Source organism: Felis catus, chromosome C1, assembly GCF_018350175.1.
Source record: "Felis catus isolate Fca126 chromosome C1, F.catus_Fca126_mat1.0, whole genome shotgun sequence".
Taxonomy (NCBI): Eukaryota; Metazoa; Chordata; class Mammalia; order Carnivora; family Felidae; genus Felis; species Felis catus.
Window position 1 is genome coordinate 221475864 of NC_058375.1, and position 67933 is coordinate 221543796.

Genomic DNA, 67933 nt, shown 5'->3' on the forward strand with positions numbered 1-67933 from the left:
TAGGGAATAAATAGCAATGAGGGTGAGGGGCACAGCACAGAATGCAGTCAGTCCTGTGATAATGTTGTTTGCAGGCGGGAGTGAGCATTTTGTGATGCATATAATTGTGTCCCAACCTGAAGCTAATATAGTGTCATATGTCAACTACAGTTCAATAAAAAAAAAAGAAAAAAAAAACAAAAAAAAAAACCCACACCAGGAAACAAAACAAAACCCATAGATCTCTTGTTCTGTTTCTAGAGGAAAGATCATTGTCACACATGAAAAACAGCTGGTTTTCAGATGAATACACGTGAAAGATTATGAACGGCTTACTTAGAAAATCTATGAATAAAAGTTTTCCAAACGGTAAATTATTTTCTAAGCACTCCTTGGTATTGTTAAAAAAATAAAAACAACCCACAAAGTACCCGAATCCCAAATCCTTACGCAGAGGGAAGGAGGCCTGTCCAAGAGTCTCCTCCTTCCAAGGCCCCAGTGGGTATCGAGGTTAGACGGCCCTGCTGAACGTGGGCACTTTGCCCACGTGACTCGGAGGCTCCGTGGGGGGCCCATCAGACTGCATCAGGCCCAGACTTGGGGGACACAGGGAGCGAGATGGTGTGAGTGGAGCCCTGAGAGGTGGGGAGGCTGTGCCGACTCCTTCCCCGTCTTCCCGTTCCTTCCACGGCAGATCTCTGGGCTTCCGTCTGGGCGCAGGCTGCCGGCTAGGGACATCCTTGCTGCCCAGTGGCCTGGCCGGCATCGGGGTCACCTCCCACCCGCTCCCCAGGTGCCCCCCCGGGGACCCGAACAGTCCCGGCAGGTTCATCATCCCTACGTGGACATCTTATGATGTCATAATTTTCCCAGAGCACGGTTTCCCTTCCAAGTCTGTTGTAACACCTGACGTGAGTTCCCTCCTTGGTGAGTCACACATAGAAACTCCACCAGGTGAGTTAGCACACAAAGAAAACTTTATTTGCAGCAGAGAAGGAGATCACGGGAAATAACTTCCAAAGCCGTGACCCTCGAGCAAGGGTGGCTGGGTTCCTTTCATTTAGGGTTAGGATGGAATATTCAGAAAGGGGAGCCTCGTCATCCCGTGTAGAGGCGGGCACGCGGTCACACACGGGCCTTAAGGAAACCTTCCACGTACGCACACGCTGTGTGTTGTAGAAATGAGGCTTGGGCTCTTCCTTGGATGGAGGATGGAACGTTGTGATTAGGTGAGGGTAACTGTCGGCGGCTCCGTGGGTCACTCCGTGGTCCGTCTGCGCAGGCGTGAGCCGGGGGTTGAGCTCACACTGGTCTGGGCGGTCTGGGCCCCCAGAGCTCTTCGCCCAGACTGTCGTTACTGCTTGGGGGAAGTTTGAGTTTCCTCCACGGGATGCTTTACCTGTCAGGTCTTATGCCTGAATGAGGAGATGAGGGGGAAGGAGGGGCTTCGGGAAGAATGGGGGATGAAGGTCAGGGGGACAAGTGGGTGGCAGTAGAGCTCAGGTCTTGGGGTCCTGCAGGTGACACCATGCAGAGGGAGGGGCAGGGGATGGAGTGTCTGAGGAGCCCTCAGAAGGGCTCCTGAGCAGGACGGCCCCTCGGCCTTTCCACGGACGGCGGCTGGGTTGCTGAGGGCTCCCCTGGAGCCCCGGCCCGGGCAGCGGCCCCCCGGGAAGTGGGCCCTCGTGGAAGGGGCCAGCGTGGCAAGGTGGCTGGGCTAGGAAGGGGGTGGGGGGCTGGCCCGCCGGGCCTGAGCTGGCTCCCCAGCATGGACGCGGGGCTGGGGTCCGGTGAGAGCCAGAGGGCCCGGCACCCCCGGGGCGGTGTGGGGGTCACGGTGTGTGGCCGGGGGTCTGAGCGCTCACTCGGCTTCGCACGGCAGGTGTCTCTGGCGAGGCTTGCGGGCAGCGGATATCAGGGTCCAGCTCAGAGGTCCGCCGTGGCCCTTTGCTGGAGGGTGAGCCCCTACACTCCAGGGTGGAGAGAGCTGAGCAGCAGAGAGGAATGCCGTGTGGCCCTGTCGCGACGCCGGGCCCCTCCCCGGGGTGCCCTTCTGCACCTCCACCCGCTCTCCTGGCTGCACAGGCTTTAGTCGCACAGCTGGCGGGAGGGTCCTGGGTCCTGGGTCCTGACGCGGCCCTGGGATCCAGCCAGCTCCCGGCCCCCGCCCACACAGCGGGCCAGTCTCTGTCTCTGCGCTGCTCAGGGGCTCGGAGAAGCAGGCGCTCCTGTTGCTGCCCCACAGCCAGCTCTTCAGCCTCCCTGTGGTGCCCGGTGAGTCCCCTCCCCGCTCACCCGCACCCCAGCCCCGAGGGCCAGAAACGGCGCTCCGTTCTCCCCGGCGGCCCTTCTCTGGGCAGAGGGCAGTGGGTGCCTGGATTGGGTGCCGTCCAGCCAGAGGTTCCGCATGGACGCCCCCCCCGCCCCCCCCCCCCCCCGTGGGATGAGGTCCTGGCCCAAGTGACAGGTGTGCCGAAGGGCCCCAGGGGTAGATTTAGAGGTTGGGTGATGCAGACAGGGTGCAGGGGCTCAACGCCAGGGGCACCGTCCCAGCCTGCAGGATCCACCAGGCACAGGGTTTGTAATTGAGTCCTTGCCCCTGACAGGGCACAGGACAGGCAGGTTAGACCGGATTCCCATCCGGCAGGGCAGTGACGGAGCTAAGAGGGCCCCTCTGTCCGCTTGTCCGCAAAGCCCATCCCTCCTCATGCTGTCTTCGTGTGTGTGCATTTAAGTGCCCTGCAGCAGGCCGGGATCCTGGTCCAAGGGACAGGAGACGTGCTGGTCCCGAGGGCTGTCCTGAGTGCTCCAGGGAGCCCAGACAGGATGTCGGGACACAGCCGTCCCATCCTGGTCAAGCAGACCCCTGCTACCTGCTCATCTGGGAGCCCCCGGGGCCCTGCTCTTCCTCTTCGCTTGAGGGGGTCTCCCTGGGACTTTGGGGCTCTGCCGAAACCCGCGGCTTGGCCTAGACAAGGACGGCGCCGAAGGCCCGGCGGCCCTGCCCTGCTCTGTGCAGCCAGCAGCGTGAGCCGCTGGTCTGGGGAACCTCCGTTTCTCCTGCTCTGTCCGCAGGGTGGGGGTGGGGTGGGCCCGGAGCCTCTGCCTTCCCCGACTCCAGCCCAGGTGGTCTCAGGGCCTGTGGAGTGAGCCAAGTGGAGAGAATGTCCCCTTGTGTCCATTCAGCCTTTGGGGACACGTGGCATGTGCACCTGCTTCCTGCTTGGGGACAACTGCCCCTTGGATGCAGACTGGGGGCGGGCCGGGGGCTTCCAGCACACAGGAAGCTGCTCTCAGAGCCCCAGAGGCTGTGGTGGGGGTGGGGCGGGCAGTGGGGTGGGCCTGCGTGCCGCCCACGAGAGCCTTTCGGGAGCAGGTGGCCCTGGGCTGAGGTGGACTGAGGCGGACACGTCTGTCTGTTTGGGGGACCTCAGGAGAGGAGGCCGAGCCAGCGGCAAGGCCTCCCGTGTGTCCCGGCGAGGCCACCCCGGCGGCGGGTGCTCGTTCCCGTGACCGGTCACCCCTCTGCATCCTGTCTCCTCAGACACGCACTGGCCGTGCCTGTGTGTGAGGGGCTTGATCTGCCGAGAGGGGTACTCTGAGCGTGACGTGGGGTGTTTCGCTCTTTCCCGCCTCCCTGCCTCGCCCTCCCCTCAGTGCCCTCAGGTGCCAGTTACCTCCCGGTGCCTGGCGGTGGGCCTCTGGCTGCTCCAAGTTCGGCGTGTGGCACCCCTGCCCCTATTGCCTGCGGCCCCCTGGGCCTCTCTGCTCACTCACTCCCATCCCTGCGGTGGAGGAGGGGGGGCTGGGCCAACCCTCATTTGTCTTGTGCAAATCAGAGAAAGAGGCCTCCACGTGCACCCCAAATGTGAGTTTCCCTTGGGAGCACACTCCTAGGAGGGGGACTGCCTCCAGAAAGTCTGCCCTAGGCCACTCTCTGTCACCTGCTTGTGGGCCAGGGGGGCCGGGTGTCCAGCCAAGGTTTTGGGGGTTGGGGCTGTGAGGGGCAGGGGCAGGTGGGGCCGGGGTTGTGGAAGAGAGGCCTGAACTGCAGTGGGGAGGGTCTCCTCTCTCCTTGCTGAATCTCCCCCCCTCCTGCCAGGGCCGCCCTGGTGCCTGGAATGCTGCCTCCCCTCCGTCCCTTCCCCCCCCCCCCCCTTAGCCTTCCACTCTGGGAAGCCCCCAAGCACACCACCCTCTCCCCAACCTGGCTTCAGCTTGTGGGGTCCAGCTGGCGGGGGTGCCCAGACACTGGGAGTGGGTACCTTCCTCCCATCACTGTGGGGTCCAGCTGTGGGGGGCCTGGACACTGGGGTGTGTACCTTCCTCCCTTGAGGCACACGTGGGAGTCATTTGGGGCATCTTGTGGGGGGTGTCTCTGCTGGACCTCCTCATGACCCCAGCTTTGCTCAGGAGCCCGAGGGACTGGTCCCCGGCACCCATAGGTGGCCTGGTAGGGACTTGGAATTCAGGCCCCTTCTCTGCAGGAGCCCCACTGGCGCCCCCTCTTGGTTTCAGCAGGCCCCCCCCCCCCCCCCCCCCCCCCGGCTCCTGGCCACTCCCAAGAGCCCCCTGACCCCCAGGTCTGAGCAGGGTGGTGGCGGCAGCTGGGGCACCTTCCCCGAGAAGCCTGCGGCCGTGGGTGTGGGACGCAAGCTCCTTCTGTCTCCGAGGCTCCTTCCTGCGTGGTGAGTGTGCGCACCGGTGTCCGCACCTGTGCCGCCTGCCCGGCTCTCCCTGTCTCATTTTCGGGGTCTAGCGCGTCTGTACCTGTGTCTCTCTGTGCTTGTGTGGCTCCCATGCTCGTGGGGTCCCTACTGGGGGAAACTGAACCCCTGCGTGTCCCACACGTTGGGCCCGGATTGTCCACTTGGCCAGCCTCCTGCCTGGGCACGGGGCGGGCAGTCGGGGCACTCCGGCCAGGGCCCCCGCTTCCGACACCGAGCAGGCAGCTCCCGCTCGGGGGGACCCGGTTGAGAGGAGGAAGGGCCGACTGCAGACGTTTGGGGGTGCAGTGGCAAGGAGGGAGGGGTGGGCAGGGACGGCCGTGGACGTGGGGTGAGGAGCCCGGGACAGGGCGGTCTCCGAGGAGGAGGGGCACAGGGAGGCGCGCGGGTGGGTGGGGGCGTCTGCACCCGCAGAGCCCCCTCCCCCATCCAGGCGCACAGGAGGGGAGCGCGCCAGCCCCGCCCGCTGACCCCGGGGGCTGGGGGGGGGGGCGGGGGTGTCCCCGCAGAGCATGGGGGCCCCGCGCGTCCCCGAGCGGACAGTGCTCTTCCAGCGCGAGAGGAGCGGCCTGACGTACCGCGTGCCCGCGCTGCTGCCCGTGCCCCCCGCGCCCACCCTGCTGGCCTTCGCGGAGCAGCGGCTCAGCCCCGACGACGCGCACGCGCACCGGCTGGTGCAGAGACGGGGCACGCTGGCGGGGGGCTCCGTGCGGGTGAGTGGCCGGGCGCGCCCCGCGGGCAGGGCCCGGGCGGGCCGCCGCCGCGCGCGGGTAAACTGAGGCCGCCTCCCCCCCCCCCCCCCCCCGGCAGTGGGGCGCCGCGCGCGTGCTGGGGACGGCCGCCCTGGAGGAGCACCGGTCCATGAACCCCTGCCCCGTGCACGACGCGCGCACGGCCACCGTCTTCCTCTTCTTCATCGCCGTGCGGGGCCGCACCCCCGAGGCCGCGCAGATCGCCGCGGGCAGGAACGCCGCGCGCCTCTGCTGCGTGACCAGCCGGGACTCGGGGCGCAGCTGGGGCGCCGCCCGGGACCTCACGGAGGAGGCGGTGGGCGGCGCCGAGCAGGGTAGGCGGGGAGGGGTTTGCTCAGGGTGGGGTCCGCTCGGCTGGGTCTGTGCTGGGAGGGGGCCTGCAGAGCTGCGGGGTCTCACCAGGAGACGGGAGGGGGGGCTCTGCACTGCGGGGGCGGGGGAAGGGTCCCTCTGCAGGTCACGTGGCTGCCTACTCCCCCACACCGTTTCTTGGGACTGACCCCCCCCCCCCGCCCCTCCGAACCCCTCAGTCCCGTGAATGGGTGTTGGTCACCCCCACCTCCTGGCGGCAGGAACAGGCTCATCTAACCAAGCCCCTCTCGCTCTGAGCGCTGAGGCCCCTCCTTCTTAGCACCCGGACCTGGGGGGGGTGTCCAGCCCAGGGCCAGGCAGGTGGACTGACCCTAAAGCTTTTCCTCCACTCCTGCTGCCCCCTCCCCGAGGGCCATACCACCCACTGCCCCCCGAGGCGACCCCAACCTTGGTGTGGCGACACTGGCCCAGGGGCCACGCTGATCCTTGTAGGTGGGAGCTGAGCTGAGGGGATGTGGCTTTGGGACCTGGCCAGGACACACGGAGCTGCTCCGAAGAGCTCTCTGTTCCTGTGGACCCTACCCCATGCGACCCAGGCCCAAGGCCTGACCCCACCCTGAAGGTCCTTGTACCCCTTCTGCCCTTGGCTGCCCCTCTGTCTGGGCAGGGCTCATGCTGAGCACTGCAGTGGCTGCCCCCCCAGGCCCAGGGACTAGCTACCTGCTGCCGCCCGGAGAGCCTGGCGGAGCCACCTGCCCGGGCTCCCTGCTCCCGCTAGTGGCAAAGAGAGGCTTGTCCAGCCCTGGGGGATTCGGAGTGGGCGGCAGGAGTGTGGGTGGGGGTGCAGTCCCCCATTTCCTCATGAGCTGTCCCCACATCTGAGGCACTGGCTCCAGATCGTCCCTGACCCCCAGGGCGGTGGCGTCTGGCTTCGGCCAAGGCTGTCTCCCAGCTCGGATGATCAGCAGTCCCTCTTCTGCAGACTGGGCCACATTTGCCGTGGGCCCGGGCCACGGCATCCAGCTGCGCTCAGGCCGCCTGCTGGTGCCTGCCTACACGTACCACGTAGACCGGCGGGAGTGCTTTGGCAAGATCTGCAGGACCAGCCCGCATGCCTTCACCTTCTACAGTGACGACCACGGTCGCACCTGGCGCCACGGAGGCCTGGTGCCCAACCTTCGCTCGGGCGAGTGCCAGCTGGCCGCGGTGGACAGCGGGCAGGCCGGCCACATCCTGTACTGCAACGCCCGGAGCCCCCTGGGGAGCCGCGTGCAGGCGCTCAGTGCGGACGAGGGCACCTCCTTCCTGCCCGGGGAGCTGGTGCCCGCCCTGGCCGAGACCGCCCGGGGCTGCCAGGGCAGCGTCCTTGGCTTCCCTGCCCCGCTCTTTAGCAGGCCGAGGAATGGTAGATGGCCAGTGGGTGCCGGGAGCCACTCCTACTCTCCACACCTCTGTCTTGGAGTCCAGGAACCCTCAGAGGAGGGTACTGGAGACACCCAAGGGGCCCAGGGGCCCAGCGGGATGGAGGGATGTAGGGACAGCCCCGAAGAGCCTGGCCTGGGGCCTGGGCTCAGTGGGATCATGGCGGCCTGGACCTCGAAGGTCCCCGGGCCCCCTGCCACCCTGTCTCAGAGCCCCACCTGGCTGCTGTATTCCCACCCGGTGGGGCGCAGGGCTCGGCTCCATATGGGAATCTATCTGAGCCGGTCCCCCCTGGATCCCCACAGCTGGACGGAGCCCTGGGTGATCTATGAGGGGCCCAGCGGCTACTCTGATCTGGCATCCGTCGGGCCAACTGTCAAGGGAGCCCTGACCTTTGCTTGTCTGTTTGAGAGTGGGGCCAGGGTCTCCTACGAGGAGATCTCCTTCTGCATGTTCTCCCTTGGTGAGGTCCTGCAGAACCTGCCGCCGGGCCCCAAGCCACCCGGCCTCGGGGACAAGCCTCTGGAGCGCTGCCGGCCTTCCTGACGGGCTCTCTGGTCCGACCCATTTGTACATACCTCATAGTATGCTTTGAAATAAGAAACAAAAGTGGGCAGACTTCTAGGAGACATAGATCCACAGTTACAGTAGAAAATTGTAGATACAAGTCTCAATGACTGACAGAGTGAGCAGACAAAATCAGGCTGCACACAGAAGCTTTGGCCAACTTGCCCAAGAAGCTTCACTCAGTGGACACACGCACAGCACTGCACAGAACAGAATCTACAGTCTGTTGGAGTACACGTAGGTGTGAAAATTGACATTATATTGGATTATGAAGTCAAGTCTCTAGAAGACTTCAAAGGATTGAAAAGTACAGTGAAATTGCGCTGGAAATGAAAACAAAAGGAAATTTAAAATCTTCCTTGTGGGGGCACCTGGGCGGCTCAGTCAGTTCAGCATCTGACTCTTGATTCCGGCTCAGGTTGTGATCTCGGGGTTCCTGGGACCGAGCCCTGCGTTGGGCTCCGCGCTGAGCTTGGAATTCTGTCCCTCCCTCTCCCTCTACCCCTTCCTCGCTTCTCTGTGTCTCTCCATAAAAAAAAATTTTTTTTTCCAATCTTGTGTCTGAAAATTGAGAAACACAATTCTGAATTACCCCTGGTTCAAAGAAGATGCTACAGTGAAAATGGAAAAAGACGTTGAAGTTAATTGTGTGAGTGCTGCAGGCGATCTGTGAGTTGAGCTGAGCCAGGTGGGTCCCGTGGGGGCGGGGGTGGGGGGAGGCGCCGTGATGCCAGCACCTTAGAAAGTGGCAGTAAGTGAAGTCCCAGGAAGCAGCAGAACTAGAGGGACAGGAGACTTCAGACACCAGAGGGAATGGCCAGAGCCAGAGCTGGGTTTTTAGAAAGCTAGTAAAACTGATAACCCCCTCGAGGGGCTGGTCCTAAAAGACACAAAACCCACAAATCCAATATCAGGAACGAGATGGGACACACGAGGAGGGCCCTACAGATGTTCACAGGTTTCAAGAAGATACTAGGAACCATTTATATGAATGGACAATTCCTGGAAAAAATACAACTTATTAAAGACGAAATAGCCTGAAAAATCCTATTGAAGAAGTTAACCTGGAATTTAAAATCTCCGCACACTGGGGCACCTGGGTGGCTCAGTAGGTTGATTGTCTGACTTCAGCTCAGGTGATGATCTCGCAGTTAGTGGGTTCGAGCCCCGCGACAGTTTCTGTGCTGACAGCCCAGAGCCTGGAGCCTGCCTCAGATTCGGTGTCTCCCTCTCTCTCTCTCTGCCCCTCCCCTGCTCGCACTCTGTCTCTCTCTCAAAAATAAATAAAACAAAAAAAAAAATAATAAAAAATAAAAAAAATATGTGCATTCTAGGAAAACTGCAGGAGTACATGGCTTTCCCCGTGAATTCCGCCAAACATTTCAGGATACCTGCTGGTTTATCGGATAGTTTCGCTTTGCAAGAAATTGCCCAGCCTGTTTTCCAAAGTGGCCGCAGCTCGTCTTTGGTGAGATGTCTGTTTAGAGCCTTCGCCCCTTTTTTAACTGTGCTGTTTGCCTTCTCATTGGGCGTTTTAAGACTTGTTTGCATGCTTTGGCAAGTGAGCATATGGCAAGTGAGCATATTGCCCCCATGGGGAAGACCAAGTAAAACAAAGAGCAGGACGCGATTAGCCTATCAGCGCGGCGGGTCCGGTAGGCTGACAGCGCCGCCTGCTGGCGAGGGGTGGAGCAGCAGGAGCGTTCTCCTGCCGCGGGCGGGGCGGCCACGTGGGAAGACAGCGTCACCGTCTCTTACAAAACTGAACAAACTCTTGCCGTAGGATCCAGCAATTGTGTTCCTTGGTATTTATCCAAATGAATTGAAAACCCATGTCTACACAAAAACCTGCACATGGTGTTTATAGCGGCTTTATTCAGAATTGCCAAACCTTGGAAGAAATCAATGTCCTTGAGGAGGTGAACGGACAAACTGGTCTATCCAGACAGCGGGAGATTACTCAGTGCCAAAAAGCAACGCGCTATCGAGCCGTGAAAATACATGGAGGAACCGCGAAGGTGCGTCACTAAGTGAAAGAAGCCAGTGTGACAGGGTTACGTACTGTGCGATTCCATATGACATCCTGGAGAAGGCGGACCTTGGAAGACAGTGAAAAGATGGGTGGCTTGTCAGAGGTTGTGGGGAGGAGAAGGGTGTGTGTGGGGCACGGAAGGTTCTTGGGGGCAGTGAGGGCAGCGAGTGCCATACTATAATGGTAGGTACATGTCACTGTACATCTGTCCAAACCCACAGAGTGCACATCACCACGAGTGAGCCCTGATGTGAGGTACCAGATCACTGCTGGTTCATCAGTTAGGACAGATGTGCCCCACCAGTGGGGGATGCTAACCTCGGGGACACTGTGTGTGCGGGGGGCATGGGGGTGGCGTACTGAGACTTACTGCTCAGTTCTGTAAACCTAAAACCGCTTTAAAATATATCTACTAATTCGGGCGCTTGGGTGGCTCAGTGGGTTGAGCATCCAACTTTGGCTCAGGTCGTGAGCTCACAGTTTGAGTTCGAACCTTGCGTCGGGCTCTGTGCTGACAGCTCGGAGCCTGGAGCTGCTTCGGAGTCTGTGTCTCCCTCGCTCTCTGCCCCTCCCCCACATGTGCTCTGTCTCTGTCTCTGTCTCTCCCAAGAATAAATAAACATTAAAACAAAATATGTCTACTAATTTAAAAAAAAGTATAGCCATAAACACTCTGACAGTAAGAAAAGAGAAAGAAGAAAGTGCCTGACAATGGTTGTATAATCTTGAGAGCATCCAAGTGGCCAGTGGACTCGTGACAATGTCATCAGCCTCACTGTGAGCCGGTCAGCTCAGGAGCCTCAGACATGGGCCCCCATCATTGGGTGGGGCGACCGGACCGGAGCCAGAGGGTCCAGGGCCCCCAGGGGGCTGCGGTTGAGCAGCAGTTGAGGGGTTCCAGCGATTGGAGTCAACATCATGCTGACCATGCCGCCTTGATTGCTCTCAGGAAGACACCTCCCCACCCCATCCTGAATTCTCCAGAATCTCAGGAGCTGCACCAGGTGCAAAGATGCCCCTGTCCACGCGGGATTGGTTACCACGCACTGGGACTGGGACCCTGGAGTGAGGGTCGCCAGCCCCTCCTTCCCGATCCTCTGGGCAGGTTGCCTTTGGGGTCTGTGCTCTTCTCCTGCCAGGAGACCTTTGTCAGGGCCCCCACCTTGGGTTTCTGGGTGTGGCACAGACTCCTGTCCTCTTGTCCCACACGACCTTGCATTCCTATCGGGAGGAGGCCAGCCCTTGCCCCCAGCTCTGCAGACCAGGAAGGGTGAGCACAGGTAGTGGGAGAGGTCATCCTCCTGGCCAGAGGGGCTACAAGTGTGGGGCTCTGGTGGCCCCGGGCTGTCGGGGTGGCCACATGCCTTCTGCCCTGGGTGCCCTGTGCCAGGGTCTCAGGCCTCATCTGAAGAGCCCAGGCCCCCACCGGTCCTCCTGAGGCCGGCCTCCAGGAGATGAGCAAGGCTGGCAAGAGAGGGAACCGCTGGGGGTGGGGGTGGGGCGTGGGTGGGGATGGGCAAGTTGCCCCAGCCAGGGCCGTTGACACACGGGACTGGGGCAGAGCAGGGCACGGAAAAAATGAGTGGAGGCGGGCTGCAGGGGCCGTGTTCCGGGAAGGCGAGCATCAAAGTGCTGACTGTGCCCGCGCTCTCTCACTTCTTGTCTGAGCCGTGGCGCTGCCGCCAGTGGGTGGCCCGGCCGGTGGCTTGGTGAGGCCACCGCTTCCTTCCCTCTCTGCTGCGTGCTCCTCTGTCTTCTTTTTTCTCCCCCCCTTCTTCTTTTTTTAGAATACGAACTTATCTCTTTTAAAACATACTCAAAATATGTTAATTTTAATTGGTATTTTCGTGCTCGAAGTGCTCCCTTGTCTTTGAGTAGAGCCCCCAGCTCAGTTCCTTGTTTTGGGGGGCAGTGAATTGCCCCTGGGGTTCCCCCCACTCCTGCTGCCTGCCTGGGGCACGCGTGGTCCTGGCGGCTGGCTCACCCCCGGGAGGAGTTCTACAGGCGGGGCTTAGGGGTCAAAGGGCACATTTTCTCTAACCACTGGCTGGTGCCTAGTCCTCCAGTCCGGCCTTGTCGCCCCCAGCCGCTCCAGGGCTGTCTCTCCACGTCCTCGCCAGCACCGTGTTGTCACGCGGTCAGAGTTTTGCCCGCGGGTGATTTGTAAGTCGTAATCTGCGTTTTTCTTATTATGAGTAAAATTGAACATCCTTTGGTTGCTTAAGGGATCTGAGTATACGTAGATGGAACACACGCGCGCGTGTGTGGTTACGTGCGTGTCCGCGTGCATGCGTGTGCACGTATGTGTGCGCGTGGGCGTGTGAGTTGGTGGTGCCGCCTCGTCATATCTTCTGCTCACTTTTCCATCGGCCTTGCTCTTTCCGTATTTTAGGTCTTTACATAACTGGAGTCTTAACCTTTTGTGTAATAATATTGCAAATACTTTCCCCTGGTTTGCTTCTGACTTTCCTTTTGCCACATTAAAGTGTTTCCCCCAATTTGTAGAGTTGAATGTGTCAATCTCTCTAATGGTGCTGTGGTTTCGAGCCAGTGTGGGGAGGCTTTCCTGCTCCAGCGTGAAGGACCTCACCCGTCTTCCTCTGCGTCTGCTCGGGTTTCCGTCTTACCCTCGTATTTGGGATTTGTGCAAGTCCCTGGCACACGAACGGAGTCCACCTGATGCTTTTCGAATAGCTGCTCACGCCCTCTTTGCAGAACGTCCTTTCCCGGTGTCCCGCCTCTCGTTTGTGAGCACCACCGTTTCAGCCGGAGGTCTGATACAGCTGCTCTCCTTCCCTTGGTTTCCTAGGCGTCTTCTTCTTGTTTGCTTCTCCATACGAACTTTTCAGTCGCAGTGGGTTTTCACTGGGATGGTCACACCTACCAGTCGACCTGGGGGGGGGGTGTCTCGATGGCACCGCGTGTCCCCGCCTGGAGGGCCCACACCTGCGGCCAAGCTGTCCTCCTGCGGGTCGGCGCATTTCTTGTTAAATTTACGCCTCGGGCATAACTTTAGATTCTCTATCACTCTGTCTTCCAGGGGGCGGCTGTTTGAATGTATGAAAGCCATTTATTTCTGGGGGTTAATTTTGTGTGTGCCACCTGACTCCATTTTCTTATTGCCCTATTCGTGTTTCCGCAGAAACTACTGGGTTTTCCAGGCATGCAAGCCTGTGCCCTCCGCAGCCTTTCCCGGCAGTGTTTGTTCCCTCATGTGTGACCTTGCCTGATGTCCTCGCCTTGTCCCGGACTTGGTGATTCTAGCTCCTGCCCGCCCAGGACAGGACCCCGGCGTGGCGGGCACAGGGTGTGAGCCCTGAGGGCTGGGTGGGGGGCAGCTGTGTTCCTGGCCCCTGAGGGTCTGGACGAGGCTCACGGGGAAGGACAGGATTGGGGGCTGTTCGTCACTGCAGTCAGGGACAAGAACTGAAGGCCCCTGATGGTGGTGCTGTGTCTTCTTCCCGGAGGATGGAACAGACCTCCCCTCTGCATCTGAGAAGGGCCGTGTGTCTCCAGTGGGGCTGCACCCACTCGCTCACAGCCTGGCCTGACCCCAGCCCAGGGCACTGACACTGCCTGGGAGGGACGGTCAGGTGCAGGGGGCCTGTGGGGAGGGCTGGAGCAGGACAGATACCGACGCAGCCTCTTGGCTGAGGTGGTCTGGGGACAGACTTCTTGAGGGGGCCGTGGTACATGATGGGGGGGACGGAGATGAGGGGCCTCGGGGCTCCGTGTGTTCCTGGGACAGAGAAGGCGCCGGCCAGGTGGGTGAGGGCCAGGCCTGAGGAGGGCTGGCTGCGTCCTCTATTTGAGGCAGAACCCCCCCCCCCCCGCCCCACTGCCGCCCCAACAAGGCCAGGAGAGAACCTAGGCTTTTCTTAGAGTTTTCGTCAGTATTTAATTATAATATAATAGAACAGGGTGAGGGGCTCTGAGGTGTGTGTGGAACCTAAGACAGCCCCTGATGCCTGGGTACCACTGCCCCCCCGCCGTGACAGTGGGCCCGGGGGGTGCCGGGCGGAGGCCCCCATAAATAGCACCATGCATGGGCACCGAGGGGAGGGCGACTCCCCAGCTGGGGCCCGTTCCCCTTGTTGCCCCCCTGCCCCCAGGCTGTTTGGTGGGCTGGGCTGTGCATGAGGGTGGCCCACGGACGGCCTGCCCTTCCCCACACCAGGAGCTCTTTTCCAGGCCCGGAGGGGCACGAGGTCCCGGACCTCATGCGTGTGCCCCTCCACCCGTGTGCTGCATCTCTTGGCCGTGGGGGCACTTCACCGGCACAGTCCCCAACCAGGGACCCTGTGCGCCCATGTCCTGGAGCTCCCCTGGGAGGCATTGGTGGGTCAGGGAGAGCCGCAGCGCCAGACCATCCCCCGCAGGGAGGCGTGTGTGGAGGTGCAGAGCAGCAGATCTGGGGAGCGATGGGCCGGCTCGGGCCCCGAGTCCCCTCCCCACCGCCACACGGCCACACGGGACGGGGACACCTCCTACCCCCGGGTCACGTGAGCGGCGAGAGGAGAGCCAAGCTGGCAGTCCCCACAGCCTCCCCACGGCACGCTCCTCCGGGGAAGGGTCCGCCCGGGCTCCTGGCAGGCCAGCCGAGGAAGCCGGTCAGAGGGGCCAAGGGCAGGGTCCGTCCTCGGGCCTCAGAGGCAGGGGCCCCGGGGAGCCCGGCCTGCTGGGGAAGACGATCGTGGCATACTCGGTCTGTTCGGGGGCGCAGGGGGCGGGGGGCTCGGGCGTCTTCTCTCGCCACTGAAAGTCCAGCTCTCCGTAGTCCACGGTGAACACGGGTGCCGCAGAGGGGCCCTCCTTCTGTAGGGAGAGGGCTGGCGTCGGCGGTCCCGCGGCAGACACGCGGACGCGCGCCGGCGCACGTGCAGACGCCAAGCCGGAGCGAAGCCGGGCAGGGCCCGGGCTCCGTGACCCTTCCTGGGGCCCGGTGTCCCCGCGCTCAGACTCCCTGGCGGGTTCCCAGCCCCGCTGAGCCCTGCAGCGGCCCCGGCCCTCCCCCAGCACGGTGCGGGCTCTGGCGCCAGGGCGCCAAGGGAAGGGAACTCACCAGAGGCTCGTCCTCGCTCCCGCAGGCACAGGCACCTGTGAAGAAGCGTCCGGAGTGAGCCCAGGAGACCCGGCGGTCCTTGGGGTGGGGGTTGTGGCAGGGGTCCCTGCCCCCGGGGGCTGGGGAGGGCACCACGCCTTCCACCCGAGGTGGCCGAGTGTCCTCTCCACTCCCCCCCCCCCCCCACCCAGCGGTCTGGCTGACCCCGCCCCCCACGTGGTGACCCTGAGTCCCTGCTTGTCAACCAAAAGTCCGACTTGGACCGCGGGTTGTCCGGGTTGGCGACCACCTAGGACCCCCGGCTTGGGTCCTGCCGTGGGCGCCTACTGTCTCGGGCTGCAAACCCTGGCCGAGAGAGGAGCCCACCAGACCCACCCACCATCCCCGGGCTGGTGCAGCACACGGTGGCCGGGGGGGTGGGGGGTGGCGGGTGGTCACAGTGAATCAGTGTAGCAAGTCTCTCTCCAACTGATGCCACACAGAACTGCCACGTGTCCACCAGTGGCCAGCACACAGAGCACATAGCACATTCTCGAAAATATCAGGAGGAAAATTGTTGGAGAAATGAACTCCCACTGGAGACTGGCTGAGGTTGAGTACTGCTGCCCCGGGGAGACTGGCTGCCCTCCCAGACCCCAGCCGTCCTCCCTCCTGACGCCATCTGCCCTCCCTGACCCCAGCTGCCCTCCCTCCTGACCCCAGCCTCCCTCCCTGACCCCAGCCGCCCTCCCTCCTGACGCCATCTGCCCTCCCTGACCCCAGCCGCCCTCCCTCCTGACGCCATCTGCCCTCCCTGACCCCAGCCGCCCTCCCTCCTGACGCCATCTGCCCTCCCTGACCCCAGCTGCCCTCCCTCCTGACCCTAGTCTCCCTCCCTGACCCCAGCTGCCCTCCCTGACCCCATCTGCCCACCCTGACCCCAGCCGTCCTCCCCGACCCCAGCTGCCCTCCCTCCTGACCCCAGCCGCCCTCCCTCCTGACACCATCTGCCCTCCCTGACCCCAGATGCCCTCCCTCCTGGCCCCAGCCTCTCTCCCTGACCCCAGCTGCCCTCCCTGACTCCATCTGCCCTCCGTGACCCCAGCCGTCCTCCCTGACCCCACTGTCCTCCCTGACCCCAGCTGCCCTCCCTGACCCCAGCCGCCTTCCCTGACCCCATTTGCCCTCCCTGACCCCATCTGCCCTCCCTGACCCCAGCTGCCCTCCCTGACCCCAGCCACCTTCCATGACCCCAGCTGCCCTCCCTGACCCCAGCCATCCTCCTTCTTGACCTCAGCCGTCCTCCCTGACTCCAGTGTCCTCCCTAACCCCAGCTGCCTTCCCTGACCTCAGCTGCCCTCCCTGACCCGCTCAGCGGGGAGATCTTGGAAGTCTTGTCCAGGACCCTGTGGAACCTCCTATTCTCTGGCCACATGTCCCCCCCGGGTGCCTGTCCCAGGAGACCATGACCTGGAGCCTGGGGAAGAGCTGACCCCTGGCTGGGTCCCCTCTCAGTGGCTCCAGGAGAATCAACTTCGGCACCTCCCTCCAGCCCCAGGGACATGCACCCATCATCATAGTGACCAGTCGTCCTCGTGATGCCGGGAGGCCAGGGTAGGTGCACCTGGGGGCGAGGTGGGGCCCTCATACCACCCTGGTGGTTGTGGTCAACAGCAGAGCCCAGCGGCTGTTAGAATGACTTTCACTGTGCCCTGTGGGCTGAGGTGTGGCCTGAGGTTTGGGGGTGGCCTTGGTGCAGTCAGAGCAGGTGGCTCAGCCTGTTGGGGGGCTTCTCCTCACTTTGGCAGCTGCCTACCCCCCATCCCTCCTTAAAACAGGTGTTAGGGACAGGGGGCCCCGGAACCTGGGAGGCCTGCTCCAGGCCCAGCCCCTCCTTGAGGGGTCCTCGCTGCGAGGGCGCTGGGGGGGGGGGAGGGGGAGGGTTGGGATCCCTGGCGGGTGAGGCTGTGGGTTGTGCCTTGGCCTCTGTCTGCGGGGAACGGCAGTCGGGTTTGGCATGATGTTACCTCGAGTGGCCCTGGGGAAGGCCGCAGCCAGCACCCAGGTCAGCAGCAGCAACAGCAGGACACCCACCAGCACGCTTGTGACGCCCACGACCAGCCCCTGGCCTTGGCCGGTGAGTCTGGGTGGGGGGCTGGGACTCTCTGTGGGGGGCTCCAGGACTCTCTCTGGAGGGGCAGAAGGACAGAGACTCACTAAGGGGAGCCAGAGAGGGGACACGGGGGGGGACCCAGGGAGGGGACATGGGTGGGACATGGGGGGGACCCAGGGAGGGGACTCAGGAAGGGGGGACACGGGGGGGACCCAGGGGGGGACCCAGGGAGGGGGGACCCAGGGAGAGGACCCAGAGAGGGTACACAGGGGGACCCAGGGAGGAGACATGGCGGGGGACACCGGGGGGGACCCAGGAAAGGGACCCAGGGAGGGAGGACCCAGGGAGGGGACTCAGGAAGGGGGGACCCCAGGAGGGGACATGGGGGGGCATGGGGGGGACCCAGGGAGGGGACCTAGAGAGGGTACACAGGGGGACCCAGGGAGGAGACATGGCGGGGGACACCGGGGGGGACCCAGGGAAGGGACCCAGGGAGGGAGGACCCAGGGAGGGGACCCAGGGAGGGGGGACCCAGAGAGGGTACATGGGGGGACCCAGGGAGGAGACATGGGGGTGACACCAGGGGGGACCCAGGGAGGGGACCCAGGGAGGGGGGACCCAAGGAGGGGGGACCAAGGGAGGGGACATGGGGGGGACCCAGGGAGGGGACTCAGGAAGGGGGGACCCAGGGAGGGGACCGAGAGAGGGTACATGGGGGAGGTACCCAGGGAGGGGACCCAGGGAGGGGGGACCCAGGGAGGGGGGACCCAGAGAGGGTACACGGGGGGACCCAAGGAGGAGACATGGGGGGGACACTGGGAGGGACCCAAGGAGGGGACTCAGGAATGGGGGACCCAGGGAGGGGACCCAGAGAGGGGGGACCCAGAGGGTACACGGGGAGGGTACCCAGGGAGGGTACCCAGGGAGGGGGGGACCCAGGGAGGGGACATGGGGGGGACATGGGGGTGACCCAGGGAGGGGACTCAGGAAGGGGGGACCCCGGGAGGGGACATGGGGGGGGCATGGGGGGGACCCAGGGAGGGGACCCAGAGAGGGTACACGGGGGGACCCAGGGAGGGGACTCAGGAAGGGGGGACCCAGGGAGGGGACCAAGAGAGGGTACACGGGGGAGGTACCCAGGGAGGGGACCCAGGGAGGGGACCCAAAGAGGGGGGACCCAGAGAAGGTACACGGGGGGCGTACCCAGGGAGGGGACCCAGGGAGGGGGGACCCAGGGAGGGGACATGGGGGGACACGGGGGGACCCAGGGAGAGGACTCAGGAAGGGGGACCCAGGGAGGGGACCCAGGGAGGGAGGACCCAGGGAGGGGACCCAGAGAGGGTACATGGGGGGACCCAGGGAGGAGACATGGCGGGGGACACCAGGGGGGACCCAGGGAGGGGGGACCCAGGGAGGGGGGACACAGAGAGGGTACACGGGGGGACCCAGGGAGGAGACATGGGGGGGACACTGGGAGGGACCCAGGGAGGGGACTCAGGAAGGGGGGACCCAGGGAGGGGGGATCCAGGGAGGGTACATGGGGGGACCCAGGGAGGAGACATGGGGGGACACTGGGGGGGACCCAGGAGGGGACATGGGGGGACCCAGGGAGGAGACACTGGGGGGACAACGGGGGAGACCCAGGAGGGGACTCAGGAAGGGGGGACCCAGGGAGGGGACCCAGGGAGGGGGGACCCAGGGAGGGAGGACCCAGGGAGGGGACCCAGCATCCTCCCCTGCCCTCTCCGAGTCCTGAGGGGCCTGGCTTGTAGCTCTGCACCGACCAGCCTCTCCCAGGCGGCACCTCCGTTGAGCTTCCAAGCTTTCCCTACCCTGACAAGTGCCACCTGCCGCCCCCGCTGAGGCCCCGCCTTCCCTTAAGGGGCAGCGGGTGTGGGGGTGCTTCAGTCACCCTGTGGGTCGGAAGTGCAGCCTGTGCGGTCCCTGCCGCGCCCCCTGCCCCGGCCGCCCGGCCGTGCACCTTTCACAGTGAGCTCCGCTCGTGGGCTCTCATAGATCTGCGTGTTGGGGGGCAGGTAGATGGCCCCGCAGAGGTAGATGCCGCTGTCGTTGAGCTGGGCGGCGAGGATGGTCGTGTGGAAGTCCTGCCCGCTGGGCAGCCGCGTGACGCGGAAGCGCCTGTCCTTGCCGGGCTCGGTGTGGTTCTCCTGGAAGGCGGCCAGCTTGTCCGTCTGGTTGCGGGGACTCACGCGGTACCAGTTGAGCACGAAGCTCTCGGGTACGTCGGGCAGGTGGCAGACGAAGGTGGCGTTCTCCCCCTCGAGCACCGTGAGCTGGGCCGGGGAGAAGGTGAGGGGGCTCCAGGGCCTGTAGGGGGAGTCTGAGGCGTGGGGAGAGGACCGGCTGGTGAGGAAGGAGGCACGCGGGCAGCCCGCCCAGACCCTCCTGCTCTCCCCACCTTCGCATGCTGCAGAGCCCCTGGCGGCTCCTCCCGGCCCCGCTCTAGAGGCCGAGGCGCTCTCCCCGGGCAGCTCTGTGGTGGGACTTTTGTGCTTTGAGCCCACCGAGACCCGAGGCCCCAGGTCCCCCCGTTTCTCCCTGGACCGTGGTGGTTAGGCCGTCACCCCTCCCTTGCTGACTCCGGGTTGCTAGTGTCCGAGGGCCTGACCCCCCACGTTCCTGGCTCCACCGTCCTGGGCCGCTGGCGCATCGGGGGCCTGGCCGGGTCCCGTGTATACTGAGGGTGGAGGGGTGGGTGTCCGAGAGGCTGGGAGGGGCCGGTGGGGGCCTCCCACGGAAAGCCCAGCCCCCAGGAGGCTCAGGGTCCAGCCTTTGGCCCGTCTCAGGACAAGCTCAGAGCTGGGTGGGGTCAGCGCGGGTCCCTCCGTGTCTTCCGCCACGACCCTGGGGACGGGAGCTCGGAGGCCAGCCGGGACGTTGCCCCCTGATATGGACAGAAATGGAGGCCTCTGACGGTCCTGGGCCCCGGCCCACTCTCCACAAAACGAGGCCTCGCAAGAACACCCGACGGCCAGGGCTCTGGCCCAGGGACGCCGCCATGCCGGGCACGCTCAGGCCCGCGCGCACACATGCACTCGTGCTCCCACACGTCCACAAGCGCCCGAGTGAGTGTACACACCCTCGCGTGCTCACCGCGGCAGGGGAGAGGCCCCTCCATCGAGGCCCAGGCACCGCGCCAGCAGCACCCATACGGGGTCAAGGCGACACGGGGACGGGTCACAGGCTCCCAGGGTTCCAGAGACAGAGTCACGGCCAAACCCACACGTGCTGGGCCCCCCCTTCCTTGTGGTCAGCTCACACGGGGAGGCTGCGCCACGACCCGAGTTACACACGGGGAAACCAAGGCTCGGAGGGAGGAGGCGGCTGGCCACGGGCTGCTAAGCCGGGACCCAACTCCGGCCCTGCCGCCCCCTGCCCCGGCCCCCTGCCCCTGCAGCCCCCGGCCCCTCCCGGCCCCTGCCGTTCTGTTCTCCTGGGAGCATCCAGACCCAAGACGTGGCCCGGTGGGGTCGTTTCCTGGCCCTCCCAGCACGTCCCCCACCCCTCGGCTCCCCAAATGCTCGGGGACCGGGGATGTCAGTCCCGAGGTGAGGCCGTGTGGCTGCCCCTCTGAGCTTTTCTTGCCTGGCGAGGCCTCCACCCCAGCAACAGCGTGTGGCAGGTGAGGTTCCTCACACACGGGGCCACAACCCTTCAGCTGGAGTCCCTCTGCCTCTGGGGACAGGGTGTCTGAGGCCGGTCACGGTGTCCTGCTGGCCGAGTGACCATGGCCCCGGGGAGAAGGGGCTGGTGCCAGGGCCCAGAGAGCCCCGTCGGGGCGTGGGTAACAAGAGCTCTTCCTGTACGTCCCCACTGGACACCTCACGTGGGGCGAGATCACAGAGGTGGTGAGAGCAGGGTTGGCCCTGACACGCCCGCAGCATCCTTGTGCGTCGCTGGCCCTGCTCGGGGGAGCATGCGGGGCGCCCCCCACCCCCCTTTACACTGGGAGCCCTGAGGCTTAGAGAGGCTGGCCCAACCAGTCTGGACCTTCTACTTCTGGCCTCCCTGGTGTCTCCCTTGGCCACTGATGGAGGGACAGGGCTGTCACGTGGCCATCAGGGTGGGCACCCCCTGGGTGTCAGGGCCAGGAGGCCACCCAGCCTGGGGTCCCCTGGCCCCCGTGGGGGGGGTGGCTGTCCGTGCATCTCTGTGGCCCTGCAGAGGGCCCATCCCACTGGCCAGGAGGAGGCCAGAAGGCCTGGAGGGGGCCAGGCCGGGACTGGGGGGGGGGTGGCTGGTGCAGGCGGGAGGTCCACTGCCTTGTGGAACCGGCCATCTGCTCGGCTTTCCCGGGGGTGACACAGCACCAGGGGTGCCCACAGTAAGCCCGTCTCCTATTGTAACCATGCGTCCCAGGCGCACACGACCAGCACAGGACAGCAGGACCGCTGACCCTGGCGGCACCGACAGCCGTCTTTACGCATCTGTCCGAGAAGCGCGCGTCCACTCACGGAACTCATCGAGGGAGGAACAGTGCCAGCAGGGCGAAGTCTGGCACCGAGGCCGTGTGATCCGTGGGGCCCGCCCAGCCCCGTGCCCCCGGGCTCCCTCTGGTCCACGTGGTGCGTGGGCTGCCCACTCCCGCAAGCCCCCCACCCCCCACAAGGGCCCCTCAAGGACTCTGGTTCAGACCCTCACTGCCCCGCGTCTGACATGAATTTGCAACCATTTGGGTCACTTCTGTTCGTCGGCTCCTCGTGGGCCTCCCAGGGAGTCTGAACTTGGTGAGGAGGGGACTCTGGGCTGTCCGGAGCCCCGTCCACCCTGGCCCAGCCTCTCTGCCTAGGCGTCTACACTGCAGCCTCCCGGTCCTGCCCAGGTCCCACTTCCTCTGGGTGCCATACGGCCTCGCCGCTTCTCCTCAGACTCCTTCCCGGGACACACTCCCACGGCCGGGCCCGTTCCCTTCCCACCCGCCCGTGTCCTCACAGCACGCTCAGGGGCAGGGGCCGGATACAGCGGCAGCTTACGCCTGGCCCGAGACAGGTCGAGGGGGTAGTGTTCCTGTGGGGAAGGCGGGAGGGGGCAGGCCCGTCGCAGGCTCCAGAGCAGCTCTGACCAGGGAGCACCCACCTCCCTCAAGTCACAGGGTGTGTGACCGTCGAGGGCGCTGTTTGTTTGGCCGGGGTGCAGGGCCGTAGGGGGGATCCCAGCCGGGTGCTCAGGGGCCTGTCCGGATGGAGAAAGATGGGCTCCCTGGAATAGGAGCCTGGGAGCACCAGGGGGGAGTGGGCCAGAGGGAGCACGGGGCTGAGACCTCATTGGGGAGATAGAGGGGCTAGGTGGGCCCTCGGCTCTCTGCTCTCCGGGAGCAGGAGCGACGGCCAGATGGGGCCTGGGAGTCAACCCAAACTCCTTCCCAGAGAAGGGTCGATAGTGGAACTCACTTCTGAGGACAGAGGATGGGAGTCCACTTTGTCCCTACGGTACCAACATCTGTGAGTCTTATATTGTTTGGGCTTAAACACTGAAATGTTGTCTATTTATATTTGATAATGAGATGTTTGGGGAATGGGCTCAGGAGAGAACACTGTACCCGCCTGACAGGGTGGGGACCCCAAGACCTCATGGTGGGGCCCAGTGTCGCGGGACAGGCTGTGTGTCAGGCTCCCACAGAGAGCAGTGTGGCCCACGGGCCACACGTTTCACCCCCAGCTGGTGCTGGATTTAGGCAAACCCTGTCTGTGGAGTCAGAGGGGTCACGCAATGGGCTGTCGGGGCTCCAGCCACCCCCACGGGTCTCTTACTCGTCAGGACGGAAACAGGGTGCCTTGGCCTCCTTGCCCTGGGGTCCCCGAAGGGCCCCAGCACGCCTGTGATCACCCACAAACAGGTGTCAGACACACCCGGGGGTGCGTGCCTGCACCCCTGGCTTGGACCCTTTCTGCCGTCAGCAAAAGTGAGAACAAACACATGGGGCCTCGTCCAAGTAAAAAGCGTTTGCACAGCAACGAAAACCATCAACACAGTGGAAAGGCCACCTACGGGATGGGAGAAAGTGTTTGCAAATCACACATCTGATAATATCCAAAAGACGTAAAAACTCATGTAAATCGCTAGCAAAACGCCCAAACAATCCAATTCAAAATGGGCAGAGGACCTGAACAGACACTTTTCCAAAGAAGACACACAGAGGGCCACAGACACACGGAAAGATAGTCCACATCTCTCATCGTCGGGGAGATACAAATCCAAACCACGGTGAGACGCCTCCCCCCACACTGGTCAGAGTGGCTGACAGTTAACGACCCAAGAAACAGGTGCTGGCGAGGACGTGGAGAAAGGGCAACCTCGTGCACTGCTGGTGGGATTGCAAACTGGTGCAGCCGCTCTGGAGAACAGTGTGGAGGCTCCTCAAGAAACCAACAACAGAACTACCCTATGACCCGGCAATTCCTCTTCTGATACTTATCCGCAGAGAACAGAAAGACTAATTTGAAAAGATATGCACAGCTCTATGTTTACAGCAGCATTGTACCAACAGCCAAAGTATGGAAGCAGCCGACAGACGATGGATAAGGCAGGTGTGCTGTGTACACGACGGAATGTTGCTCAGCGATTAAAAAAAAAAAAAAAAGAACGAAACCCCGCTATCTGTGACCACATGGACGGAGCTGGAGAGCATTGCGCTAAGTGAAGTAAGTCAGTCGGAGAAAGACAAACACCGTAGGATCTCATTTCCACGTGGAATCTAAAAACGAAAAGCAAACTAAAACACGACCCGAGCTCACGGATGTAGGGGACAGATTGGTGGCTATCGAGATGGGGAGGGAGGTGCTGGCAAGTTGGGGGGGTGTCAAAACGCATAAACTTGCAGTTATGAAATGTGAGAGTCACGGCGCGGGGATGCGCAGCACGGGGACGGGGATGACAGTCAGTGCCGTGCTGTGCATTTGGAAGCGCTACGGACTGGACTGAAAGTTCTCACTACAGGAGACGCGTTTTGTGACTGTGTGTGGTGACAGATGTTGGTGGCCTTACCAGGGTCGTCGTTTTACAGTATATACACATCGCGAATCATTTCATTGTGCACCTGAAATTAGTACGTTGTGGTCAATCGTACCTCAGTAAAAATATTCCTAATTCTGTATTCCCGATCCTAAGGCTTTCCATATCCAAAATAAAATTGAGATTTGATTTAAAAAAAACAAACACCACACGCACGCACAGAGAAGGGCAGGGCTGGCGGTGGCAGAGAGAGCTGGGGCCCCCAGTTGGAAGGAGCCGAAGACAGAGACATCTGAGTGAAGCAGGGGGTCCTCGGCTGGGCTCCCTTCAGGGCCGGATAACCCAGCCTGGGGGGCCTTGGGGTGCAGGAGCATCCGGGCTGTGGGTCAAGGCTACCGTCCCGGGCGGAAGCCTCTGGAGTGTTAGCAGAGAAGTCTGACATCTCAGAAAGCGCTGTGGGCTGAGCTGTGACCCCCGGTGCGTGTGTTGAAGTCCTCATCCTCAGCACTGCAGAACGTGACCTTATTTGGAAATAGGGTCATTGTACATGTAATTAATTAAGATAAGCTGGAGCTTGTGGGTCCCTCATCCGACATGACTGGTGTCCTTGTAAGAAGGGGGAAATTTGGACGCAAACATACGAGAGCTCCGTGTGAAGCTGGAGCGGGGATGGGGTGATGCACCCACAAGCTAAGAAACCCCAAGGACTGCCAGCAAACGGCAGAAGCCGGGGGAGCCTGGAACGGATGCCCCCTCCGCTTCGGAGGGGGCCAGCCCGGCCCACACCTGCTCTCGCACCCGCAGCCCCCAGGGGTCGGTATTTCATTATGGCTCACCCGGCAAATTAACACAGAAGCAAATGTGCTAGGGTTGCGAGCTGGCCACTCTGGGGAGGGGGTCCGCTGCCTGCTTTTGTGACTTTGCTGTAGGTTTCAGGCATTTCTCAAAATTATAAAGCAGAAAAGATACATAAGCGAAATCTGGCTTCAAAGGACATCATCACGGGTTGTGCCGGACAGTTTTCATTAACGATCTGATTCCATTCTCAGCATAAGGCAGGGATCCCTGTCCCCAACGGCAGGTGCCTCGTCAGCGATGCTGAACTCAAGCCTGCCTGTTTCAAAGCCTGTTTATACCCTTACCACTGTTGTTCGCTAGCATAGGGCTCGGCCAACTCTTGGGTTTGGGATATTTCATAAAATGCAAAACAAAAAACGTGTACATGAGGAGCTGTGGGGGACACCCATGGGAATGACCAAAATAATAAATACAGAGAATAAATCAGGAAGGGAAAGAGATGACATGGAACCAGATGTCCCACAGCCAGCAGTGCCGGAGGCCGATGGAAGAGCCGGAGGACCACCCGGCCTGTGATGTCGGCAGCGTGAGTGCTCAGTGCTGAGGTGGGGAAATGGAGGCACGCCCAGCCACGTTCTTATCTTCCCCTGCTTTGGGAAGGGGTCCTGGTGGGTAGCCGGCCACCAGGGCTGAGTCATGGCCTGACTATGCTGGGATGACATCCGCCCCTCGGCCCCTGTTCCCCGGGCTCCCACGCAAGGACCCCCATGGGGCACCTTTTGGCCACAGGCCCTTGGACAACCGACCTCTGTTCTGAGTTCCCTCCCTTGAACCTGAGGGCCAGGCCAGCCTGAGGAGGAAATGCAGGGTGGTTGCTGCCTGGAGGCCCCCTGGAGGGGCATCAACACTCCGGACTGACGGACCGGCAGCCCCAGGGTCGGGAGGGAGGGAGCTCAGGGGCCGTCACACCTCTGAGCCCAGCGAGGTCCAGAGAAAAGACTCTGGGCCCCTCCCAGGGATCCACCTTCCCTGGAGGACAAGGGCAGCCGGGCCCCTCTCCCCGACCAGCAGACTCTGACCGGGGGCCCCCAGGGCCTGCCCGACAGACACCCCCCGAAAGGGGGCTAGGGGCCAGGGCCTCCTTGCCAGATCCTGCCGCAGATGCCCACCCCCCCCCCCCCAGCCGTGCCCACCCTTGCACACCCAAGAGTCTTGTCTACAGGCCCCAGGCCCATGGCAGGTGGGCTGGAGAGGTGAGAAGTCTTCACCTGAATGGCCGCACCTCGGATATAATTAGAGAAGTGTCTCTGGGCTGTCCAGCCTGGAGCCTTGCAGAGACAGTCCTCCCCCTGGGAGGCCGGTCCCATCCCCAGGAGAACATTAGCATCTGGGCTGAGGACCCATCATCCTTCAGAGAGCGTCCGGCCTGTCCCACGGGACTCTGAGGAGGAGCTGGGAGGTTCCTGCCTGCTTATCGGCGAGGATTGGACTGGATACCAGGTGAGGTGGGCAGGCAGGAAACTGGAGCCCAGAGAGGCCCCTTCCCCTGCCCAAAGCCACACAGCGCCCTGCCAGGGGCAGAGCTGGGCCTCCGGGCCCCTGGCCCCCCACCCCCCCAGCCCCCTCCTCACCTGCCAGGGGGCATGGGCGGGAAGTCTTCCCCCTGACCACATACCTAAGAGCCATCCTGGCCACCAGCCCAGCTGCAGCACGGCCCAGACAAGAGGCCAGGGCGCCCGTGGGGTCCCCATGCCTGGAGCGGCAGCCGCTGCCTCCGTAATCTCTTCCTCCACGGCTCTGGTAGAGTGTCAGCGGAAAGGAAACTGTCCCGTGTTAGGACGAGGCCCGCCCCAGCCCCAGCCCTGCCCCCTCTTCCTCCTCCTCCACGTGGGTGGAGATTGGAGGGGAGCCTGAGAGAGAGAAGGGTACAGAGGGAGACAGAGAGACAGAGATGGGGGTGGGGGGTGGGAGAGGGAGATGGGGGGAGAGATAGAAGATAGAAGTGAGAGGGTAGAGACGCAGGAGCCACAGAGACCCAGAAATGGAGGGAGAGAGAGAGGCCGAAGGAGGAGGGAAGGCCAGCCGCCGCTCCCCCACCGTGGGGTCTGTCCAGCAGCAGTTTTTGTCCCTTTATTTGTTGTTGCTTCTTCGCCCTTCCGCTGAGGCTGGTGAGGCTGCAGGGCCCTGTGCCCTCCCCCCTCCTGCCCTTGGGAGGGCAAGTCGTCTGGGCTCAGGCACCCCCCCCCACCCCTCGTCTACAATGAAGGGTGGCGTCAGCCCACCTTGCCTGCGCTTGAGGGGTGGAATCCACATACCCTGCCACTGCTGAGGGGGCAGGGGGCAGGGGGCAGGGGGGAAGGACAGGGGGCAGGGGTAGGGGGGAAGGGGCTGGGGCAGGGACAGGGAGCAGGGGGCAGGGGGCAGGGGAAGAGGGCAGGGAGCAAGGGGAGGGGGGAGGGGCGGGGCAGGGACAGGGAGCAGAGGGCAGGGAAGAGGGCAGGGGGCAAGGGGAGGGGGGAGGGGCGGGGCAGGGACAGGGAGCAGGGGGCAGGGGCAGGGAGCAAGGGCAGGGGTCAGGGGGCAAGGGGAGGGGGTAGGAGCAGGGCAGGGGGCAGGGAGCAGGGGGCAAGAGGGAGGGGAGGGGTGGGGGCAAGGGGCAGGGGTAGGGGGCAGGGGACAGGGGCAGAGGGCAAGGGGCAGAAGGCAGAGGCAGGGGTAAGGGGCAGGGGCAGGGGGTAGGGGGCAGGGGGTAGGAGCAGGGGTGGGGGTTAGGGGCAGCGTACAGGGACAGGGGGCAGGAGGTAGGGGCAGGGGCAGAGGGTAGGGGGCAAGGGGCAGGCTCAGGGGGCAGGGGCAGGGGCAGATGGGAGGGGGCTCTTCCAGGGCCAAGGGCTCACTCCACCCCCGGGCTGCAAGGCCACCACTCTGGGGCAGCTGAGGGTCTGTACGAGCCCACGTGAGACCCCTCTTCCAGCCCTGTGTCAGGGACTGGGGTCTCCCTGGCCCCGGGATGGCTTTGGTTTGCCCGGCCCTGGGGCCGCTGGCCCAGGTTCAGGGGCCACAGGCCAGGCGGGGTCCCGCGTCCTTCCGCAGCGGCCCCCGGCTCTTCCTCCACGCAGTGTCCCGAGGACACCCAGTCCTGGAGGCTCAACCTGTCACGCAGTCCCCTTTACCCGGCCCCCCAGCACGTGGTCCTGGGGTCCCCAGGGACGCTGGGGTCTGGAGGCGGCTGCTGGTTTCCTGGCCCGTGCTCTTGTGTCCGTCGGTGACGAGCGGGAGCGGAAACGGCTGACACGGGTGGCTGGGCGCGTGGGTCTCACAGCCTGAGCGACAAGGCAGAGCCCGCCTGACAGCTGGCGGGCCGCCCGGCTCCACTCGGCTTGGCGGCGAAGGGAAGACATTAAAGAGAACTGAAGCTGTGGAAAAAAGAGCATCAAAGACGCGTCTGCAGGCGAGGGCGAGCAGAGGAAGCTTCGGTGCTGAGCAAAGGGCCACTCCCAGAGCCGGGGCGCGGGCCGCGGGGGCGGCGTGGCGGGCGGGAGCCCTGCCGGCCAGGCTGGGCACAGGGCCTGTGGCTCACCCGAAGCTGCCGGATGGCTCAGGGGCTGGCCTGGAGGACAGCCCCCGTGGACACCCCTCGTGGACAGCTGTCTCCCGCACACCTGCCTCGTGGCCTCCCCTCAGATGGCAGGCGCTTGGCCTGGGGCTGGGGAGGCGGGTCAGGTCATGTTAAGGACGGCCGGGTGCCCGGCAAGGCTCAGACCTGTGGGCACCTGCCTCGAGGCTCCGTGTTGGGGGGCACGGTGCCCTGTGGGGCTCGGGGCTGGAGGGCCTGCTGGGAGGGGCCGTGTGGGGGGTGTGCTCTGGGGGAAGATGTCGCCAGGCCCCCCGGGGGCCCCTGCACCCCAGCCACACTGGCTGTGATTCCACGGGCAGGAGCTTGGATGCGCATCTAGAGTGGGCCCCCGGAGAACCTAAGGGTGTGTGGTGCCCCTCCTTGCCCAGCGCCCTCTGTCCCCCCTCTGTCACTTCCTCTCTCCTCCCTCCTCGGCTCCTATCCCCCCTTCCCACTGATGTCCGCTGGGCGGTGGGCTGCGTGCAGGGGCCCACTGGAGAGGTTGAGAGGGGCACTCGGACCTTGTGGGCACTGGGTTGGCAGGGGTGATATGGAAGCAGAGGGGGGCACAGAGACCATGAAGGCTGGGGAGGCGGGGGCGGAGGACAGGGCCCAGGGGAGCCTTCCACCCCACCCTGGGGTGGGCAGGACCAGCAGGTGACCGGATCAGAGCTGGTGGAGGAGGCTGGGACAGGTGCGGGAGGGGGCAGGAGCCCTAGGGACTATTGGGGTGCCGTACCCCCAAGGGGAGCTCCCTACCACCTGTCGGCATGCTCTCCCCCAAACTCGTGCTGTCTCCCCCAAACACAGTGTCCCCTCACACACTGTCCCCGCCACACTACCTGTCCCCTCACACACAGTGTCCTTGTCAGTATCCCCATCATAGTTTCCCCGACACACACAGTGTCCCCATCATACACGCTGTCCCTGTTACACACACTGTCCCCGTCACACACAGTGTCCCCGTCACACACTGTGTGTGTGCCCTTCCCCCACCATCTTTCATTGGGGACAGGAGGGAAGGGGAAGGTCAGGGTCTTCATCTGTCTTCATCTCCATCTGTCCCCTTCTGGTGGCCCCTGCTAGCCGGCCCTCTCCTCCCCGCCGTGTCCTGGCTTCACCCCTTCAGGTTCGGGAGGTCCCAGCCAGGGTCGCCTGCTCCCTGCCCCCACCTCCGGACCCTCTCCAGTAGGCAGGCATCGGGGATGCCCCCCGACCCCCGGGTCAGGGGTCTCTCGCGAAGAGCGTGTTGTGTGCGGTCCCTGGGAGATCGTAGGCTCTCTCGCCGGCCTCATACCCTGGCCAGGCTCTCTCGAGGGCGACATTCTGTCCAAGGACCGCGTGCGTGGCATGGTTAGTGCCTCACGGGGTCGCCCGTGGGACGGCCTGAGCGTCCTGCACTTGGAGAGCTGTGGGGGAGCCTGGCGTGTGGCCTGCTGGGCTGGGCCCCATGGGGCAGTACCCTGGCCGCGTTCCCGCACGTGTGCGCGTCTGCAGCGGGCTCCTCACTGTGCTGGCGGCCGTTCTCTGTGGAGGCCTGTGGTCTGTGCCGGGAGACTGTCAGGGCTGCGCGTGCTGGGTGTCGTGTGCCCATGTCCCTGTGTCTGACCTGCTCCGCGTCCACTGTTTGCTTTCGGCAGGACCAAGGGGAGAAGGCTTGGGAGGCCCCGGGCTGTTAGCGAGGGGGGGTGCCCCCTCCCCCCCCAGGTGCTCTGATCCCAGGCGGTCTGGTCCTGTGGGGTGCCCTCCTCCCCCCCAGGCGGTCTGGTTCTACGGGGTGGCCCCTCCCCCCCCAGGTGGTCTGGATCTGCAGGGTGGCCCCTCCCCCCCAGGTGGTCTGGTCCTGTGGGGTGCCCCTTGCCCCCCCCAGGCGCTCTGGTCCCAGGCGGTCTGGTCCTGCGGGGTGCCCCCCTCCCCCCCAGGCGGTCTGGTCCCAGGTGGTCTGGTCCTGTGGAGTGCCCCCCTCCCCCCAGGTGGTCTGGTCCTGCGGTGTGTCCCCCCCTCCCCAGGAGGTCTGGTCCCCAGGTGGTCTCGTCCTGTGGGGTGCCCCCTTCCCCCCCAGGCGGTCTGGTTCTGCGGGGTGGCCCCTCCTCCCCAGGTGGTCTGGTCCTGCGGGTTGCCCCTTCCCCCCCCAGGTGGTCTGGATCGGCAGGGTGGGCCCTCCCCCCCAGGTGGTCTGGTCCTGCGGTGTGTCCCCCCCTCCCCAGGAGGTCTGGTCCCCAGGTGGTCTGGTCCTGCGGGTTGCCCCTTCCCCCCCCAGGTGGTCTGGATCGGCAGGGTGGGCCCTCCCCCCCAGGTGGTCTGGTCCTGCGGTGTGTCCCCCCCTCCCCAGGAGGTCTGGTCCCCAGGTGGTCTGGTCCTGTGGGGTGCCCCCCTCCCCCCCAGGGGGTCTGGTCCTGTGGGGTGGCCCCTCCCCCCCCAGGTGGTCTGGTCCTGCAGGGTGCCCCCCACCCCCCCCAGGTGGTCTGGATCTGCAGGGTGGCCCCTCCCCCCCAGGTGGTCTGGTCCTGTGGTGTGTCCCCCTCCTCCCCAGGAGGTCTGGTCCCCAGGCAGTCTGGTCCTGTGGGGTGGCCCCTCCTCCCCCAGGTGGTCTGGTCCTGCGGGGTGCCCCCCGCCCCCCCAGGCGCTCTGGTCCCAGGGGGTCTGGTCCTGTGGGGTGCCCCCTCCCTGCGAGGAGAGGAGTCCTGGTTTCCAAGGTGCCCAGTGGTGACGCCAGGGTGTGCAGGCGGGCTGGCGGATGGGCGGGTGGGGGGAGCCGGAACAGGAGCCAGCGCGATGGAAAGTGGGGGAGAGGGGATCCCCCCGCGCTTTCCCGAGCCAGCAGCCGAGTCACAGGGAGGTTTCCATTTATGGTAAAACACAGGAAGAAGGATCATCCCGAAACCGCCTCTGAGGGAGGCTGGGGTGATGTCACCCAGCCTGGACGCAGGCGGTGGTGGCCCTGGGAGGCAGCAGCAGATTCACAGCGATTTCTGAGGTTGGAACAGGAAATGGTTAATAGTGTTTGCAAATAAAAACTTTCTGTTCTATCCTGTTTTTGAAGCATTTCCCAGAAGTTAAAAAAGAACACCTAATTTATCTGCCCATTTTAAGAACCAAATTTTACAAATGTGAACAAAACGCTACAGCGTTTACTGCGCACGAGAATGAAGGGAGTCGGGTGTTTGTGAGGGTAGGAGGGTCACAGGAGATTTCCAGGTCCCCTCACTTTCTGAACTTTCTAGAACGCTGTTCGTTGTTTAAATGTGGACTTTTATCTTAAATTTACGAATGCGCTTGTGTGTGTGTGTGTGCGTACGTGCTCCCGTGTGTGTGTGTGCTGTGTGTTCACAGGCGTGTGCGAGACACGGTTCACGTGAACGCGTCCCTGACCTCTGATGGTGGACGCCACTCGGGCTCCTTGCTGGCCACCGGCATGTGGACCTGGACGAGGGAGGGGCCCTGTCCTGCCCTGCACGCACCTGCTCGTTCTGATGGAGAAACGAAACCTAACTGTCTACTGGTTTGAGGAAATCGCACTGTCAAACCAACTGTTTGCCAGTTTTTTATTTTTTCTCTTGCAAAATCACCACATGGCCGATTGGTTATGGCAGACACACTCCCGGCAAATATGTCTGTGGCCAATGTGCCAGCCACACGTGCACAGCCTCATGGGTCCCCAGGCCCCTGGTCTGTCCCTTCCTTGTCCAGGGTGGTCTCTGCTCCTTGCAGGGCAAGCCCCCATCCCACCGAGGCTTGGAGGACGTGACTGGCCCCCGCCTGGCAGCAGCCGGGGGGACGCCGGGGCAAGGAACTTGGGGGCACTGGGAAGAGCCTGTAGGAGCAGATGCCGCTGCCTGCCTGCGGCCCAGGATGCCCGCCCCGCCTGCCTGCTGGGGGCTGGGGTCTGCGCGGGCAACGTCTCCCTGGAGGTGTACAACTTCTGCTGGTGTTTGGAGGAGGGCAGGGGTGAACCCAGCATGATTATTGCCACTCGATTTTCTCTCCTGGCCTGTCTGTCTCTCAACTTTTCTCCCTCCAGGCACACGAGGTGGGGTCCTGCCGACAGAGCAAACCAGCCAGCCAGCCAGCTGGCCTCCAGCTTAGACTCCTTTGCCGTGCTGTCCTGCCCCAAAGCTGGCACTTCTCTGGTCCAGCCTTGCAGTGAGTGGCTTTGGGGGAACCTGCCCAGGCCACGCCCAGGCCAAGAGGGGGACAGATGCTCTGAGCTCTGAGATCCACTCCCTCGGGGGTGCCCAGGGGTGAGGCCCTGCCTTCCAGCCACCTTCTCGCAAAGCTGAACTCAAGATGAGTGCCAGGCAGGCAAGAGAGGGTCCGTCGGGGAGAGGAGAGCGCCGTCTCTGTCAGGTGGGTGCAGTAGCCTTGAAACGGTGCCCCGTCACCCCTGGACTCTCCCATTCTGGAGCCCTCCGAGCCTTGGGGGTGGGGCTGGTCACAGAATGGTGGGCGCAGGTCAGAGGATGGGGCAGGCGCAGAGGGAGTTGCGATCAAGCCTCGAGAGCCTGTCCTCGGAGGGACCTGCATCCACGCGGGTGACGGCCGACCGGGTTCAGGGTACGGCACACCCCTCCGGAGTCGGCCATGTGCACACTCAGTCTCCTCCATCATCCTCTGCTAAAGAAGGGGGGGATGTTTATGGCCAACTGGCTTGTTAGTTGGCCGTGAGTAGCTGTTGCAGAGGGCTCGGTTCGTGGGTTCGGGAGGAGAGATAACCAGGCACGTGGAATGAGGCTGGTTTCCCTGGGGTTGGCCACCCAGGCCTTTTCAGCAGACTTCTAGGAAAGGTTTAAGGAAGTTTCTTAACCAAAAAGATTATCTTTGGGTTGGGTCAGTCATGATACCAAGACTCTTCCCTAAACTCAGAGGCAGGTTGTGGTCTCTGGAGGGGAGGAAACTGTGGGGTCGGCCACGCAGACGAGGCTGTGGTATGGCCCGGGGCAGAGCACGGTGCAGAAGTAGTCAGGGCCGCTGGGCTCAATCAGGTCACATACAGAGGAAAATCTCTGTGGGGACCCCCCCCCCCGGACCAGGGCTACAGCCATCCCCTCAGACCCCTGCACGGCGTGTGACCAGGACCACATGTGCCCACCTACACACAATGGCCATAGGTGCAGCCCCAGCATATCAGGTGGAATTGCTGAGATTACCTGTGTGATAACCAAGAAAACCCAGAAAACAGTGCCCTAAGCTAACAGCGGCATCTGGGCGTGAACTTCTCTCTTGAACAATAATTCCAGAGGTGGGCAGCGCTGAAGTGATGTGGTGACTCCAACTGTCATCAAGGACCAGATGGTGACCATAGTCACCTCATGGTCTAAGAGGGCTGCAGGAGTGCCGGTCATCATCTCTGCATCGATAAACAGATGCCGGGGACAGTGGGATGGGGAATAGGTCTTCCCCAGCCAGCTGGTCCTGTATTATGGAGCCTTCCTGGAAGTGTGTCCCAATAGTTTCCTCTCCTGTCCCACGATTCCCCTTTGCTGCAAGACAGACGGATATCACATCACTGAGAGATCGAAGAAGAAGTTTCAGAAATGCAAAACATGATGGGAACATCAAGTCACGTGCCAGGATTAGCTGCAGACTGGGCGAGCAGAGAATTCGTCAGCCGTCGAGAAGGGGAAAGGATTGCTCTGAGTGCAGGTCAGCGAGACACAGAGTCCAGGGCCCCACAGGGGATGGGGCTCTGCCCTCTGAAGGCATTGGCTGGCTTCACACCCTGGAGCTCCAGGGCCTTCCACAAAGCAACAGGACCAGAGCTCAACATCCGAACTCCTGGAGGGGTGGGAAGGGAGATTGGAAACAGCACACTCACGGGGGAGAGCAGGGACCTGGGGACAGGCTGGCGGTCAGAGCGGAGGAGGCCCAGGCCGCCGGGAAGGCCCACGGAGCACGCTGGCCCCGGGGGCGGAGGCAGTGGTCCTGAAAGCTGAAGACGGATGTCCGACCTTCATCTGGGGGACGTGCGCGTGAACAGCGGCTTGCCCAGGTTGGGGCAGAGGCCCAGACACGCGCTCACAGTATGTGTCCTGCAGGGTTCCTTTTGCAGAAAGCTCAAAGCGGCAAAAAGAAACATTTCAGCTGGCGGAGCTCCAAGGGGTCCCCCCCCCCCGCCCCGTAGAGCCTCTGCAGGGGAGGGGCACCCAGAGAGTTTTGGGGGTGCCGCGCGAGATCTTTATAACAACTTGTGAAGCATTATGTTTTAGCCATTTTTTTAGGTACACGTTTTACATTTCTAGCCAATAAAAAGTTTGGAAAAAAACCATGGGAAAATTTACAATGATACATGTTGCGTAAAGTTCCTCACAGCCTTGTTTCTGATGGCAAAGAATGAGCACGGGCGGGGGCGGGGCACGCAGACTTGGGCTCAGCTGCGGACTGGAAAGATGTCAGATATTTCCAGACGGACGAGTACGGACCGCCGGCCGTGGTATGTCGTGGAGTAAAGAGGCCACGCTGTATGATAACATATTTAGCATGAGTTCCTGTACATGAAAAATAGATACGAAAATTTACACATGCACGTGTGTGAAAAACATACGGATGTCAGCACCACAAGGATGATCATGTACGATTTGATTGTATTGCAGTTTTCCCTTTTTATTAATCTGTCCGTTTCTCGTTTTTTCTGAAATGAAAACGTATTGCTTGCGTAATAAAAAATGTTCAAGGGGATAAAGAAAAAGGCCTGTTTCTCATTCCTCAGAGACAAACCCGGTTGCCATGGAGACTGGATGGCTGTCAGGACAGCGATTGGCTGGTGAGGGTGCAGGATGTGGGATCCCAGGGCTTCCTTGGAGCCCAAGCTGGTGCAGCCAGCAGACTGCACTGCGGAGCCCGGCGCCAGCATGGACGGGGTGGACGTGTGGGCCAGCACCTTGGCCCAGCTGATGGCCAAGAGGAAACCCCAGGACACCTGGGAGCTGCTGCCTGAGGAGAACCTGGCCTCCGGGCACATGGAGAGTGGCGGTTTTCAGTACCGGCTGAGGGGGCTTTCCAGGTGCGCTGAGGGTGGGGGCTTCCTGTGGGGTGCTGGGGGGCGAGGGGCAGGAGCTGTTGAAGCACCGCCCTTGGTCGGCCCTGAGTCCAGGGCCCGGGCCGGCTGCGGCAGGCACCCTGTGGGCAGGGAAGAGGGGCACGCATCCAGCCTGCTCTTGGCTCCAACAGGTAGGTGGGCCCGGAGCGCGTCCTCCCTTCTGGGAAGTGGGGGTGCTGGGGGACAGCCTGTTCTGTCCTTCCCAGTGCTGGCAAGCTGGGCAGTGCTGGCCACCCCCGTCGGGGCCCTGCGGACGCGGTGGGGGGGCAGATGCTGGTGGGGTGATGCGGCCACCCACGCGTGGGAGGCTTACTTGGTCACTGCAGCATCTCCCGGTTTCCATGGCAGCACTGACGGCCTAATGGGGGATGGGCAGGTGATGGTGGTCACACCCTGCCCTGCAGAGGGTCCTGAGACAGGGAAGCTGAGTCGTGACTGTGACCGAAGGGGCCACAGGCCGAGGTGGGGCTGTGTCTGGCCAGGGCCAGGTTGGGAACCCTAGTGTTGTGAGGGTCACTGCATGAACCCCACTTCTTGTCAGCATGATGACAGCAGTGGGGATGGGCCAGGCCTGCAGGGATGGGGTTCAGTGGGGGAGAGGGCCTCACAGGTCACCAGGTGGACTCCGTGGGAAGCCACACTCTGACACGGCGTCTGAAAGCCCCGGGGGCAGGTGTCCGGTGCCTGTCGGCTCTCCCAGGTGTTGGGAGAAACACGTCACTGTCCCACAGCCAAGCGAAAAAGCTGCCTGAAACGTGTGGTTGAGGGTCATAAACACCGTTTAGCTGGTTTTCAGCTTTCGTGCAGGCACACCAGCGAGTGGCGGGGTCACACAGCACAGCCCTACATTCTGCAACACGTGGCCCTTGGCGTGCGTGTTGATTCCACCGAAATGAAGTAGGAAGTGCGGCTCCCAGGGCACTGGCTGTATGGGTGCTCCCTGGCCACCTGTGGCTGTGTGCTGCTGGCTGGCCGATGCTCACGGAGCCTGTCCTCACTGGTGACCGCACTGTCTGGGGAATGCCCGCGTGTGGTCACTCGTCCAGGACCTGAGGGTCTGGGAGAGGGGGCCCCTGCCTGGCCCCGGGGCGTGCAGCCACAGAGACCCCAGACCAGCACTTTCCTCAGCCCCGGACAGCCCGTGCACGGCTCTCTTGCTCACGTGTTTAGAGCCAGTTTGGACCCGTCGAAGAGGCTCTCTCACTGTCCTGCTGGGAGCCCCCAGCCCCTCCCGGCTCTCCAGAGATCCCTCCCTGCCCCGACTTTATTTCCCTGTCACCTCCTCTCCTCTCGGATGGGGCTCTTCCCTCCAGGGCTTCCCCATGTTTCTGTGCACAGCTGAGCCATAGCAGATGCTCCCCCCACTCTCCCCACAGGTACCCATAGGGTGCTCCCCCCACCAGGTGTCCATAAGGATGCTCCACCCACCAGGTACCCACAGGGATGCTCCCCCGGCCCCCTACCAAGTATCCACAGGAATGGTCCCCACCATGTACCCACAGAGGTGCTCCCCCCGTGCCCCACCAGGTATCCACAGGGATGCTCCCTCCCACCAGGTGTCCACAGGGGTGCTCACCCCCACCAGGTACCCACAGGGGTGCTCACCCCCCACCAGGTACCCACAGGGGTGCTCACCTCCCACCAGGTACCCACAGGGGTGCTCACCCCCCACCAGGTATCCACAGGGATGCTCCCTCCCACCAGGTGTCCACAGGGGTGCTCACCCCCACCAGGTACCCACAGGGTGCTCACCCCCCACCAGGTATCCACAGCGGTGCTCCCCCCACCAGGTGTCCACAGGGATGCTCCCCCCCACCAGGTACCCACATGGGTGCTCCCCCCACCAGGTACCCACAGGGTGCTCACCCCCCACCAGGTATCCACAACGGTGCTCCCCCCACCAGGTGTCCACAGGGATGCTCCCCCCCACCAGGTACCCACATGGGTGCTCCCCCCACCAGGTACCCACAGGGTGCTCACCCCCCACCAGGTATCCACAGCGGTGCTCCCCCCACCAGGTGTCCACAGGGATGCTCCCCCCCACCAGGTACCCACATGGGTGCTCCCCCCACCAGGTACCCACAGGGTGCTCACCCCCCACCAGGTATCCACAGCGGTGCTCCCCCCACCAGGTGTCCACAGGGATGCTCCCCCCCACCAGGTACCCACATGGGTGCTCCCCCCACCAGGTACCCACAGGGTGCTCACCCCCCACCAGGTATCCACAGCGGTGCTCCCCCCACCAGGTGTCCACAGGGATGCTCCCCCCCACCAGGTACCCACATGGGTGCTCCCCCCACCAGGTACCTACAGGGGTGCTCCCCCCACCAGGTGTCCACAGGGTGCTCCCCCAGCCCCCCACCAGGTACCCACAGGGATGCTCCCTCCCACCAGGTACCCACATGGGTGCTCCCCCCACCAGGTACCCACAGCGATGCTCCCCCCCACCAGGTACTCACAGGGTGCTTGGCTCCTGGTGACATTTCCTCAGGGCTGTTAAGCCTGGGCCTTGAGTCCCAAAACAAAAGCAGCAGGACACAGCAGGCAGTGCAGTGACCCCTCATGGGTGTCGGGCCGGGCTTCGTCCCTGAGCCGGTTTTCCCGCCAGACTGGTGGAAAAGAATTTGCCCTTTGGCTTTTCAGACTGCGGGCTGCAGGTCAGGGGTGTGTACCTGCCCGCTGTCCCTTCCCAGAGGGGGCGCGGGCCCTTGGCCCTGCCCGCCGCTCACGGCCCCTCTGTCCTCCTCAGGCTGCAGTGTGGCCGCTGCCAGTGGGGCTGGTCCTCGGCGCACGTGCACATCCTCTTCCACGTGTGGTTCCACCCGGCCAGCTGCCTGGGGCTGGTGAAGATGCGCCTCTGGGGCCAGCGCTGCCGACTGTGCCCGCCGGGCTCCCAGGGGGCCTGCCAGGTGAGTCTCCTGAACGTACGGCTCTTCCTCAACAAGCTGGTTCTGTTCATCCTGCAGAAGTGCTACGGGGAGGGCCTCAGCGCGGACCAGTGCCCCGAGATCTGCTTCGGTGAGCGCTGCGAGGCCTGCGACCTGGGGGTCTGCTTCTTCCAGAAGCCCCCAGACCCGGCCTGGGGGCCCGAGGTCCAGAGCCCCGGCTCCATTAAGGGCAGGTACACCTTGTACGGGGGTGACGGTGTGGCCTCGGCCGCTGCCGGCAAGCAGCTGCTCAGCCTTGGCAGCGGGCCCGTGGTCGACCGCTCCCGGGGCTACACCCCCAACTCTATCAGCATCCCCCTGTCCGTGTCCGACTTCATCAGGAACCCCGTGTCCGAGAGCAGCAACTTCTTTGAGCGCGACGACGACATAGTCACGGTTCCTTTCTCCCTTGTGGATGTGGGCAGGGACAGGGCGCCCGGCGCCGATGCCAGGGGCGGTGTCGGCCCCAGGGGGGGCCCCCTCCCGGCGGCTGACCCCCGCGGGCCGCTCGTCATTGGTAGGGGCTCCATCTACTTGCCTGCCAAGCGCACGGCCCCGCCTAAGGGCAAAGGGCTCCGGTGAACTTCAAGAGCCCCATCTTCCACGGCCGAGGCCTCCTCATCAACAGCATCAGGCCCTTCCAGCTCAAAGGCTTCATCTTCAAGGGCCGGGGTTCCATCCCCAGCCCCACCGACACCGACCCGGGCGACCGGGGCCCTGCGGGGAGCAGCCGGTTGCCAGTGTCCTACATCGTCGGCCTCACGGATGACGGAGAGGGCTCCGTCACCTTCCCCTCGTCTTTGGCCAACATCGTCATAGAGGAGGACTCCTTCCCCATCGTCAACGGCTCCGTCACCTTCCCCTTCATCTTTACTGACGAAGGCACAGGCAAGGGTGCTTCTGCCGTCGTCACCCAAGGCAAAGAGGAGGGGGACGGCGGCCACGGCCCCGCCGTCGCTGGCCGGGAGCCCCCGCGGGGGCCCCACGCCCGCAGACCCGTCACCATCAGCGAGGGCTCCGTCACCATCCCCTTCTCGGTCTTCAACATCATAAAGTGTGTGGGCCCCAGCTCCACCGCCAGCGGCTCCCCGAGGGGTGGCCTGCCCCCCCGTGGCCAGTCCCAGAAGAGGAGGCGGCCGCGGGCCAGGCTGGGCAGATCCTGCCCCGAGCCCGGCTGGGAGGAGGACTTGTGCCCCGAGGACGGCTGCTGCAGGCCCTGCTTCGACCCCTACGAAGAAGTGTGGATCTGGGTGTCCATGACCGTCTGCATCCTGTGGATTATGTACCTGTACAAGTTCAGCCCCTGACGGCCAGGGTGAGGCTGACGCCCCCCGTCCGGTCCCCGCTGCGCCCCTCCAGCAGGGCCGCCCAGGCCGCAGAGCAACGGGACCCCCCGCCCCTGTCTGCACCCCCGGGGCCCCCTGCCCCCCTCCCTGCCCTCCCTGAGCTGAGTCCTCTGACAGCTGGTCCTTACCCTCCCCTCCCCTTCCCACTTCCGTGTGTGTTCTGTCTCTTGATGTGAGTCGTGGCTTCTGTGGATGTCCACGCCGTGATTGTCCGCCAAGCTGCCCACGCGTGCTCCAGGCACTTGTCTGTGTGAGTGTTACAATCCAGTAAAATAAAAGTTAAACGGAAAAAACCCCACAGTGCTCTTGGGCTGAGTGGAAGCCAGCACCCGGAAGGGTTGGAGGTGGGCAGGTGTGGCGGGCACCTCCCTGCAGGGACCCGGTCGTGCCCAGCACTTGTTCCCCTGATGGCTTCTGGACTCCCTGCTGGGTGTGCTGGGCCGGGACGCTCTGCCCTTTGAGCACAGGGACGCAGGCCGTGCATGAGCCGCGTTCCTGTGTGGACCCCTGGGACCCTCCTGGAGCAGACCACTTGCCACACCCCCGCCGCTCTGGGAAAAGGTAAAAGCCCCCTTGAGCCGTGGTGAACTCCCTGCCCCCCGACCTGCCCCAGGACCCCGTGCGTGACAGCACTGCTGTGGTGGGAGAAGGGCCGTCCATGCCAGAAATCAGAACCCTCCCGTCAGCCACACTCTGGATTTCCGTCTTCAGAGGCCACAGGGCCCACTTCTAAGGGGCAGGGGTATTGGGCTGTGCAGTTCCCAGCCAGGTGGAGGCGTGACATTGGGCATGACCATGTCAGGCCCCCATGCCCTCCTTCTCCAGGCGGGGCCCCAGGGAGGTGGGGAGTTGTCTGCAGGGACCCCGAGGTCTGAGATTTGGGCAGCGGGGGGTCAGGTGAGAGGGTCTGGGGAAGCCTTGCCTTGTGTGTGCGGGGGGCTGAGTGTATGGTAACCTTCGTCCAGGTCTCTGCCCAGTTGCCCTCTGGCCTGACCTGGATCCTACAGGTGCATGTTGGGGGAGGCACGGGGACGGGGTGCTCCTGCACCGACTACGTTGTTGGCTGGGAGAGAAGAGGTGCAGGTGAGGCTTCAAATACCAGCAAACCCAGAAGGTTCCGCCCTGCCCTGAAGGCCAAGCCTGTGTGGGACACAGGGTCTACAGACCTCAGCCAGCCTGAACAGGAGCCCTCACCTGATGCCACTGGGACCCGGGGCAGACCTAAACACAGACCCTCCAAGTCCCGTCTACACTGGGTGAGAGCCTCACTGGAGGGCAGGACCCACACCAGGTGAGAGCCCTCTGTCCTGGGGCAGCTGCCACCCCGCCCCCTCCCCCTCCCCCACCCAATCCTAACCCCCCCCCCCCCCCCCAGCATCCCATCTACACTGGGTGTGGACACCTACCCGGGAGTCTGTTAGGGAGGTCCGACATGGCAGGTTCCCTGTCCTGTCCCCACACATGGGTCCTCGCCCAGCTCACTGGCTTCCCTGGAAATGACTGGGGGTGGCAGTGCCCACCGTGGGATCTGCCGCTGGACTCTCTCCAGGGAGGGACACTCTGCCCACAGTCGCAGGGGTCCCAGGGCAGGACCAGCGTCCCTTTGGGATGGGCGCTGGAGACCCTCCTGCCCCACGAGGGTGGGGGTCGGGAACCCTGCCAGGGGCTGGCCAGAGGGGCCTGTCCTTCCCAGAGGACCCCCTGGGGAGCACCTCCCTCAGCTCAGGGACCCTGCTCACCAGGGCTGCCCTGGGGAGGAGCTTAATATCTGAAACCGGGGTCTCTTCTGATTGATTGAGGGATGGAAGCCAGTCCGGCCCCACCCCACTGGGGGAGCCCTGGTGAGAGTCAGGAGGTAAGGGTCCACCTGGTCCCTCTGCCGGTTGGCCGCGTTGGGCCCTTTCCATTCCCGCTCCCTCCTCCAGCTCCCGGCCCCTTCTCCAGCCCAGCCCCTGACACCCTAAACCGCCCCGGCCCCTGGACCCCAGCCCAACCCCCTCAGTCCCTTCCTCTTCTCCAGACGCCTGCCCCTCTTCCAGCCCCTCCTCTCCCCTCCCCTCCCCCCAGCCCCGCCCCTTCTCCGGCCCCGCCTCCAGCGCCTGGCCGCCCGCGCTGTCCTGAGGCGCCCCCGTGTGGCCGTTGGCGCCACACGCAGCCCCGCGATGGCGCGACTGATGGCAGCTGTTTAAATATTTCTGTTTAATCAGACGGTTTGTTAAAACCCAGCAAACTCCATCCGTCATAGACATCATTAACATTAGTCTTTATGAATAGCTAAATTTCATTAAATCATTAATGATTAACTCATTAAGAATTAAGTTTCATTAATAAGACCGATAGCAAATGCGGAGAGCAAATGCACTCGCTCTGTGACAGATCCTCATCCGGGCATCCGCATCCGGGCACACCAGCTCCTTTGAGCGCCTGTTTACCTTCGTAATCACGGGAGACTGCAGGCTCACAGACACCGGCTAAAATGCCAAGGCGTGCCTGGGACGCAAATCTAGGACAGCCTACACCTGAGTCTGCACCTGAGACTGCACCTGACCCACACCTGACCCACACCTGACCCACACCTGACCCACACCTGAGCCCACACCTGAGTCCACACTGAGTCTGCCCCTGAGTTCATGCCTGACCCACACCTGGGCGCACATTGAGTCTGCACCTGAGCTCATGCCTGACCCGCACCTGGGCTCACACCTGAGCCCACACCTGAGCCCACACTGAGTCTGCACCTGAGTTCACGCCTGACCCACACCTGGGCCCACACCTGAGCCTGTTCCTGACCCTGTACTTGAGTCTCCACCTGATTCCACACCTGTCTCTTGTACAGCCTGAATGACCAGGTTGGGCCCAATTCAGTATGATGTAGCAATAACTATTTTTGGGAACTCAATCAATAATAGAGACACTGAATGTCTAAAACACCTAGAAGAGAACCAAAGGCAGACACATTTTAAATGCAAGTACTGTTAGTTCAGCCAGAGCCGGGGGGTGGGGGGGTCTCAAAGTGTGAACAATTTCCTGATTTTTGGTAAATGTTCTAGTGAAGGAATGAGTCACCCTTCCTGCGTGCCAGGGACTGAGCACAGCGATGTGAGCTTCTCAAGCTGGGGAAGAAGGAAGGGCCCTGTGTGTGCGGAGGGGGGCTTCAAGGAGACCTCCTGCAGGGCAGGGGGTGACAGGGCTGCACCAGACGGACCCTGATTAGTTCATGCCCTGCACTGGGACGCAGGTGGTGGATGGGCACTTTCCCAGGCCCTCTCCCTGAGGGCAGCCACAGTGCACCATCAGTCCCAGCACATCCCTGCCACGGCTGGCCTCCTGTAGGTACCAGATGGCCTTGCCCGAGGCCCTGGCAGGTGGCTGCGATCCCACTCTGCAAACTCTATCAGCTGGAATCCTGACTTCGAACTGTCCCATCTGAAATGCTTTTCTATCATCTTTCCTCTGAGTTGAAAAGTCAGGACAATTTGTTGATTTTGATCAGAAAACACATCTATCCTATAGTCCAGCCCTTCTCATCAGCAAATGTAGTCTGGCATTGTTTTCCAGAAAATTCTGGAAGGTTCTACCATTGTAATCACAAAGGGGCTGGGTGAGTGTGGGGTCAGAGCCAGGGCAGATCTTAGGTCCTCCTTCAAGCACCAGGGAAGGGGTGGGCCTGCCTCCTGGAAGAGCTTGTCCCCAGGCGCCCACAAGAGCGCACACTTACCCACTTGTGACCTGAACCTCCCCCTCCGTTTTTTTTTTTAAAACCTTTCTTAAGGTTTATTTTAGTTTTTAGACAGAGAGAGACAGAGCATGAACGGGGGAGGGGCAGAGAGAGAGGGAGACACAGAATCGGAAGCAGGCTCCAGGCTCTGAGCCATCAGCCCAGAGCCCGAGGCGGGGCTCAAACTCACGGACCTCGAGATCATGGCCTGAGCTGAAGTCAGACGCTTAAGCTTAACCGACTGAGCCACCCAGGCGCCCCACCCCCTCCGTTTTTATTAGGAAAGTGATAGGAAACATTCTAACTCCCAGAAACGCAGGGTTCAGGAGCCGCTTCTTCTCCCTGCTCCCTGGTGGCACCGGGGCTGCAGTATTATTTTCCTTAGATCACGGCAAAGTGGGACTTTCTGTGGTGTGTAAAAGTCAAAATAATTCTATACGTAACACCATGTGTGTGACAAACAGCTGATCCCTCCCTGGCGGCCCAGCGATCCCCCTCCCCCTCCTCTCTGCTGCAGCTGTTACTTCTCTGCCTGCCCGGATTTTTGACTTTTCCAGCGACGGCCGCCCTGGGCTCCTGGCCACCTCTGGGCTCCCCCGAGTGTCGGGGAGGCACTGGACGCTGACTGTGGGCCTCCGAGCAAAATGGCTGCGAGTCTTTTCCTCCAATGTTGACCCTGAGCTTCCTGGATCCCCAGGCCTCTCTCCTCCGCTGCCTGGGCGTTCCTCACCCCCTGCTGCCCACGGGAAGCTTGCCCTTTCCACTAATTTTCAGCTAGGTTTTGACAGGGGCCTGGTCCCGCCAAGCACAGCCTTAGCGTAACCAAGAGAAGCTCTCTGTTTTTCCTTCGGCGAGCGGCGTTAGAACGGAGCTTTTTAAGAAAGAAGGGCCACCCTCAGTGGACATTGCGCACCTAGCCGCAGCTGCCACGACCCGGACCCTCTTCCCGACCCTATTTCGGAGCCTCCGGCGGGTGCCGGCCCGTCACCCGCCTCTGTGACCCGACGCAGGGGTAGTGGCATGTCCGTGTGGCCTCAGTTTGCATCTCCTTCATGACTCATGGTGGCAGACATCCGTGGTAAGTGTGCCTCACACACTCGACAATGATGTGTTTTCGGCAATTGTTGGGTGCAAGGTTCTGTAAACATGCATCCTGTCCGCCGGGCCGACGGTGCTTCTAAGTCCTTACCTGTTGCTGAAGCGTCCGAGCCCCGCCCTTCAGTTCTGCCCGGTTTCCTGTTACATTTTGAAACTCGGGTATCAGGTTCACCAGGATTTAGGATTTTTAGGTCTTCCTGGCGGCTGATTCCTTTGTCACGATGATTCCTTTGTCACGATACGGCACCCCTCGTTTCCCCTGGATGCCTCGTGGTCTGATGTGGGCACCGCAGCTCTCTGACGCTGGCCGGCCGGGCGCAGCCCTGTCCCGGAGACATGCGGCCTGGGTCCCTGTGTCCCGGAGACATGTGGCCTGGGTCTCCATGCTTGAAGTGGAGTTGGGTCCTGGCGTGCGTCTCAGTCTGATGACCTCTGTCTTTGTTTCTGCCTTTGTGTTGTGTGCACTTTTCCATACAGTTGGCTCGAAATCCCCCTTTCTTGCTTGTTTCTTAACAGTCTTATCTTGGCATTTATTTTGTATCTGTTCTGCTTTTTCTTCCTCGGTTCCTCCACTCCTACCTTTTTTCAGAATTGTTGTGGCACTTCATTTTCTAAAATGTTTATTTATTTATTCATTTAGAGAGACGGAGAGAGAGAGCGAGAGAGAGTGTGTGCCAGCGAGCGGGGAGGGGCAGAGAGAGGGAGACAGAATCCGAAGCCGGCTCCAGGCTCTAGCCGTCAGCGCAGAGCCTGGCTCAGGGCTCGATCTCGTGACGCGGGGATCATGACCTGAGCTGAAAGCAAGAGTCAGACGCTCCACCGACGGAGCCACCCAGGCGCCCCTAGTATTTCACCTTAATTTACTGCTGGCCTCTTAGTCATGCCTTAGTCATGCCTCTTCGTGCTCTGCCTTTAGTAGTCGTTCTGGGGATCACGACTGGGCCCGTGGCGTGCCACAGGCTGTCGGCCCCTCAGCGGGTGTGAGATCCCAGTGGGAGCACGAACCCACACTCTTCTGGCCACCGTGCTCCCTTCCGCACCGTAATCGCATACTTTCTGCTTCAAGAGTGTGCGCCACAGGTCAGGCTCCTCGGGAGGCCGCGGCTGGCTGGGAGTTGTGGGCACAGACCTGTCAACCGCAGACAGGAGCTGAGAATGGCGAGGGGGCCGCCGTGGATGGGTGCTCAGCCACTGCCTGGGCACTGCCCCCGGGAGCCGGCGGCCTCTTCAGGCCGTTCCCTCCCTTCTTCCCTCTCTCCCCCTCTCCCCCTCTCCTCTCCTCCTCCCTCCCTCCCTTCTCCCCTCTCCCCTCTCCTCTCCTCCTCCCTCCCTCCCTTCTCCCCTCTCCCCCTCTCTCCCCTCTCCCTCCTCCTCTCCCTCTCTTCTCTTCCTGCCTCCCTCCCTCCCCTCCCCTCTCCCCCCTCTCCCTCCCTCCCATCTCCCCTTTCCCCCCCTCTCCCCACTCCCCCTCTTCCTCCCCCTCCCCTCTCCCTCTCTTCTCCCCTCTCCCTGCCCTTTCCCTCCCCTCTCCTCTCCCTCCTCCTCTCCCTCCTCCTCTCCCTCTCTTCTCCTCCTCCCTCCCTACCTCCCCTCCCCTCTCCCCCTCTCCCTCCCCTCTCCTCTCCCCCCTCTCCCCCTCTCCTCCTTCCTCTCCCTCCTCTCTCCTCCTTCCTCTCCTCTCCATCCCCTCTCCTCTCCCTCCCCTCTCCTCTCCTCTCCCTCCCCTCCCCTTTACTCTCCCTCCTCCTCTCCCTCTCCCTCCTTCTCCCTCTTCTCTCCCTCCCTCCCCTCTCCCCCTCTCCCTCCCTTCTCCTCCTTCCTCTCTTCTCCCTCCCCTCTCCTTCCCCTCTACTCTCCCTCCTCCTCTCCCTCCCCTCCCCTCTCCCTCCCCTCTCCCTCCCCTCACCTCTCCCTCCTCCTCTTCCTCTCCTCTCCTCCTCCCTCCTCTCTCTCTCTCTCCTCCCCTCTCCCTCCCCTCTACTCTCCCTCCTCCTCTCCCTCTCCTCTCCTCCTCCCTTCCCTCCCCTCCCCTCCCATCCCTTCTCTCCCTCTTTTCTTGCTCATTTGCCTCTTTCCTGCTCCTGAGTCACCAGCGTATTTTCATTTCAGACACTGAGCTCTTTCCAAGACCCTGTCCTCCTGGCCAGGAGGGAGAGGGCGGCATCTGGGGGCTGCCCCTAACTTGTTCCTTTCTCTGGCTCCAGTGGGAGCACTGCACTTTCCTGGTCTCCACTCTGCTCTGTTGTTGCCCGTGTTGTGTGAGAGGTCACTCCATGACGTTACAGGACGGCCGGCCTGCAGGGTAGGTACGAGGCCAGTGAGGAAGAAGTGATCTCCTTGGGACGGGGTGTTGCCCCACGGATAAGGGCCTGGCCCTACACCCCTTGGGCCCATTCTGAGTCTTTTTGTCTGTGGCCCTTCCTCCAGGACATGTTTCTTATTCTTAAGGCCTGGCCTTCTCAGGTATCCCCAGACTGTGACCCCCAGGAGACCCCCGTTTGGACAGGGCAGGGACATGGTGGCTTGCCCTGCACACAGGGCAGGCAGCCTCGGACAAGGATGTGGGGGCCCAGGCTCTGGGACTGGGCCGTGGAGTCAGGTGTGTCTGCGTCTTCCTGTGGGTCCTGCTTCCCCAGGCCCCACCCCGTAGGGCAGGCCGCCCGTGGCCTACAGTCAGCTTCTGTCTGCCACCCAGCGCCTGCAAGCAATCGCCCTGTGTTTGCCTGATTTTCTACCTGTTTGCGGTGGGAGGGCGTTTGCGGTCACTCGCCACGGCCAGAGGGGAGGTTCCGAGTATCCTAGCAGCTCAAGGGCGCCAACAGCGGGCGTGGGGAGTGAGAGCCCAGTGCCACGCCACCCCCCACGACAGAGCTCACCAGGGACAGGAACGCAGACACCCTCAGTGTGCTCCCTCCATGGGCCATGCCTGTGGCTTGGGGGGACCTGGGTCAGCCCAGCTGCCTTTTCCAGCGATGCCCGGCCTTCTTGGGCAAAAATTCTGAGTGTGGGTCTCAGAGCCGCGGCGGCAGGCAGCAAGGCCTGGGTGATGGCAGAAACCCCGTGGAGGCGGGGACACACATCCTGGGGGGGGGGCGGGCGCAGGGCAGGGCGTCGGGGCAGGGCTGTGGGCCGTGCGGAACGCTGGTGGGTTCAAACGGGCTCATCCTCCATGAACAGACCCTCGGAGATGTGGAACCGCACCGGGGCAGGTGAAGAAGTCAGGCCCTTCCCTGGTGGATGCGGAAGAGGAGTGTCTGTCTTGCCGCCGCCCCGAACATTCCGGAGGGTCTGGACTTAGGTCGTTGGTCCGCTGTTTGAGCCACGTGGTGAGCTGACTTCTTGCCCCACCGACCTGGTCACATGTGGAGGTGTGTTCACAATCCACGGGCTCTGGCGCACCTGTTCCGGGAGAACTCGCCCAGCAGTCCGGTCCCCGTCACGACAGTGAGACTCACCCTTGACCCTGGGCCACCTGCTGAAGTTCAAGCTCCCGGTCTTGTCCCTTTGCACTGTCTTGTCCCGGTCTGAGCACGAGCCAGGCCTCCTCCTGGGGTGGGGCTGCAGGCGGGTGGGGGGGCAGAGGAGGTGTCTACACAGGGGCGACTGGAGGGTTGGCTGAGCTCACAGCAGACGTGGCCTGGGTCTTCTCTCTCAAATGGAGAAGGAACACTTGGAAGTTTGTAGGGAAGAAACGCACGGTTCACCACGCTTGTGTTGGGGAGGGGCAAGCCCTTCGAGGCCGGGCTGTGGGGGGTCACTGCAGAGGACAGCGGACAGTAGGCTTCCCTCCGTGCACAAGGGTTTCCTGAATGTGCTTCCGATTCTGTTACCCCCGAGCCGTGAGCCACGGCAGTGAGCCAATCTGGCAGGCAGTGCGGGGCGTCTTCCAGAGAGACCAGAGAGAAGGACGTGGGGTCTGGAAGCCGGTCAGGGAGGCATTCTCCTCCGGTCCACACCCCCCGCCCCCCCCCCCCCCCCCGGCCCCCGGGGGGTGGCACTTGGAGTTCAGCCTGTGGGGGAGGGGTGGGCGCAGGGGGAGGGGCCAGGGCCCCCTGGTGTAAGTGAGCGGCTCTGCAGCAGGTGTGTGTGCTGTGGACCCCGGTCCAGACCCTGGGTTGAGAGGCCCCCTTGACTGCCCTCCCCCATCCCCTGCCCTGCAGCTGTGTCCTGGGGCTCAGGCGGTTGAGTGTCTGGCTCTTGATTTCAGCTCAGGTCATGGGGCCGAGCCCCCCGTTGGACTCTGTGCTGACAGCTGGAACCTGCTTGGGATTCTCTCTCTGTCTCTCTGTCTCTGTCTCTGTCTCTGTCTCTCTCTCCCCCTCCCCTACACTCTCGCTTGCTCTGTCTGTCTCCCTCTCCTTCTCTCTCTCAAAATACATAAATAAACATTAAAGGCAGAAAATAAAATCAAGGGGTCAGGAGGGCTGGTGCCTCCCTGGGGGCTGGGGCACCTCCAGCCTCGGACCCTGGCCCCCTGCCTCCCTCCTTCCCTAGCACCATTGACGGACGGGTCATTGGCGAGTGACACCCTGTAAAGTTAGGGTGTCCGGTGATGATCTGATGCACGGTTACGATGTGATGTAGCCACCACAGTAAGGTTAGCTAACACCTCCGTCCCCTCCCACGTGACTCGTCACCGTTGGGAGAGGAGAGGGAATGAATATAGGGACAGTAGGTTTGGTGGCTGGTGTGGGGACAGCGACGCCTGGAGGGAGAGAACACCCTGAGTGTGAAGCCTGAGGACCCCCTCCCCTCCTCCAGCCTGAGCAGAGAAACTCAGGGCCTGCTCAGCTACCCCCCGAGTGGGGCCTGTTCCTACGACGGCAGGTGTGCGTGCGGGGTGGGGTGGGGACCTGACGGGGGGCAGGCAAGCCTCGGGGCCCCCCTGGGAGCAGGGCCCCTCCCTGTCGGGAGGCACCCGCCCTCCGGCCACGGCCACGGGGCCAGCGGCAGAGGACGGTGTGTGTGAGCCTTGCATTTCGTTTTAAAACCTTTTCTGTTCTATGAAACTTCTGTACAGTAGCTAGCACTGAACTCTAGAGCTCAGCTCGGGGCGCTGGGACAACTGTGAATGCGGGGAGGCTCCACCCCAAAAAGGTGCAGACCATCTGTCCCCACAGCCAGTTCCCCACCCGCCTGGAGGCAGAGTGGCCGGCTGGGGGCCTGCAGGGTGGGTGGCTCCGCCTCCTTTGCTCTACAGGCAAGCTCACCCCACCCACGCTGAGCCACTGGGGGCTGCTCACCTCCCCCCCACCAGACCTGTCCTGAGCCCCTGGGGGGGGTGTCCTTGGGGCTGTGGCTGCTCCCTCCCCGCCCCCACCTGTCCCGAGCCCCTCAAAGCCCTTGGGGCTGGGGTCAGCTCACCTCCCCCCATGCCTCCTGTGTCAGAACCTGCTCAGCTTTGCCCAGGTGATTAGTGGTGGGGACCCCAAAGACGTGGCCGGTCAACTGCCTGGTGTCCCTTGGCTTCTATGTTAGTGGGAGGGGTAATGGGCTCGTGACAGACAGCAAGGAGGGTGTGGCTGTTCTGGAAGGTTCCGCACAGCCTCACAGCAAGGGCTGCTGTGTGAAAAGGCTCTTCCACCGCACAATGGTCTAACTGGACACCCCAGCTTCCTAGCGTTGACAGTAAATGCGTTCTAAGTTTACCATCAGATAAAGTTACCCTCAGCAGCTCTGGGCTCTGCGAGCATCAGCGAGTGACTTCTGTTCAGTAACTATTTTGGGTATTAATACCCACGCTCCCCAGTGTGTTATCAGTGGAATCTCCTGAGTCACGAGTGATGACAGACAGTCTGGGGACGGCCGGAAGGACATGGCTGGTGTCGTAAAGGCACACTCGCTGGGTTCTGTCCACTTGTTCATTTGGCCAGACACCCCTGCTCAGTGTCGGGTTCTGGGCCTTTCTTCCTGGATGTTCCTGCTCGCCTGTCTGGTCTGTGCTCCGCTCTGGGGGTGCCCTACAAGGAACCTGCGTGGCTCCGAGTGTCACTTAGCTGTAGGCGTCAGTGTTTTCTCTGGGGAGTCTCCCATGACCTGCGAAGTCCTGCTCATCCTGTCTCCCTGCCAACTGGATCAGAGGGTCAAAAGAAACAAAACCCAAACCCTGTAAGCAGTTACATCTGGAGAGAGGACACAGACCGGATCCTGTCCCCGAATGGGGGTCCTGTGTCACTGAGGATGAAGTGCAGTGGTGACAGCAGGGCGGACGCAGTGAGAACGGGGGTGGTGGGCTTTGGGCTCATATGTCGGGACGGGTGCTGGCTGCAGTCTGGGTCCCCGTCGGCTGATGTGGCCCAGGTCCTCTGGTGGCCTGGCCTCCGCCGTGTGCTCGGTTTTCTTGCCCCAGGACTCCAGGGTGGTCACAGCCATAGCTGGGGTGCCAAGGGACAGGACAAGTGCGGCCAAGCACTGAACCCCGACCCTAACAACCTTCGTGGCTTTGGAAACACACGCCTTTCCTTTTTAAAAAAATTAAAACAAATTTATTTTCGAGAAAGAGAGAGAGAGAGAGAGAGTGAGAGAGAGAGAGAGAGAGAGAGAATCCTAGGCAGACTCCATGTTCAACTGTGAGCCTGACGTGGAGCTCAACCCCATGACCCGGGATCATGATCTGAGCTGAAATCAAGGAGTCAGACCCTCAACCCACTGAGCCACCCAGGCGCCCTGAATACACAACTTTCCAATCCTAAACTTTCCAACTATAAAAATAAGGATTTTTAGTTTCCTGAGATGTTGTGGCTAATGTATGAAGTATTTAAGAGAATTCTGCACAAGCACAGAGCTCTACCCAGCATCACACGAGGCCGCATCCTGGGGTTGAGTTTACGCATGTATTTCGATCAAAGGCAAGAAAGAGCCGAGTTCCAGGCTGCAGGCAGGAGGCCAGAGCCCAGGACAGGTGCCTGCGGCTTCTTAGGGGCTAAAAACACCACGGGAGCTTCCAATGTGTGTAAATGTTAAAGGTATGAAGAAAAGTTTGCACAAAACATGTAATCTGATAATGTTGGGCTTTATTGGTTACCTGCCATGTGCTGGGGGGAGGATGACGCCGTGATGGGACCCGTGGCCGCGGGGACGGGGGATGAGCAACACCTCCGACTCCCGCTTGTGCTCAGGCCCCGCAGCCTCAGGCTGCCGTCGTGTCTCGTGCGTGGGAAGGCTGGGGGCCCAGCAGGCACGGCCGTGTGGGGGCCTCGGGGGGGCCCTGCAGCATCTTGTTCCTGCCCTCCAGCATCCGAGCCCACTCGCCGCGGAGCCTAGGACAACGATAATTTCGGCCTGTGAGTCAGCCGTGGGCTGGCAGCAGCCAGGCCTCTGTCGGCACCTCCGCACATGTTCCCGTGCAGCCGTCCCCTTCCAGGCGGCCAGCGGCCGTGACCTTGTGGGTCCCAGAGAGCCCTGCCACCTTGGAGGCCCGGCCGGTCCCGGGCGGGGGCGACGGCCCAACATGGAGGGGCTCACTCCGGTCCCCAGCCCGGAGAGGGAAAATGCTCTGTCCAGGAAGCAGCTTCTGGAAACTTCTGAGGCTGGGAGAGACTGAGCCATGTCCTGAATTCCTCCTTTGTCAGTGGGCCTGGTTTGTTGTGTAGGAGATGTGCTCAGGGAGACCGGACAGAGTCCCCACGGTCGGCCGGGGCCCTCTCACCAGCGCCCTCGCACGGGCTCCTGCCGGGGTACTCCCAGCCGCCTGCCCAGCCTGCCTGCCCGCTGGTGGCGCATTGCTGTGACCACAGCATGACACACGGGGTGACTGGGTGGGAACAGACCTGAATATCCGTGTGTAGGCCGCGGCCCTGCTGTGTGGTTTGGGTTTGGAGGGCGCGGTGTGGGCTGGGAGCCCAGCTCCCGAACGCCTCTGGGTCTGGAGGACAAACTGCTAGGAGTCGTGCACATAGATGCTGTTCCAGCAGCCGGAGACGTGAATGAGGAAGGTGCCTCGAAGCAGCAGGCCGTTAGGCTGGTGTCATGTGAGGGCCATGTTCCTGTCCCCTCACCAGGGCGCAGCTGCTGACTGGCTGGGCCCAGGGCCAGACACGGCTCCCGGGAGCACGTACGATGGCTGTGGGGATGCTGTGGGGATTGCTGTTGTCCAGCAGGTGGGGAACAATCTTCCCGGCCAGGTCTGCGGCCTAATAACTAGCCCCATATCCCCCGCAGAAGGTCACACTCCACAGTCTGTCCCCGAGCAGCCCGGACCCTCAATGACAAACCCAGCCACTGCCGACCACACTCTCACTGTCTGACCCGGCGCCCGTTCCTGGGACCCGGGTCTGTGGGCAGAAGACCCAGAAGTTTCCAGGGTCTGAAGGTGCATGTAGGACAAGGCTGAGGCCGTGGTGCCCTCACGCGGGAGCCGAGGGCTGGCAGGAGGCATGAGTGGGAGGTCCCTTCTTCCCGTGTTTGGGCTGTGTGTGAGGTGGGGGGCTGAGCCACGCAGAGAGGAGGGACACCTGGCCTCCCGTACTGAGCCTGTCGGGGACACGTGTGCTGGATGACAGGTGAGGTGTCCCGGACGACGGCAGCCGGGCCTCCGGCAAGGTCAGCACCAGACCTGGTCCCACTGCCCCTCCGGGAACCCTCCTTTCCAACTGGGCACCCAGGGCAGCAGCTGCTGGGGTATTTGAGGATAAAAGCTGTGGTCACTCTGGAATATCTGGCCATCTGAGCCCTTGTCTAGGAGCGAATCATGTGCTAACCTGCCCTTTTAGCTGTCCCTGAGACCAGGCACCCCTGAGTCTGCTCGGGGTCACCTAGGAGACCCTCTTCTGCACCCACAGACCCCTCGCCTCATCTCAGGGAAGAAAGGGGCTTTGGGTCTGCAAACGTGTGGGAAGGAGTGTGATGATTTAGCCTGCGCTCTGGTGGGGGGTGGGGAACGGTCAGAAAATCAGTCTGCGCCAGACAAGGCTTCTTTGATAACTTCTAGCAAGACCTTCCGGAGTGGGGGATGGGGGGCAGGGGGTGGGGGGAGGGAGGAAGGGTTGCAGGGATGGGGAGTGGAGGGCTGGGTGGTGGCAGGTGGGCTGGTAGGTGTTAGCGGGTGGGGTTGCAGGGATGGGGCATTTCCTCCCCAGCCCAGTGATCAAGGTTCTAAGCTGAGTCGATGTGAGTGGTGTTCCGTGGTTGCAGCCGCTCCTCCTGTGACTGAATCTGAGGGCAGTGCCGGTGTCTGGATGGTGATGGCCGAGCGGCCCCAGGCCGTGCTCTGCAGCGAGCTCACCTGTCCAGGGCGCTCCTGCGGGTCCTCATGTCCTCGCTCTGCAGCTGTTTTGTGTGCAGCTCGATCTTTTCCTCCCAAAACTTCTTGATCACACCAGCATCGTAGGCTATTCTTCCAGGCTGCTTCAGAGTGTAGCTTTTGCTCATCTTCTGTCAAAGGGAAAATTGATGACACTTAGCCGTTTTGTGCTGTGTTGGTTGGACTGCACAGGGAGTGGGCGTGTTAACCATGAGGAGGATTCAGCCTCAAATCCCTGATTCTCGGAGCAGGGTGGTTCTCAGAACACCCACGTGGGGACCCCCACACCGAATCTGTCAGGGAGGTAGTCGCTAGGCACGCCTGAGAGCAGCCTCCGGGGTCTGACCTAATAAGGGTTAGTATCCCAAATCTAAGGCAGGGGTGCCTGGGTGGCTCAGTCAGTTAAGCATCCGACTTTGGCTCAGGTCATGATCTCCCCGTTCTGAGTTTGAGCTGTATGTTGGGCTCTGTGCTGACAGCTCAGAGCCTGGAGACTGCTTTGGATTCTGTGTCTCCCCCTCTCTCTATCGTGATCTGTTTCTTTCTCTCTCTCTCTCAAAAATAAAAAAAAAAAATTAAAAAATAAAAAAACACACACAAAAACAAAATCTGTAAAGAACTTACACAATTCAGCACACAAAACAAAACAAAAACCAAACAATTCCATTAAAAATAGGCAAAAGATATGAACAGACACTTTCCCCAAAGAAGACATCCAGATGGCCAATAGACACATGAAAAATGCTCAACATCGCTCATCATCAGGGAAATACAAATCAAAACCACAATGAGATGTCACCTCACACCTGTCAGAATGGCTAAAATCAACAGCACAGAAAACAGCAGGTTTTGGGGGGGACACAGAGAAAGGGCAACCCTCCTACACTGTTGGTGGGAATGCAAACTGGTGCAGCCACGGCCAAAAACAGTATGGAGATTCTTCAAAAAATTGAAAATAGAACTACCTTATGACCTCAAAGTTCCATGATTAGGTATTTACAACCCCCCCCCAAAAACAAAACCCACTAATTTGATATATACACCCCCATGTTTATAGCAGCACTATCTACAATGGCCGATATGGAAGCAGCCCAACTGCCCATTGACTGATGATGGATAAAGAGGATGTGGTGTATAATATACAGTGGAATATCACTCAGCCAGAAAAAGGGATGAAACCTCGTCATTTGTGACAACCTGGGTGGGCCTAGAATATATTATGCTGAGTGAAACAAATCAGCCAGAGAAAGACAAAAACCATAGAATTTCACTTATACTTGTTATCTAAAAAACAAAACAAATAAGCAAAAAAAGCAGGAAGAGACCCATAAATGCAGAGAACGCCCTGGTGGTTGCCAGAGGGGAGGGGCGGGGCTGGAGAGAGGGGCGCAGGGTAGAGGGAGGGCCAGGCTTCCAGTTACGGGGCGAAGGAGTCCCGGTGCGGGAGGCCCAGTGCGGGGACCACAGCCAGTGGCGCTAGAGGAGCGTCGCGCGGTGACAGCTGGGAGCTATGCTCGTGGGAGCACGGCGTCCTGCCCATGCCGTCCGGTCACCGCGTTGTACACCTGAGAGTGACGTGACGTCTTGTGTCAACTACATTCAAGTTAAAAAATTACAAGAAGGAACTTGAAGTTGACATTTAACAAAACTCATCTCCTGACATGCTTCACACACGCTTGTTTCGAAGCTGGAAGCACCGAGTTCCGGGAGTGAACCCTCCCAGGAACCAGAGGCCACTGTGCCCAGGGGGAGGGACACCTGGACACATCGGGAACACGCTGGGGGACCTACGGGAGCAGGGCGCAGACTGAAAACAGTGAGATGGACCAGGTGATGCCCCTGCCATCAGGACCCTTGCGGACCGGGCTTCGATGCCTCCTTTGCCTGGCCCTCCCTTCGGGCCCCATGGTGGCACCTTGGGGACAATCACAGGGAAGAGGCTAGGAGCTTTCATGGCTGTTTGGCTGGAATTTTGTGTGGGTCCCCTAAAAAAAAATGGGCTTTATGTCTTAAATGTCACTTCCTACAATTGATTTTGTTGTGCTTTACCAGAGTGCCAGCAAGGCTCCAGCTGGCCACTCCTTCCAGAAGCTTCCAGAAGCCTGCCTGACCTCTCCTGGGGACCCAGTCCTTTCTTCTCTCACTGTTGGGATCTCTCTTGGAAGCATCCGCAGCCCCCAGGACGGCACGTAAAACACCTGCACAGTTGGGGCCCGTGGGTGTGTGCAAACATTTAAGTGAGCAGGACACGAATGAATTAGCATTGTGAAGGTGGGGGGCCGGGGCCAGACCTCAAGGTGATCATTGGCCCTCAGCCCCTCCTGCAGCCGGTGTGTGGCAGGATCCCTGGGGACCCTGTGACCTTTGGGGTGAAGGCAGTGAGGGAGTTTCCTTCCCTGACCTGCTGCTGGCTGAGTTCAGGGGTGTGAAGTTGAGGGAGAAGCCCCCTCCCCACCCCCAGGGTCTCTGGGCTCACGCTGCAGGCGGGCAGGGCCGGCTCCTGGGGGAGGCCCTGGGGGCACAGGCAGCAGAGCCCAGCCCGGGGACATGAGCCCAGAGGTGGGTGGAGGTCAGCTGGGGGGCTCCTGCCTCAGTCCGGCAGGGCTGCCCCAATTGTGTTCACTGGGGCTTCTGAAAGCAAATCAAGACCTGTGTCCCTCCCCCCCCCCCATTAACCAAGGTCAGGAGGAGACGGGGAGTCTCATTAGAAGTTGAGACTTCTGTGCTGGCAACAGAAAGTAGGGGACCCAAGAGGAGGGCCCCTGTGCTCTGGAGAGTGACTCAGTGCTGGCCTCCAACAAGGGTGGGGACCTGGGAAGACAGGGGTCCTGGGGAAGAGGAGCAGGGGTCCCCAGGATGGGGCAGGGGTTCTGTGGGGGAGGAGGGGTCAGGGGTTCCTGGGAGGAGGGGGGTAGAGGTCAATGGAGGGAGGGCAGGGGTCCCAGGAGGGAAGAGGGGCAGGGTCCCAGGAGGGAGGAGGGGCAGGGGTCCCAGGAGGGAGGAGGGGCAGGGTCCCGGGAGGATGGAGGGGCAGGGTCCCAGGAGGGAGGAGGGTCAGGGGTCCTGGGAGGGAGGAGGGTCAGGGGTCCCGGGAGGGAGGAGTGGCAGGGTCCCAGGAGGGAGCCTGCCTTCTGGGTTTGTGATGTTGCTGATGCTCAGCTTCCAGGAGGTCTCTGGTCTCAGGACGGGGTGGCCGTGGAGTGTGGCCATGATGAGCTGATACGTGGCGGACAAGCCTGTACCATTGGTTGCCTGGCGGACTTAGTGTCCTGGGCTGTGGAGCAGACGGTCCCCGGTTACAGCATTGCCCCCGAGGCCACCTAGGCCGGCCTGGCACAGACCACCTCACTGGACTTCCAGAAGGGGTAACCCTTGGTCTGAAATCGCCCTGACTTGGGACCGAATGTGCCAGAACATGGCAAAGAAGTCAGTCCTGCTATTTGAGAGAAAGTGGTCCAGGCAGGCTGACTGATGTCACTTGCAGCCAATCCTTTTGGCTCCTGCTCTCAGGTCAGCCGTGAGGGCACACGGAGCCTGGGTCCTGTGGGTGTGCCCGCCACGCCCGGTCCCGGGTCTCCGCGGGTGGCCGGCCCCGTGCTGCAGCCCCAGGTTATAGGAGGAGCCAGGGTGACGGTCCAGGGCCCGGGGTTCTCTGAACGAGGGTGCATCCCCAGCCTGCAGCTGCCTGAGCCCCACATGGCCCTGGGAACGTCCCAGCTGTCGGAGCTCAGGGACACGAGGCCCTGCATCCCCACTCACGTCTCGGGACAGGCCCTCCCTTTACTGCGTGACTTGCACCCTGATGGGGAACAGACACACCAGCATCTTCCCAGTTGGGGGGAAAGCGAAGGGCTCGTGTGCCCCCAGCACATCACCCCCTTCGGCGGGCACCGTGCCGTATCACGTGGTGGCCGCCGCCGTGACCGTCCAGCCGTGGACGCAGGTACAGTGGCTGTGGGGCCGCGCGGACCATCAGGAGGGGTGTTGTGAGCACTTCTTGAGGCTTTTCTTGATGCAAAAAGTCAGCCGTGGGCGCCCTCTCTGATGTTCCGGAAACCTACCGATGTGCAGTTTACCGGAAGGGCTGCGCCCAGCTGCGCCGGCAGCCGGGAGTCGTGCTGAGCCCACGCACCTGAGCGCACCCACCCCTGGCGGTCCGCGGGGGGCAGCGTGCCTGCTCGTGCCTCTGGGCGGGACCCCCCACAGGAGCCCCCTTCGGAGGCGCATTCGTTCACATTAGTACAAGCGGGAGGCCGAGCCCTTGCTGCCCTCCCCTGCGCTCCCCTGCAGGGCTCCTGAGGAGGCTCAGCCCTGCCGACCCTCGTGGGGGAGACAGACAGACAGCGGGAAATCCAGAAAGCAGGTGGAGGACCCAGAGCGAACACAGACCCCGGAGCCGGACGCGGATGAACTCAACGCCAGCTGGCCCTGCACCCGGGGCATCGCCACCAGAAACCCGCCTGGAAACAGTCACCACGAAGTTGAATTCTCGTGTGCACCCCAACCCCCCTCCGTGGTGCTCATGTATTAGGGGCCCCCAGATGCCGCCCTGCCTCCCGCCAGCGAGCTTGCCCGGCACATCAGAGCTTACTTTGCAGGTGACTCTCGGCCCAGTCACTGGGCGTCCTGGGGTGTCTTCCCCGGGGTGGGCACCCTCTGTCTCTCCAGAGCTCACCTGCTGGTCTCGCCCGTCACTCACTTATATGGGCTTTGTGACGCGCACTTGGCCTCAGGTCAGTTGCTGGGACAGCGAGCTGTCTTCTGTCTGGCTGCAGATCCCGAGACGTAATTTGGCTCCTGGCACGTAGCTGTTGGCGCACACGTGTCCCTTGGTCCTCCGTCCAGAAATGTGGAGTCTGCTGGCCTCGCTCCCTGCCTCCCTGCCAGATGGCATTACTAGCGGCCGATAGCTTGGTTTTCTTGAGACGCTGCTCCCGAGGAGCCCGGGGGGTTGACAGGGAGCCGGAGGGCAAGGAGACAGTGGCACCCAGGTGTCGCCGTCCCCCAAGAGTGTCCCCCCTGGGCATCGCACAGGGTCATGGGCCTGGTGTGAGGAGTGGTGGCCTTTGCGGTATTTTTTGTTTATTTTTTAAAGCTTATTTATTTATTCTGAGAGAGACCGAGAGAGACAGCGTGGGAGGGGCAGAGAGAGAGGGAGAGACAGAATCCCAAGCAGGCTCTGCACCGTCAGCACAGGACCCGACGCAGGGCTCGATCTCACGGTCCCAGAGTCGTGACCTGAGCTGAAATCAAGAGTCCGATACTTAACCGACTGAGCCACCTGGACGCTCTGCCTTTGCATTTACTTTGATTTGTATTTATTTAGCTTTACTGGATCCTCATGTGCATTTATGTTACAAGCTAACTTTATTATTATTTTATTTTTTAATGTAATTTGTTGTCGAGTTGGCTAGCATACAGCATGTACATGGTGCTCTTGGCTTCGGGAGTAGATCCCCGTGGTTCATCCCTTACATACAGCACCCAGCGCTCATCCCAAGAGGTGCCTCCTCAATGCCCCTCACCCCTTTGCCCTCCCCCCTCCCCGCATCAGCCCTCAGTGTGTTCTCTGTATTTTAGAGTCTCTTGTGTTTTGCTTTCCGTCTCTGTTGGTAACTATTTTCCCCTTCCCCTCCCCCATGGTCTTCTGTTCCGTTTCCCAGGATCCACATATGAGTGAAAGTATCTGTCCTTCTCTGGCTGACTTATTTCACTCAGCATAATCATACCCTCCAGTTCCATCCATGTTGCTGCAAATGGCAGGGTTTCATTCTCTCTCGTTGCCAAGTAGTGTTCCGTGGTGTATACAAACCACATCTTCTTTATCCATTCGTCAGGTGACGGACATTTGGGCTCTTTCCGTGAGTTGGCTGTTTCACCTTTGCGTTTATGTATGTAATGTAGTGTTTATTCTGGCCCCAGAGAGGACCTAGTTTAGAAATGGAGCAAAGGGGTGATACGGACCCACAGGGGGCGAGAGTTCTTCACTAGGGACTGAGAAGGGGATCACGTGGAGAATGAGGGACTGGTGCCGTGCTGAGCAAGCGGGCTGCCTCAGGAAGACACGAGACCCGTGGGCGCTGGTGAAGGGAGCCCCCATCAGCGGGGGGCCCGCGTTCTTCCCTCAGAAAGGCAGGGAAAGCCCTGGACCCGGGTGTTTCCTGCCCTTCCCACTAGTACACAGGGCAGCAGCGATTCAGCGGGGGCTCCCGGCTGATGGTCAAGTGGTTAGAACTGGGCCCAGTACAGTAGTCCCTTCGACGTCCCCTCGGGCCCTGACCAGGGCCTGGAGCAGAGCGCACGTGCACGACCCACCGACTGCGGGATGAAGGCCCCTGTGTCAGCCGGGGGAGGGGGGTCGGCTGGCCACCCATCCCCGCGGTGACTCTAGCTGACGAAGCCCCAAGCCCCCGGGACGGAGGGGCCTGCCTTCCCTGGGGACGGCAGACACTGAGAGCTGTCGACTGGCTCAGGAACCGAACGGAAACTCCACACCTGTGTGTGGACCCCGGCTGTGTACCCGACACAGACCCATGCATCCTGGAATGTTCTAGTTTAAACAGAGGACTTCCTTCTGAGGCTCTTGCTCCCAGGTGGTACCTGGTTTGAACAGAGAGCAAGAAAAGGCAAATAGGCACCTTGAGGACCAAAGTTCTTCACTGCAGGAGAGAACGGGCTCCAGTGAGAACCCAGTGCCTTCTCCACCTCTGATCTCCTGTCGGGGGGGGTAAGAAGCACCCCAGGAGACTGGCTACACCTGAGAGTGGAATTCTGCAGGACGTCTGTGTCCTTCCCTTCAGGGAACCCATGCAGCACACGTTTGCGTTTAACACGCTGCGAGATAGACACTGGACGCCAGCCAGGACACTTGCGATAGGGCACCGGTCGAGCTTCGTGTTGTTCCGGCCCCGTTGTTCTTCCCGGAACCACACCCGGGCCTTTCTGAGCCGACACGCCGTCAGCCCGTCATCAGGACACTTGCAAGAGCCCACTGGGCGGCCACGCCTTGGGGGGCCGTGCGTGTGTGCGGTGTGGGTATGTATGGGGTGTGTGTGTGAGGTGTGTGTGTGTGTGTGCGCACACGTGCATGTGTGTGGTGCGTGCGTGTGTGTGCATATGTGTGTGTGCATGTGTGGTGTGCGTGTGCATTTGTTTGCAGCCTTTGCTGGTCTACTTAGTTGTAGATATATATTTTGTGTATATACACACATGTATTTTTGCACAATCATAGGTAGAAAGTTACTGAAAACCGATATAAAAAACTGTCCCAGAAAGACCAGGACAGAAATAGGCAACTTTCTGGATGTAAGATGGTTACAAGTATGCCTTTTTTTTTCTCTTTTAAAAAAGCTCCTCACACTGTTTTACACAAGATTCTGTAGGAAGCCTTTTTGTGTGTGCTGACTTTATATATACTACAGATATTGTTTAAAAATAAGATTCAGCAGCATCTGTAATAAGATAGCTACACGTACAAATACAGACATAGGTACCTAATCAACTCTGTGTGTGCACGTAAGTATCTCAAACGTCCGTCCATCTCTTTGTAATGCATCTCATTTAAAAATCATACATGGTGGAGGGCGCCTGGGGGGCTCAGTCGGATCAGCATCCGACTTTGGCTCAGGTCATGATCTCACAGTCTGTGAGTTCGAGCCCTGCGTTGGTCTCTGTGCTAACAGCTCAGAGCCTGGAGCTGCTTCGGATTCTGTGTCTCCCTCTCTTTGCCCCTCCCCTGCTCTCACGCTCTGTCTCTTTCTCAAAAATAAATAAACATTAAAAAAAATTAAAAAAAATCATACACATGACAGTAAGAATATACCCGTGTGTTGTTCTCTCCCTGGACGGCCATCCTCACAGCTCCTGTGTGACCCAGGGTCAGGTTTAATATCCATTTAAGGGACAGTCAGAGTGCCCTCTGTTTAAGGGACGGTCACATTGTCCTCCGTTTAAAGGACAGAGTGTCCTCCTCTTAAGGGACAGTCAGAGTGCCCTCCGTTTAAGGGACATCAGAGTGCCTTCCGTTTAAGGGACAGTCAGAGTGCCCTCCGTTTAAGGGACAGAGTTTCCTCCGTTTAAGGGACAGAGTGTCCTCCGTTTAAGGGACAGAATGTCCTCCGTTTAAGGGACAGTCAGATTGCCCTCCGTTTAAAGGACAGAATGTCCTCCTCTTAAGGGACGTCAGAGTGCCCTCCGTTTAAGGGATGGTCAGAGTGTCCTCCGTTTAAGGGACGGTCAGAGTGCCCTCCGTTTAAGGGACAGAGTGTCCTTTCTGAAGAAATCAGCTGAGCTGTTCTGTATGCCCCCAAGTGGTCCACATGTTCAGGACGAAGGGTTCCCACAAGGTTGTTTTTCATATTCTCGTGAATAGGCTGGTTTTAAAAAATTCAAGTTGTGTGTGTGTCCGACGTGGAGGTGGGGAGCTTTCCCTCGGGTCCTGTGTCCTGCAGTGGCCAGCGCCTTTGCACAGCAGTGCCTGGCTTCTTGGGGACGCTGGGCGGGAGGCTGGCCCCAGGACGGTATCGGGACGTACGGCCACCCAGCCCGCCACACGCAGAACACGGACGCACGGAGAGGCAGACGCCGCTCAGGCGCACAGGGTGACAGTCACGGACGGGGACCCAGCCCGGTTTGGAGCATCACTAAATAGCAGGAGCGGGGACAGGGCTTGAGACGACGAGGGACCGACCAGGAGTGCCTGGGCCACGACCGTGTTCTTGTAAAGCGAGTGGCGGCGGGAGCCCTCACCGGGGCCTCCGTCTGCGCCAAGCCTGCGAGGGCGGGAAGGCCCCAGTGTCCCAGGCCGGGTGCTCGTCGTGGAGGAGACGCAGGGGACATGGAGGTGCCCGTCCGAGGTTAAAAGCAGACGAGTGTGAGCCTCCCTTGTTTTAACGAGGATGTGGTGGGATCTACGCAGCCATGGTCTCCACACGGTGCACGAAGGCGCCAAGGTCAAGGTCGAGGTCAGCAGGTGCAGTTTTCTTTCTCTTTTTTTAGCGTGTTGTGAAGTGTTTGTGTGGAGCGTGTGTTATTTGCGTCATCGGAGGCCAGAGCTACGGGGAGGCTTTGGGGAGAACACGTTCTGCCCCAGGAGGACGCCTTAGCTTCCCTTGCTTCTTCCCTGACCTTCCCAAGTGCAGCGTACGGCTCAGGATGACCCAGAGGTCCAGTCTGTGACATGCTGAATAGACCTTCCCTGCAAACCCGTCCCCGCCCCCCAATCAGATGAGGGGGTCAAGTTAAAACAAGTTGCAGTTTTCAGCTGTAGGGAGGCAGGGGCAGAGACGGTCAGCCAGTGACGGATTCGGCAAAAACTTGCAAAACGAATGCCAGGAACATGGCGGATGTCTACAATACGCAAAGAGCGTTCGCAGGCAAATAAGGTAAAATCCACTTGCACACAAAGGAGGAAAGGACGGGAGGCTCATAGAGGAGCAAGGCGATGGCGGACGAGCGCCAGAGACAGGGCCCTGGGTACTCCCGGCAACCGTGAGGACCAGGCCTCCGCGAGCTGCCGTCCTGGGAAGCTGGGCGGCACTCAGGACGGTCAACGAATGGCAGTGACGCGGCGCTTTGTTAGGAGAAAGGCCTCTCGCCCCGAACATTCTGGAGTGTTTGTGGTTGGCGAAGGCACCGGACGTGGTGGCCTGTGGGGCAGGGGGCCCTGTGGCTGCCGGGTCACGTCCACAAAGGCTCACGTCTCCTCTTGGTTCTGGAACCTCCGCCGACAGATGGTAGTAGGGGGCCTGGAAACAGCTGTGTCCCCCACCCCCTCAGGCCCTCCCTCACAGCCGGGAGCCTCAGCCACGTCATCTGCTATGTTTGCATCAGCTACCCCCGCCTGGACGGAGGGTCCCAGGACCCCAGCCAGCCACCCTCCCTGGTGAATCAGCAAATGCAGGAAAATACATAAGACAGAGGACTCTCAAAGGGAAGCCACTGTTGGTCAGAAAGTCATCTGGGAAGAAGTGCCTTGGACAGTGCGGTGTGGTTACCAGCAGACAGAGTCCCGGGGTGGGGCGGGGTGCCTGTCCATCCCCGAGTACTGTCCCCTTACAGGTGCCGTTTTTTGGGCTAAGGCTGTGGTTTCTTAAGGGACCAATGGCAGGCGTCCTTGTTCAGGGCATCCCGACTTTGGGCAGGCATATGGGTCCTTCGTGGCCCCCTATTTGAAGCAGCAAACTGTCCCTCTGACCCCACCCCACTGTCCCACTGGAGCGCAGCTCCCAGGGGCCGGGGTTTTCCTGTTCATCAGAGTGGCGTCCAGGCTGCCACAGTCATTGGTCATCGAATGAATGAGTGTGCGGATGTATTTGCCCTCATGGAAGCAAATCTCCAAGTCGTGGTAGCGCGAGGTGGGGAGAGAAATCCCAGGAGGCCCCATGGAGGAGGCGGCATCCACAGTGAGCTTGACAGACAAGGGGGATTTCAGGGGTGGAAGGAGGAGGACAAGGCGAGGGAATCTGGGGGAGGGGCTGAGAAGGAAGGGTGGTGGGAGGTGGGCAGGACGCCCCCTTTACTGACCTGGCTCAGCGTTGGGAGTGCTGGTGGCCAATGGAGACCCAGCCGTGTGGAAAGGGGCAGTGGACGGTCAGCCCAGGCTCGCTGCTGCTCTGGGGACCCCTTGGCCACAGAAGCCCCAAGTCTGGATTTTTTAGGTGATGTGCCTGGATTTTCAGTATAGACTATATGACTTAAGTCTGAGCCGGCCAGCCGCACGGGGGACACAGCAGGCCTGGGGAGCTCCAGGTGCCAGGCTCCTGAACTTCTCAGGGCTTCGCGGAGAGGTGAGGGGACAAAACCCCTGCCTAGAGATGCTCACAGAGGAAGAGCCCACGAGTGCCTCCCCTCCAGCTGTGCTGGGCCGGGCAGTTGGCAGATTATGTGGCCTTGAGTGGGAAAGTGAGTTTTTATTATCAATTTCCTGACCAGAACCACCTGAAAGGGATTTTTTCCTAAATGCTTTATTTTTTTCTAGACCATTATGAATGCAGTTTAGCAAGAACTTACGGCTGCACGGTGGCCAAGCACGTGCCCGGGACCCCATGAGCGCCACCCAGCCCCCTCCTTTCTTCTCGTTCCTTGCCTCCGGGCAGCTTTCACGCTCTGAGGTGCTGGTCTGCGAGACCCTCCTTCTGGAATCTTCCCTGGGTGGACTCTGAGCACCACACCCCCCCCCCCCCACCAGGCGCAGGGACTGTCCTCAGCTTGGTGTCAGAGGCCAAGGTCGGGGTCAGCCCCAGGGGACACGGTCAGGGGTCAGCCCCCGGGGGACACGGTCAGGGGTCAGCCCCCAGGGGACACGTCGTACTGTCTGAACGGCCAGCTTGCTTCCTCACCCCACAGACCACTGGCCTTGTTACAGCACTGAACGTGTGCTGAGTGTGGGCCGACATTAACCCAAGAGGAAGAAGGGGGTGTGTGTCTGTGTGTGTGTGCACACGTGTGTGTTTATCTGTAACTCAAAGTGGGGCCAGGAGCCTCACTCTTGAACGTACAGGGTCACACGTCCATTTAGGGATCTTCTTTCTGTATTTTTCATCTTTTCTTGGACCGGAGCTGGCATCCAGAGGCTCCCCCCGGTGTGGCCCAGGTCCTGCTCACTGTCGCCCTGACCCCGGGCGCCAGAGGCCCTTGTTCCGCAGGCCCGGAGCTCCCCAAAGTCTTACCGAGAAACATGGGTTTGCCTGATGTCAGTTTCTCTTTAAATCTAGTTATGATCCCCCACACTTATTCGTCCTCCCAAATCTCGCTGCGGGAGCCCGCCGGGGCGGAACTCATCCACACCAACCTCATGCCAGTGGCCTGGGTCTTCTGTGGGGCGCCTTGTGTTCAGACTCCCGTTTCCCTCCCTGGAGGAGGGGGGCAGTCACGGCCAGCACAGGGCTGTTGGGGCCACACCCTGAAATCCTCAGGGGTGGGGACCGTGGTCAGGCCCTCCTCACTCCCCGAGCGTCCTGCCTCCCCATAGACGGACCGGGAGGCAGGTCTGGGGACAAGGGGACAGGACAGTAAGGACCGCGGGTTCAGATGAAAGGCAGATACAGACTAAGTGTCCCACAGGCATTTCTGTACCGCAGGGGAAGGACAGGCACCTGCCGCCGGGGTGCCTGGGACAGAAGCTCCCTCACGGCCTCACAGGGAGCCCGGCCTGCTCACACCTGCTTTCGGGATTCTGGGGTCCTGACCCTGAGAGAATGAACTTCTGGTGTTTTCAGCCGCCCGTGTGTAACCACAGGAAAGCCGCTCAGCCCCGGGGAGGCCTCCTGGTCTGTCAGTGGGTCTGCAGGACGTGAGCGGCTCGTCCCAGCCCCCAGCCCACACCGGAGGCTTCCTGCTCTCTCTGAGGGTAGGCAGGGCCCACGTAAATAGACAGAATCCGTCCCAGGTGCCTGTGATGCTGTGATGCCCCCCAGGGGGCCACCCGAGGGCCACCTTCCAGACGCCGTGGGGCCGCCTGCACAGGGCAGAGGGCAGGGGAGGGGCTGGAGAGGGAGAGGGGTCCAGATTCGGGCTGAGCTCTTGGGGCCGGGTGAAGGCCGGTGTCCTCCATAGAGGGAGGGCCGGCAGGGGGCCCCCAGGGGGTGGAGAGCAGGGCCCAGGCGGACACCCGAGGACAGTGGCTCTCCCCGAAGTTCGGGCTGTGCCCGGGGCCAGGGGGTCAGGGCGGCCGGACAAACGGGGTGCCGAGCACAGGTGTGGCCTGGGCCGGGGCTGACGGGCGTGTGGGGCACTCAGGCGGCATCTCCGGGTCCCTCAGAGGCCGTCTGTCTGCGCCCCATCCCTGGAGGGCTCCATGCTGATGCAGATGCCCAGCTGGGCACTGACTTTCTCCCTGCAGCACCGGTCGTGGGTTCGAGGACATGATGTGCCTAGGAGAGTTTTCAAGACGGAACCGGTGCAGGAGGCATTTTATCATGAGGGGAACTTACCTGGGAGCATGTGCTCACCTTCCGGCCAAGCCCCTGCTGATTCCTGCTGGGAATGCTGGGCCCTCCCGCCTTCTCCTCCGGGACCCCACGCATGGTGCCTAGACCCCACCACCACCCTGCCCACCGCTCTGCCGGCTGTCTGTGCACCAGGACAGCGTGCGAGCCGTGCATTCTGGCGTGTCCCTCCTCCTTCTCCGACTCCAACCACTGGGCCAGCACTTTCGCTGGGGGTGGCTTCTGATGACTCACCGTGCAACTCTCTTCCTGTCTCTTCCGTCACCTGTGACACCCCCCCCCCCCCCCCCCCCCCCCCACCAACCCCAGTGGATCCTGGCGTCTGGGTCCTACTTGACTGCTGCCTGTACTTTTCACTGCCGCTGAGTTTCCTTTCTTCTCATTCGGGACGAGCCCTGGGTGAGGGGTGGGCTCCCCTCGCTCCTTTGCTGAGGGTGACGGCTGGCGGTTCCCCTTCCTGCGGCCTCCGGGATCGCAGCCGGGCGGGCGGACCGTGTGTGGAGACGGGCACCACGTGGCCTGCCCTGAGTGTCGGGGTTTTGTTGACTCAGGTGAGTTCTGTCTCCCTGTCGTCCCCACCGTGTGTTTGGGGGCCGCGGCAGATCCGCGGCCCCCTCTCTGGCTCCTCTTTCTGGGACCCGCCACCGCTCGGCCCCCCAACCCTTCTCTGGTTCTTCACACCAGCTGGATGTGGGTTTTCTACCGAGGATTTTGTCTCCCCGTGCGGGGCCGGCTGCTCTCAGGCACAACGCCCTGAAAAAGAGAAAACACACCCACATATGCCTTCTGTCAGTACCACCGCCTCGTCAGTTCCTGTCTGCTTTTGGCAGTTTTCCAGTGCTTTCTGATAGCTACTTTTTATTTCATTTTATTTTTAATGTTTATTTATTTTTGAGAGAGAGAGAGAGAGAGAGCAGGGGAGGGGCAGAGAGAGAGGGAGACACAGCATCCGAAGCAGCTCCAGGCTCCGAGCAGCCAGCACAGAGTCCAATGTGGGGCTCGAACCCACAAACTGGGGGATCATGACCTGAGCCAAAGTCGGACGCTTAACCGACTGAACTACCCAGGCACCCCTTTGGTAGTTCCTTTAACTCTGCCCAGTGGATGCGGGAGGGCGCTCAGCTGTGACAGGCAGCGGGTCCCCAGGACACCCCTTCTGGCCCCGCTCTCGCTGGGTGACCGTGAGGGAGCCCTGCCCTCTGGGTTCCATCACAAAATCTGACCGGGGCTTCTGGCCGGTGCTGCCCCGGGAACGCGGCGCTTGGAACCTGGTGGCATTCCTGGCCTCG

General features: G+C 61.6%; 4 protein-coding genes and 1 long non-coding RNA gene across 6 annotated transcripts; 2 read left to right on the forward strand and 3 right to left on the reverse strand.

Moving 5' to 3' along the window:
- Window positions 1–934: 934 nt before the first annotated feature.
- LOC109502988 lies at window positions 935–4505 on the reverse strand. The gene is made up of 2 exons (XR_002161932.2): window positions 1845–4505; window positions 935–1424 (listed from the first exon to the last, which is right to left on the reverse strand). It is a non-coding gene; the product is annotated as an uncharacterized LOC109502988 (long non-coding RNA).
- NEU4 (neuraminidase 4) lies at window positions 2175–8185 on the forward strand. 2 transcript variants are annotated; one of them, XM_023260027.2, is made up of 5 exons: window positions 2175–2253; window positions 4573–4667; window positions 5216–5419; window positions 5517–5772; window positions 6753–8185. In XM_023260027.2, exons 3-5 carry the CDS (start codon window positions 5219–5221, stop codon window positions 7736–7738), a joined length of 1443 nt encoding a protein of 480 aa, XP_023115795.2. In that variant the 5' UTR covers window positions 2175–2253; window positions 4573–4667; window positions 5216–5218; the 3' UTR covers window positions 7739–8185. The 2 variants fall into 2 exon arrangements, with proteins under 2 accessions (XP_023115795.2, XP_023115797.2); XM_023260029.2 differs by having other exon boundaries at window positions 2186–2253; window positions 4563–4667.
- A 5592-nt stretch (window positions 8186–13777) lies between these two features.
- Window positions 13778–26466, reverse strand: PDCD1 (programmed cell death 1). Its single transcript, NM_001145510.1, is given in 5 exon segments — window positions 13778–14606; window positions 14854–14888; window positions 16860–17021; window positions 18927–19286; window positions 26391–26466. Coding segments are annotated over 5 exon segments (837 nt in total). The 3' UTR covers window positions 13778–14402.
- Window positions 26467–35071: 8605 nt separating this feature from the next.
- RTP5 (receptor transporter protein 5 (putative)) lies at window positions 35072–39938 on the forward strand. The gene is given in 3 exon segments (XM_023260030.2): window positions 35072–35331; window positions 38117–38865; window positions 38868–39938. Coding segments are annotated over 3 exon segments (1710 nt in total). The 5' UTR covers window positions 35072–35104; the 3' UTR covers window positions 39602–39938.
- An 11647-nt stretch (window positions 39939–51585) lies between these two features.
- Window positions 51586–53831, reverse strand: FAM240C (family with sequence similarity 240 member C). The gene is made up of 2 exons (XM_045033713.1): window positions 53680–53831; window positions 51586–51715 (listed from the first exon to the last, which is right to left on the reverse strand). The coding sequence occupies exons 1-2, from the start codon at window positions 53823–53825 to the stop codon at window positions 51586–51588; spliced, it is 276 nt and encodes a 91-aa protein (XP_044889648.1). The 5' UTR covers window positions 53826–53831.
- Between the last annotated feature and the right edge of the window lie 14102 nt (window positions 53832–67933).

Coding starts and splice junctions, on each gene's coding strand:
- NEU4 (XM_023260027.2), top strand. CDS start 5,219: ATGGGGGCCCCGCGCGTCCCCGAGCGGACAGTGCTCTTCCAGCGCGAG. Junction 5,420..5,516: donor TGGCGGGGGGCTCCGTGCGG/GTGAGTGGCCGG, acceptor CCCCCCCGGCAG/TGGGGCGCCGCGCGCGTGCT. Junction 5,773..6,752: donor GGTGGGCGGCGCCGAGCAGG/GTAGGCGGGGAG, acceptor CCTCTTCTGCAG/ACTGGGCCACATTTGCCGTG.
- FAM240C (XM_045033713.1), bottom strand. CDS start 53,825: ATGAGCAAAAGCTACACTCTGAAGCAGCCTGGAAGAATAGCCTACGAT. Junction 51,716..53,679: donor CGCAGGAGCGCCCTGGACAG/GTGAGCTCGCTG, acceptor TCGTTGTCCTAG/GCTCCGCGGCGAGTGGGCTC.